Genomic DNA, 63,156 nt, shown 5'->3' on the forward strand with positions numbered 1-63,156 from the left:
CTCCACATGACAATGTGGAAAAATCTTTTCTCTCTAGGGCCACTAAATTACTGTAGAGGTTCCCAAGGAGTTCTCCCTAAGGGGTTTGCTTCCAGATCTAAGTGTTCTGGAAGCTAGATGGAAGAACAGGATGAGGGTCCAACTCTTTCTCATAAAGACTGATTCAGCCTTCAGCCTGTGTCTTCCTTTGCCCCCTTTCTTGGGTAGGCCTTGATGAACGGCTATCATGAAGTCTGTCAGCCAGTCTTGGGTTTGCCATTATTGCTAGGCAGCAAATTACAGCTCTGAGCCTCAGTTTCCTCATTTGTAAAGTAAGGATAATAGCATCTATCTCCCAGCACCTTGTATGGTATGTAGCATGTGGAGTATTTCTCTATAGAGAGTGTTCAACAAAGATTAGCTATTACTATTACGATCAACAGTGTGTAGGAAATTAAACCACATGGTCACTGTCTGGCTTGTCCCTTTAACGTGTTCAGCTGAATGCCGATCCCAAGGTGCTTGATAACATCCAAACACAGAACAACGAGGTAGATGGTAATTATGGTTTACTGCACAAAATTTAATCAAAGAAATCAAAGAGGAAAGAAAACAAGATCAATGGTAAAGCTTCCAGCCTCTGCTTAAGCGTTTCACTGGGCTTGGCTTTCTTTTTCTAAAGGGCAAGGGAACACCCATATAATGTCAGACCACATGAGTTACAGAATGTCTGGCCACACTTTCCAAGGCTTGCTCCTTTCTCTTGCACCACTGGTGAGGTCCAAATGGGCACCTTCCTGAAAGCCCAGAGTGTCATTTCTGAGTAAGGTCCGAGAGAGAATGGCATCGCATGGCAATCCCAGACAAGAAATAACCAAGGGTTGTACCTTACGTTTAAATCACACCCAATGCTGTTCAGTGGGCCAAGCGTCACCTTAACCCCTTTGATTTCTCCCTGACCTCAAGACTCCAAAATTTGAAAGCAACTGCTCGAGTGGGAGCAGGAGGGAGAGGGAAGGGCAACCTGAGGTAAATTTGCTCCCATACTCAGTTCTGAGATAAACGCAGGATTTATTATTATTGCCTGAAGCCAGTCAGAGGAAGAAAGGCAAGCGAGTGGCTTGCCCCAGTCAGCCCAGGCAAGGCTCTGTCTCTGCAAACTCGGGAGGAGGGTGCAGGTAAACTTTGGACACACACACACAGACCCACACACACCCAGAGATGGCCGTGTGTCGCTAGAGCACAGGCCGATGACACCCTCCGCCTCCGGGCTCCCTGTGCCACTCCTGGAAAATAATGAGTTGGGCAAGGAACAGTTAATGAGAACATGGGCCTTGCTAACTGTGCACATTACAACAAAGAGCTGGCAGCTCCTGAAGGAAAAGGGCTGGTGCGGCTGCTGTTCAGACTCGTCAGTCAGCTCTCGCCGGCAGCCTCAGGGTCTGCCTCCCCAGCACACTCTCATTACATGTGTCTGTCTGGCCGGCTCTGGACATCTGCTCAGAGACGCTCCTGCCGCCTCGGGGGTTTCTGCCTCCCTCCACGGGGGCCAAGGGCTTTCTCGCTGTCACCCCTCGCCTCTCCCCCAGGAGGCTCCTGCTTTATGGTAGCTTGGGACTTCCTGCCCCCGTCTGCCTGCCCTTGACTTCCAGCATGGAAGAAGCCGAGCTGGTGAAGGAAAGACTTCAGGCCATCACAGTAAGTCTGCGTCCAGTTATCCCTCGGGGAGGTGGTTGCTGAGGGGAAGGGCAGACGCGCGGCTGGTGCCCCGGCCGCCGAGCCCCTGTGAGTGGAAAAACAGAACTGTCACCCTTCGTGGACGTGGCTCTGGTGCTCTCTTAACCCCTGTGACCCTCTGTCATTCTCGGGCTTCAGAACCTGCGGGCAGGGCAATGGTCTGTATTTTTGCCAAACTGTGCCGGCCGGCCGTCTTAAAGAGCAATCTGAAGCTTGGGAGGCAGTTTGGTTCACTGTCATGTACCTTCTCAGTACCTTAAAAAGGCAGTTTCTCCTCCAGTGGGTATTTGCCAGACAGGGGATTAAAAAGCAGATCCTCAACTTGGAGACTTTTTAAAGCAAGGAATACACCCAAAAGTTAAATTCTTTGAAACGGGGGAGAGAGGAAGAATAAAACAAACAACTTGAAACTTTGTATCTGTCATGAGGTAGTATGTTCCAGAGAGCCTAGCAGAATCAGAATGAATGTCATTGTACTTAATTAAACTAAGCTTTAAACAAGAGAAAAGTAGGTAAAAGCACGTATCAGATTCATTCTTAGAGATCAGTTTTCAGCAGTGTCACAAACAGAGTAAGATCTTGATAAAGGAATGCAATGTGTGCAATGCTGAGGATTTGGAAAATATCTCCTTAATACCGGGAAGGAAAATAGTGTATTTTTTATGTCTGTTCTGGGAAAGAATCGAAGCAAGAAATAAACTACTTTCCTTAAGTGACCTGGCTTTTTTTTTTTTTTTTAATTTTCTGAAATCCTGTATTTGGCAGTAACCTGGAAATCTGTGGCACAGTCAGTTACGATTAGCTACAACTTGTGATATAATTTTCTAAAAACTTGGAAATACAGATCCCAATTTCTCAGCATTTTCTGCCGCTGAAACTAGCTGTCAGGAAGAAATGAGTACTTTTTAAAAACTGATGTTAAATCAGGATGGGTAGGAGGATATTATTCTCTGATCTTCCAGTTCCCAGAGCATAAATAATAAGGCTAATCCAAATTTAGCATTTTTATTAAATGGATACAATGTTTTAGTGTCACCCAAAAAGGATTCAAGAAGTTGAAGCATTTTCTCAGCCAATAGTAAGGAACCAGAAGTCCAGACGTCCACCAATAAGGTTGGCCCTTTTCCATAAGACAATGCTTTTGAAATGTCTAGCTTCTAATTAGTACATTTCCCTTTCTTCAGAAAACTTTGCTTTGGAACTATTGTTTGTTTTGTTTTGTTCTTTTTTGTGTGTGTCTTTAAAGTCAGCCACCGTTTCAGCTGTCAGGCTTTAAGGGACAGGAACTGGGCCCTGCTCTGTTGTTTTTGGCATGGGCTTTTTGCATTACAGCTGTTGTCTAAAGGTTACTTTATTACACAGTGTGAGTTGTGTGGGCACAAGCTCAGCCTTTGCTTCTACCTCCCAAATTACTAAACTATATCATGTAGCTGGGGAAATACACAAGCCCGTTGTTCCCTATTTTCCTTCTTGAACTATAGCACAGCCTTATTGAAGCCCGTGTTCCCTCCAGAGCACCTTTTAACTCCCACTGAAGCAACACGTGGTCTGAAGCTGTGACTGCCTACAGTTATTCAGGAAAACCAGGAATTTGCACTGAGGGTTCCAAATGAAAATAGAGGTAGAACAAGAGGCATCACGCCTTCCAAGCAGGCAAGAGAGTAAGTAGGTTCCTCAGTATACTGGTGTGTGCTTTTTCTGATGATTAACACACACGCACGTGCGCACACACACACACACACACACCTACTTTTTGAATTATTCCATTAGCCTGAACATATCCCATTAGAAGGAATTAAGCAAATCTCTAAAGTAAAATCACAAAGTAATTCTACCTTGGAAGTAAATTGTTTACATGAAGATTACAGAAGTTGAGGGGGGCGATTGGAAAAAAAAGTTTATAGGAATAAATTCATACTAGCCTCCACCTCACCAGGCAAAACCCAGTCCCATTTGTCACAACCTAGAGGGAAAGATAGAGCAGTGGTGTGTCCATGGAAACAACACATCCACCTCCTGCTAGACACCCCGGGACACGCCAGCTTTCCCCACCCTTGTTTTACCAGGAAGCCACCTCAGCACTGCCCCATCCCCCCTGGGAAAATGAAAACATACAGTATCCAGAAAATTCGCTGGGACTGTTTCACTTTGGGAATACTTAACATTTTCAAAATCTCCGACCTAAACTAAAATTCAGACACAGTCTTCTCATTTTAACTGTTTTCTTCCTATTTCTTTTCACTGAAACAATGTTTGTATGCATAAAGAACAAAATCATAAGACTTTTCCAATGTACCCAAACATAGCAATTCACAGACTTTGGTAGGGAAAGGGAAAAAACAAAAACAAAAAACCTTTTTACATTCTCAGATCTATTTGATTTTTATATTAAAATTTGTTCCTCCATTTCCTCACTGTGAAACGAGATGTTCTTCACTGTACATTTATTCCACCTGGTTTTGAGTGTCCAAACAGTCATTATTTCCACTGCAAGGAGTTGAAAAACACAAATGTCTATGCCTATAACTTGACAGAACCAAGTGCCCGCCTGTCCTCTTATTCCTCTAAAAAATAAATAAATAAATAGATTAAGCATAGTAAATAGGTGGAATGTGGCAGTTAGGCTCTCAGATTGAAAACTAATACTATAATTGTGTCCTTCACTTCTCCTATCAGTAAATTGAATTTTAAATTGTCAGAAGTCTTCTTGAAAACTCAAAGAGAATAAAGAAAAAAATATGGAAAGTACACAGAAACAATTGTTTAAAAACCAGTATATCAGTCTGGGTATGTCAAATATGGATTCTATTTTATATACGTACTCTCACGTTCTTCCTTCATTACTTTGTCCATGTACCAACCCTTCCTTCACTGAATTAATCATCAAAGTATCTCTTAGCCAAAGAGTTCAGTTTTCAGCTGTTACTCAAAAACAGGACTGCTTCAAACTGATTAGATGAAAAGTTTCTTGAGGCTTTTTTCAAGTTAGTACATATTTTAACAAATAGCCAGTTTTTATACAAAAGAAGAGCTATTGAAGTAGACTAGTAATTTGAATTTCACTTTTAATATTACTGGGATAGAGGACACTAATATTTCCAGCATCCTCAGGAAGAGTGAGATGAAGGACTGACAGTTATCCCAACAGAACTCCTCTCTGGCAGGAAACTTGGCCCACAGCAAAACCAGTGAAAGACCCAGACAAATTCCTTCCAGAATGAGAGAGATCCCCTCCCTTAGGAGTAGTAATATTCCATATGTTCTCGACATCCTACTCTGCAAGGAATGCATTATCTTATCTCCAGTCCCACCATGACCTTAGAAAATACAGTTCCTAAATAACATGGGGACACTCAGACTGGAAAAATCCTAGACCTTAAACTGGCTAGAGATCATAAAAATAGCACTGTTTAGGGGCTGACCCTGGAAGAATTCTGAGAACGAGAATCAATTTTTCAGAGAACAGACCCAGCTGGGGAGTGAAGAGATAAGAATAAAGCGAACATTTTAATTCTCATCAAGGTTTATCTGTAATTGTTAGGAATGTGTGCTATCAACCCGTCTCCTCATTCCTTTACTCAATTAATGGTGATCGAGCACCTACTATGAGCCAGGCCTTATGTATTTAAAGGAAAGGAAGGGAAATCAGGAGTAGGGAGTGGGCTGTGGATCACAGTGACGTTGGCAGGATGGCCCTCACAGAGGGGGTGACATGTAAGCATAGATGTGAAGGAGGTAAGCTCTGTCACAATTTAGACAACAGAACTAATCACAACAACAAGCACCTGCCTAGAACTGACTCCATTTGGAAGGGAGCCATATGAAGTCCTGACACTGGAATTTGAGCAACGGAGACAGATTTGCCGGCCAAAGCTGCTCGTGACGCAAAATAATAAGGAGCTCTCACATTTCCCCAGATCCACTCCCTATTTCTTTCCACTTCTAAGGAATTTTTCCTAGACTTGTAAACATGGGAACTTGGGTGGTAGAAATTTCCTTGCATAAAACAGAAATCCACCCAATACGAAGACCGACATTAAAACAAGAATACGCACACACACAGGTTCTAGTTAATTCGTTAGCATGCAGAGCCTGTCACCAGACACCACACTTCATCCCATTCCTTTTTTGCCGATATCTGGGATCTTCTAGCAGTTAATAAGACAGTTGACGGCCTCAAAGCAGGACCTGCTACATGATTTATGGGGCCAGTACACAAGGAAAATGTGGGGACCCTTGTTCAAAAAGCACTCAAAATATCAACATGGCAACAGCACAGCGTTAAATGAAGTGCTGGGCCCTTCTCGGCATGGTGCCAAGTTACCCCAGAAACCAGTCCTACTTCTGCTTCCTGGGGCCACCATATACATTTCTCCCCCATTCATTCTGCCTGTCAGATAGGAGAGTAAAAACGAGAGCAAACCTCCTGGCTCTTTTCTGAAGATAAACCCTTACGTGTGTTTGGATCATTGCCTCATATAGAGTTCTAAGGACTTCTTAAAATCATAATGGCTAAAAGAACGCAAGAGGCACTGTTGTTCCGAAGTACCTCGTGGTTAAGACAAAGTTACAGGAAGGACTTCAAATTTGACTTGGGCATCTAAAGACAGTCCCATAACAATGGTACATGGAGACACAGGAATCTCCTCGGTAAAGAAGTCCAGTGCGAGGATTCAAACAATCAAGCCTCGGCCCAATTTTCCACAGAGCCATACTGAGATTGCATGTTTCTTCCAGAGAGGGAAAGGTTGCTTCAAACAAAATGTGCTGTACCACATTTCTTTGCCAAACATAATAGCCCACCCACAAAGGAGGGCATGTGACGAGGTATAATAATTTCGATAGTTATTAAGGAAACTGCTTTTTGATAACAGGGCGAGGTTTTTCCAGCGTGCTACAGAATGATAATGCTGCTTTGCAAAGACTTCTCCGAACAAGGATCCCCAGGAACCTTCTGCATAGTACTGGATGGTTAAAAAACAAAAGCTGCTTCTTTACAAAACTCGGACTGAAGTAAATCAGAGTCTGAGCTCTGAAGTCTAACTAGAGTAGAAACAAGGGCCGCAGGGCTCTGGCTAAAACTCAAACAGGGCTTCCAATCCCTCATCCCCCGTCTCAAACGGCCTACCTTCTCTTAAAATAAAATATAAATCTTTTAACTTATGTCAGTGACAGTGATGTCATTTGGGGAAGAGACTCCCTTAAAATTCATTGCCTCCACAAGTCCCCTCACCAAGAAGCCTGTGGGATGTCTGCTTTCCTAAGAGACCATATGAGCAGTTTGAGTGAGATCAAAACTTTTTTTTTATGTTTTTTACGGGTTTTTTTTTTACGTTTTTTACAGGTTTTGTTTACGTTTTTTAAGTTTGTTTTTTTTTTTTTTCATAAAACCCCCAGCAACTGAGAGGACTCAGTCAAGCCCTTAGAGACATGGAACCAGGTTATTCTCTGAAGCTCTGAAAAGAACTCAAAACTGGTTCCTGTCCAAAGCACCACGTTTTCCATATGTAATTGTGTCTGTAATTGACATAGGGGTACAACATATTCAAATGAGCTACCACTGTTATTCAAAATCGACCTATGCTCGCAGATCTGGAACATAAAGGACGTCTCTTAAGTGAAAGAATTACAAGATTAATAATGATAATAACAGCACCTATTGTCACATAGCACTTAGACCTTAAAATATATATATTTATATATATATATAGAGAGAGAGAGAACTTTCACATCCGTATCTCATTTGTCCAAATATCCTATGAGTATTTGTGAAAGCAGATGTCACCGTTCCCATTTTGTAGGTGGAAAACCTAACACCATGAAAAGTTAAGGGATTAGTTAAATAGCACAAGTTGGGTCAATTTTTCTGCTTGTCACACTCTCTGGCCGCAACATCACAATAAATTCTAAGAAACATCAAAACCACAAACCTCACCCCTTTTAGAACTTCCTCTGTGGCTCACTCTTAATAGAGTTTGAAGTGGAACAGAGAGAAGAATCTATAGAGGTTCTGCTTCACTTTACTGCATTTTCTAACCCAAACCAGTCCTTCAGCCCTTATAGTCTCCTCTGCTTTCCACAGTCCACAGGGGAGTAGAGGTGGGAAAAGAGAAAGTGATGCCATTTCAGAAGCATTTGTAATTGCTTCGACAGGACTGGGATGGCACCATTTCCCAGAGCATCCCATACTCTGAGACTGTGACCTTCCCATCCACTTCCATTACACAAGGTCTCTTCCCTCCAGCCAGGATTTGCTAAGGCAGGGACATCACTGCATCTCACACAGCTCCCCAGCACTGAGCTCAGCACTAGCTGGAACACACACACACACACCTTTGTGAATGAGTAAATGAATAAAGGCCATCAAGCTGAAAATACTTTTTTTACTAAAGCCAACAACAAAGTGCACCATTACCCCTTGAGTTTTGGGGGGCTTACCTTGTGTTTGTTCTTTATCTTTGTTTGTTTTGTCACTATTCATTAGAACAAACAGGAAAGGACAAAGGAATAAACGAGTAGCCCAACTGAGTTTCATTTCGAGATGTGTCAGAATTTGTTCTCTGCCTAGGAAAGAAGACTAAAGTTACTGAATACAATAAGGTTTAGAAAATGTGTGCTTTTTCATTCACTTCATAAGATGTAGTGATAACCACATCCAATGCCCATGGATAACTTCAGAATGAGGGTGTTTCAAAACTAGGATGCAGAAAAAATAAACTAGGATGCAGAGCCAGGAGAAAACCTAGAGATTTCCCGCTCTAGATGAAGAAAACTTAGAGAACGTCCATATTCCCATCCTCACTATGCTATGCTCCAAAGATGCTCACCCAGCTTCTCCTCGAATGCTTCCAAAAGGTGTGTCCATACCTCACCCAATACCCTCTTCCATTTGAGAACAGCCCTCTGTGTTGAGTTCAGAATCTCGTTTCCTTAAAATCCCACTCACCCATTCATCATGGCTCCAGCCACTGAAGCCATACAGCTTCATTTTCTTGATTTCAATCATTGCTCATATCACAGGCTCATTCTAGACACTCTGAAATGTCAGTGTCAGCCTTAAACTTGGGTGCTCAAAGCACTGACCCATACAGAGTGCTTAGTGCTATACCATCTTGTTTGGGGAGCTGTATTTCTAATGACAGGTTTGAGAAAAGATAAGGTGTGGTATAAAGAGCATCATCTGGGGCTCCTGGGTGGCTCAGTGGGTTAAGACTCTGCCTTCGGCTCAGGTCATGATCTCAGGGTCCTGGGATGAGTCCCATATCAGGCTCTCTGCTCAGCAGGGAGCCTGCTTCCCCCCTTCTCTCTCTCTGCCTGCCTCTCTGCCTACTTGTGATCTCTTTCTCTGTCAAATAAATAAATAAAATCTTAAAAAAAATTATCATCTTTGGAGTTACAGAAATTTAGGTTCAATACCAATTTCAATACTGGACCAACCATACCGTTTGGGGAAATTAATACACTCTAGTCCTTAGCTTCAGTGTCTGTAAAGTTAAGAATAACCATTAACTTGAAAGTCAGTAGCCAGATACACAATGAATACACAAAAATCAGTAGCTTTCTGAAAAACAATAATTAGTCAGAAAATGTAATACAAAAATATCTCATTCCTAATAGCTATAAAATTAAAAAATAACTGTTAAAAGCTGAAAAGTATCCTACTTAAGGAATGTGTAAGATTTATACGAAAAAACTTTTATACTCTTATACCCACTATGACAAGGAAATGTGCAGAATTTATATAATGAAACTACTAAACAATATTTGTGTTTGGGGAGGCACACCATTCCTTAAGGTGAAGCTCAAATACCAAAAATCCGTCATGTTTTTCCAAATTTGTTTTATGTTTAATGCAATTCCAATCAAAATCCTCAAAGGAAGCATCCTTTTTTTTATAAGACTATATTTATTTGACAGAGAGAGAGATCATAAGTAGACAGAGAGGCAGGCAGAGAGAGAGGGAGAAGCAGACTCCCCACTGAGCAGAGAGCCCAATGCAGGGCTCGATCCCAGGACCCTAAGACCACGACCTGAGCTGAAAGCAGAAGCATAACCCACTGAGCCACCCAGGCACCCCAAAGGAGGCATTCTTGTTCACTGCTGGTGGCAGCATGAAATTACTAAACAGGACAGTTTGGCAACTGGTAGAAGAAAAGTCAAAAGTAATTTTATCCTCTGACCTAGAATTTTATTAACAAGGATCTTATACTAAAGAAAAATAAGAGATGCACTCACAGATGGAATCCTAAGGTGCTCACGACATAGCAAAGTCATTTCTTATAGTACAAAAGTAGAAGCAAACTCAATGTCTAAAAATGGGAATTTAGCTGAGTAAATAGAGTGCATATATGGATGTGTGTATACATATATAGTATAATATATGTGAGTATATTACATATAATGGAATAATATGAAGCCATTAAAAAATTAGAATACTATTTAATGACATGACATATCATTGTGTTCATGATATATTAAAAAAAGATCAGATTACTAAATATTTAAAATACACCTCCAATTTTATGTGAGCTATAACATATCATGCAGATATAAAGCATATATAAGAGTATTGATCTCTGATTATCTCTGGATAATGATAGTTACTATTAGGAGTAACTTTTAAAATTCTACCCGGATACATGTTTTTTTGCTTGGTTATTTGGCTTTTTTTTTTTTTTTTTTGGATGGGGAGTAAGATGGATGGGGAATTGTTTGGGTTTTCAATTTCATTTCTAAAGGAATTTAACAAAATCATGCCAAAGTCCAAGTGGAAAAAAACAAAAAACTATTGCTACTAATTAAGACATTTTAGACAAAAGCAATAAAGTTCAAAAACTTGACCAATAAAATGTTAATTTGTCTCATCGACACATTATCTAAACTATGTAATATTAATACCAAACCCAACTATGCGGGTAACCTGGAACCAGACCCTAATATACATACAAAATTAGTAAATGATAAAAATTAACACTTTTTTTAGAAGTAAATCAATAGGAAAGAATCCTTTGATAGAGCTATAGATCAGCCAAAACTTTGGAAAAAAAATTAGATCCTTGGCAGTTACCATAAATCAAATTAATTCAGCTAGATGGAAGAGGTTTTTTTTTTAAATCTTTAGGAGGGCGCCTGGGTGGCTCAGTGGGTTAAAGCCTCTGCCTTCGGCTCTGGTCATGGTCCCAGGGTCCTGGGATCGAGCCCCACATCGGGCTCTCTGCTCAGCAGGGAGCCTGCTTCCTCCTCTCTCTCTCTGTCTGCCTCTCTGCCTACTTGTGATCTCTATCTGTCAAATAAATAAATAAAAACTTAAAAAAAAAATCTTTAGGAAACTGGAAGAAAATATAGATGGATAATTACTGTATCTCAGACGATAAGGATATTAAAGACATCAAGGTAATAGAGTAACATTTTCAGCACTTTTTTTTTTTTAAGATTTTATTTACTTATTTGCCAGAGAGAAAGCACACACACAAGCAGGGGGAGTGCAGGCAGAGGGAGAAGCATACTCCTTGCCCAGCAGGGAGCCTTGTATGGCACTAGATCCCAGGGCTCTGGGATCATGACCTTAGCCCAAAGCAGACACTTAACCGACTGAGCTACCCAGGCAGCCCAACTTTTAATACTTCTAATAACACCAGAAGTAAAATTTAAATGCAATTAAAAAAATTACTTGCAACTAACATGACAAACAAAAGGTTATTATCCTTAATTCAAAGAGTTCTTACACATTGATAAGTAAATAATTAATAGGTTTTACAGAAAAATGGGTAGACATCACAAACAGGCAATTTAAAAAATAATTGATACAGATAGCCCAGAAAATTATGAATAATATTTCCCCACACTAATCTCAGAAATCTCAGTAAGACATCAAAATGAGTTACTATTTGACCTATGCAAATTGCTAAAAGATCTTTTCCTTGCAATATTCGTAATTAGTAAGGGTGAGGTGAAATACAGAAATATAAGTTAAAACGACTTATCATTAAAGTCTTTTTAACAATCTGTATTAAGAATTTTTAAAACATCCCTATACCTAGGTAACTAACTTCTAGGGACCTATCTTGAGGAAATAATCAGAGAAAAGTGGTTCAAAATTTACATACAGGGAACTTCGTCACACAGCTACTCATTATAACAAAAGATACAAAGCAGCCTAAGGGGCAGAAAAAAATGAGAGACTGATTGAGCAAATAATGGCATTCTAAATAAAATTTAATATTTTTATTAATAAAATGTAATAACATGAGAAACGCTCATGACACAATATTAAGTACAAAAGATGGAACACGAACTGTGTATGGGCCCCCTCACGTGGTTTGCACATGTGTTTGTGTAAGGGTGCACATCTGTGGTTTGGGTATCCTGAAGAAAGAATGGAATAAAATGCATCAAAATGCGGACAGCAGTTAGTTCTAAAGCAGTGGGAGTACAAGGGATTCTTATATTTTTCTTTAAAGTTGTCTGGATTTTTTTAATCTTTTACAATTAACATATTATACAAAGTTCCATAGTTTACATTTGTTAAGAATAAAATTAATCATTAATTTAGGTCCAACATTCCTAATAGACAAGATATTTCAAAATCTTGATTTGGTCCTCTTTTATTTCATTGATTCCTAAAACTAGCCAACCTGGAGCAGTTTCTAACAATAAATTTTCCAGCACCCCCTACTTCAACCTCAAAATTCTGAGTCAGAAAGTTACCTCAATACATTTATGTTTATTGGTTTTTTGGGTTTAATTTTAGTGTTCTCTCTTTTTATGGGGCATTGATTTTTTTAATGTTAATACAATCATTTTCAACTATATTTTTTTTCTGTTTGAATTTACACAAATTTCTGAAAGAATAAAATAAGAAACTTTGTCCAAAGCCCTGCTAAAACCAAGGTATTGAATTTCTGTAATCTAGATATCTTCATTTCTCAATTTCTTCACCTACCTACTGGGGATAAACATGGTTCCTACTTCAAAAACATTTGGGGAAGATAAAATAAATTGATTCATTTAAGAGCTTTAAGTAGCTCCTGACTCATAAAATGTTATCTGTAAATGTTAGTTATTGTTGTAACCACCATAATCATCATCTGCCCATCTAGAAAAATTAAGCAAAAGAAAGTTTTAAATGCTTCATTTTTATTAATTGAATGTTATCTCTTAGACATTGCTTGTCTAAATACAACATTGTTTAATAATTCATTCTATGACTTTCCAGGGATTAACCAGTAAGTTCACCAATCTTTAAATATTCATAATTCCCCCATTGTCCCTCTTCCAAAAACTAGGACATTTGCTACTTTCAGTCTTTGAGACCTCTTCTCCCAAGATTCCAAGGTTACTTGATAGCAATTTTCTGTTACGTTGGGGCACCTGGGTGGCTCAGTCAGTTGAGTATCAGACTTTTGATTTCACATCAGGTCATGTTCACAGGGTCATGAGATCAAGCCCCACACTGGGCTCTGTGCCGGGCATGGAACGTGTTTAAAATTCTCACTGGCCCTTCCTCTACCCGCCCCCGACCCCTGCTTGCTCCCTCTCTAAAAATAACAAAAATAATACTAATAATTTTCTGTCATGTCTATAAATTTTCTACTCTCTGAAATGAACCCCATCAGAGTCTAAACAGCTCTGTCTTCAGTGTTCTATTTCTTCTTGTGCTTCAGTTTTCCTTTAAGCTTATTTGCTCTACCCTCTTCAGGGTTAGAATTATTCTCCTTAATCAAAAATGTGGAAGCAAAATAGAAATGGAATAGTTTTATTTTCGTCATGTTGCTATTATACTATGTATCTCAGCGATTGTCCAATGATTGCCTTTACCTTTTTGCTCTCAATATGACTTAAGTATACATAATTATTTATACACTCATGCTTTGTGTGTCCTCAATGTTTTTCACATGCTTCTCATCTTCACATCACCTCAGGTTTGTTTTTTTACATTTATTTATACTATTACAAGTAGGTACCACTGGCTAATCTTCATTCTTGGTTTCATGAGCTCATTGGAGAGCTCCCAGTGATACCAAACTATTTGGTTTTGTTTTGCTTATAGTAGCTCTCTTTTCTTTTTACCTGAGATCATTTGTAATTGTGTAGCCATGTTTCCACTTGTAAACTGCCCAGGCTTCATGGCCTACCTTCCCTTTTGAAATGCTTGTCCCTTTTTCAAGAGTTTTTTAGGAAATTTTTAAGACTTTTAGAAATCAAAGTTTCAGTGCACTCTAGTGAACCTCTAACTATGCTCAGGATTCTTTTCTGGGAATGTTGTGTTAGCGCATTCCTTTCTTTCCATGTTACCATTATCTGCACATTGAAATTATAAGATACTCAGCTTCTAGCAGAATGAATCGGAAATGACTTAACTAATTGAATTAGCCTAATTTATCAAGTTCTATTATAATTTCTGATTGACTTTGAAATAAAATTCCATATGGATTCTCTTCCTCTTCTACCCCTTCAATGTAGGTGCTTCATGAAGGATCTGTCTTTAGCCCTCCTCTCTTTTCATAAATATGTCTCCGGTCGTGCTCTGACCATCTTCTGATGTCAGCTATCCCTTCTGAAACTCCCACATCTCTATCTTTGACCCCCACATCTCTCTCCAACCAATGTTTCAACTGCCCCCCCAGATAACTCTATCTGGTTGTCCCAAAGACACCTCAAACTTGGTGTGAATCCATCATCTCCCCTACCAACCCCTCTTCTTTCTCCTGAATATCTTGCATCTGTTGACAATTCTGCCCTACCTAAGCATAAAAGACTTTTACTCACATTTGACCCCTTCCTTTCCTGCATCCATATGTCATCAGTTGCCAAATCCAACCAACTTTAACTCCTTGGTCTCTGACATACATACGCTCTCCTATCTCTTGCTCAAGTTTTCCTGGCCTAACTGATGATCCCCATTTGCACGGTCCTCCTTCAACATCTACTACCCAATTACATGAGATTAAACTTCTTAAAACATGATTTTAACTCTATGAATCCTCTCCCTCTGAACACTTTTCATTGCTCTCTATCAGTACATAAGTAAATTCCAAACTCCTTGTCCTACCATTGAATATTTTCTGTTGAGGACTTATCTTCATCCTCTTATCCCTATTTTATTTCCCACTACCCATATGGCAACTTAGATTCCAGAATTGCTGTTCTGGAGAATGTACCAATTTTTTACCTCCAAGTCTTTGCTCACATTGAGCCCTTGACTTGAGTGCCTTTCTCCCCACTCCCCTGCTCCCCAGCAGCTATCCATATTCTTCACAAATGCTATATCAGAGCCTCTCCCAACCATATCATCTAGAAACAATTGCTCTCTATCTTCCCTCAACTCTCATAGAGCCTTCTCTTGTGTCTCAGGAAAGACATTTCTTTAAAGATTTTTTAAATTTATTTATTTGATAGACAGAGATTACAAGTCGTCAGAGAGGCAGGCAGGGAGAGAGGAGGAAGCAGGCTCCCCACTAAGCAGAGAGTCCAACACGGGGCTCAATCCCAGGACCCTGAGACCATGACCCAAGCCAAAGGCAGAGGCTTTAACCCACTGAGCCACCCAGGCACCCCAGGAAAGACATTTCTTACCTTTTTTCTTAAATTATATAGTTACTTGGATGAGTGATTTTCTTTTTGTGTAAGAGTGTAAGTTTTGGGGCACCTGGGTGACTCAGTGGGTTAAGCCTTTGCCTTAGGCTCAGGTCATGGTCCCAGGGTCCTGGGATCGAGCCCCACATCAGGCTCTCTGCTCAGCAGGAAGACTGCTTCTCCCACTCTCTCTGCCTGCCTCTCTGCCTACTTCTGCCTACTTGTGATTTCTCTCTCTGTCAAATAAATAAATAATCTTAAAAAAAAAAGAGTGTAAGTTTTTTGATGAAAGAATCTACTTTTTTTTTTTAAGATTTTATTTATTTACTTGACAGAGAGAGACAGCGAGAGAGGGAACACAAGCAGGGTGAGTGGGAGAGGGGGAAGTGGGCTTCCCGGCAACCAGGGAGCCTGATGTGGGGCTCGATCCTGGGATCATGACCTGAGCAGAAGGCAGATGCTTAATGACTGAGCCATCCAGGAGCCCCCAAAGTATCTACTACTGAAAAAATTTTAAATACTTCACAACTTCAAACGTCACCCTGAACAGAGTGTTTGTACATAAGTACCCAGTATCAGATAAATTAATTATTAAATAACTCGGGATCAATCCTGTCTTCTTTACAGATTCAGGGATTCTGGAATATTAGCTCCTTGTTAATCTATAATATTTCTAAAATAGTCACACTTCTAAGTACGGTGCTTATTTTTATCAAGTACATGATTGCAATAATACTGGATTATGGGTGTTCACAATAGCTTTCTAGTTGCACAAGATAAACTAATTTTCAACACAATCAAGAGGTAGGCTTATACAGAATCAGAATTTGTGGGTGTCACCTGCTAAAATTTTTTAAGTCAGACAGCTAAAAATCTATCTAGGCAACTGTTCATTAAATAGAAGTCTTCCTTAGTTGAACATTTAAAAAGTAAGCATCAATGTAAGTTATTCATAAGAGTTAACATTAATAAATATATGATGTGCCAGGTTATAACAGATGTCTATAGACATGCTCAAGCTCCTGGGGAAATTTTGGGAAGCAGATGGCATCCCACATCTATTTGTTTCATGATAATTTTGGAAGGAATTAGTGGGCTATGGTAACTTTTGGTATACTAGCAATAGAGCTAGATATGCAGCTTAAGGTTGATTTATTTATTTTGTCGTAATAAAATTAAATTACTGCCATCTTATTTTTCAGTAATTCTTATAAGTCCCTATGAAATTTGGCAAAAGGATAATAATCTGCTATTGAATATTTTATGAGGAAAATGCTCTTCTATCTTAAAAGAGAATCATGCCTATAACATTATGAATTATCTTCTTAATTACCAAGACTGACATAAGGGAGGCATCACGTTACCTCTGAGAGACAAAACATTGGTATTCCTTAGCAACCCTCTATAAGCCTTGTGTTGCCAAAACACTTCAGACGCCCTGCCGCTACCCACACAGCTTTCCAACCCAAGATGAAACCAGCCCAAACTGGTTATTGAAAGGGGTGGGGAAGCCTTGCTAGGTTCAACATTGTCTCTTATACTTAAGGCACTCTTCTCTATGGGCTACCTGTGGCATGAGGGAGATGATTACACACCAACACTAAATATGGAATGAAAAATGGGCTCCCTTCTAATGAGAGACCCCACTCCTGTTGCCAGCCAGAATTGGCCACATTTCTTCATGATAGACAGGACAGTGAGGGAAATTATAAGAAGCGGGACCAATTTCTCACTCAGGAAAATGGTGTGGTGAGTTGGCTAAGAGTGTGGAGGCTAAACTCAAATTGCCTGGATTCAAACCCTAGGTCAGCCACTTACTAGTTGCGAGATCTCAGACTAATTAGTTACTCAGTTAGTTTAGCTTACATTTCCTCTCCTAAGATGAAAATTAACGCAATATCTTTGTTATTATGATGATTCAGTGAAATAGTACCTGTAAAATACTTACCAAAATGTTTGGCATAATACATTTAAAATATTACTAATATCTGCTCAATTACAGCCTCTAGATAGAGTGGAGAATTGATTCACAGGTCAGAGTTTTTGTTCCTAATGACCAGATCTGACCTAAACAAGTAATACTGAAGACCACGTTTGTTGCCTAGCTAATTTTTTTTTAATTTTTATTTATTCTTTTAAATTTCTTTTCAGTGTTCCAGAATTCATTGTTTATGCACCACACCCAGTGCTCCATGCAATATGTGTCCTCCATAATAACCACCATGCTGGGCACACCCCACCCCTCCTACCTCTCCCCTCCAAAACCCTCAGTTTGTTCCTTGTTGCCTAGCTAATTTTTTTTTTCAAAATAACTGCTTATAAAATTTACAAAGTGGGTTACTGATGAAGTCATGTATTCTTCTAACACACAAAGAAAAACATGACATCAAGTTGGAGAGTAACATGTTGTTTTTCTTCGACAAATGTACCTGCACTTAAACATCAAAAAAGAGTTTTTATCTTCAAAGGAGTCACATCAGGAAGGCTTGCACTTATTTCAACAATGTTGCCAAGTATTTTTGGAACTCTTCCTTCCCAATTACCTTCTGAGCCTGCTTCACATTCTTTCAGTTGTCTTCACTGGCAACAAATTTTTATCCTTTGAGGGTTTTCAATTTTGAAAGCTGATTCAAAATCCACTCTTATAAAAGAGATGGAGGATAATGTCACCTCTGGTCAAAAAATAAGGAAATAAGAGCCTTTTTGCATAGCTTGTAAAATGCCTCAGAAAATTCCAGAGAGGGACTCTCTAAAACTTTTCAGGTTTATGGAAGCATTATCAGAATTAGTGTGCTACTTTCTGTGATTAACAGATTATGCCTTATTTCCTTAACTTTATTAAACAAATACTTAGAGAGTGTTATGCGTCAAACACCATCTTAGGAAATTTGACGTATATTTAATGCTCGTATCTTAAGAGGTAGATTCCCTTATTATCCCCATTATTTCAGATGAAGTAATTGAGGCACAGAAAACTTAAGAATTTTGTCCAAGAACACAGGCCTAGTAAATGGCAGAGCCAGAAATCAAACCCAGACTACATAGTACATATGCTATATTTTCTAAAAAGTACAACCACTGGGCATTAACGGTTATGCTTCCTGGGTTTCTTGAGGTAATGCAATTTAAACTTGGTGAAAGAAATCCCATCACCCCATGAAATTTTTTTTAACTGGAGCTAAAAGCTCTCTTACTGTTAACAAGCATTATCTGAACCCTTTTTTCTCTATCTTCACATAGCAAGTTATACAAGGAGGAAACACTCCCACTTTCTAGCTTCCTAGTTTTCAAATGCTCTGTAGGCTAGCTATCCTGTTTTCCCACATAAGCAGACCTTTTACCCAGCAGTTTCTTCAGTCCTGTGCCAGGAACAGTCTTTCTCCTCACAGGGTTTCCTCAGACTTATTTCAAAATTCCCTCTTTAAAATTCACTTTTTCCATTGCATCACTCAGTAGCTCAATCTTGCTAGATTAATGGGGAAGGTTTTTTTAAAGTAGACGGAGGAGAGTGGGGAAGGAAAGACATTGAAATATTTTCAAGTTCTCTTTGAAAAAGCACCTTCTATCGTTTTCCATCAGCAAAATGTTTTGAATGTCTCATTTTGCCCCCCTTCCCTTTGAAATACGAGTTTCCAAAGAAGCTTTCTACCAATGCCAGGAGCGTACCGTTGGCCAGTCATTCGGTAATGACGACAGCCTCAAGGAAACATATTTAAGCAAATTGAAAAAATAGATTTCGCTGAAACTCCTTTTATTTCAGGATAAAAGAAAAATACAGGAAGAAATCTCACAGAAGCGTCTGAAAATAGAGGAAGAAAAACTAAAGCACCAGCATTTGAAGGTAATTTATGATTTTAATTTCATTTCAATGATTTTGTATCCAAATATCCTAATGGCACTCAAAATCTCTATAGTAAAGATGCTTTGGGAAGGAAAAAATTCGGCATAGTTTTACTAACACCCTAATAACCATAGGGGAGGGCCGAGAAGCTAGTAATATTTGCATAGGAGATTAATATCTTCTGGTAAACATGTAGAAAACAAGTTTTTATTACTTTTATCCTTTATTACTGAATTTCCTCATTTTCTTGGGTAATCTTGAGAATCTTGAGATTCTTGATAATCTTGAGATTTTAGCCTTGATAATTTTGCCCCCTGAACACAGTCTTGCTTAAGATCCCTAGGGACCAATCCAGCTAGGAATTCCCTTTTGAAATAAACGAAAGGCCAGCTTTCCCCCAGGGGGTGCACAACAGACACTGTCTGGCCTGGTCAAGGATGTTAGTATTGAAAACTCAGTGCCATGAATCCAATATTGTTTGAGTATGTTTGGGGGCTTTTGTTTCCTTTTGCTTTGTCTTGATAAACCATGAGATCATTACCAGAAATAAACCTCCATTTTTAAAATCAGACTTTACATATTCTTTGGGTGTGGTCATTTTGTAATTAAAGCACACTGAGTTTCAACATTTTATTATGTAGCTTCGCCACAGGAAACAGGAGGCCAAATGACAAACAGGAGGTCCTTGTGAACAGACCCAAGCAAGGAGCTACCTCTCTGGCAAGGCTGCTACCAACAGATTTAATGAATCCCTCAGTGAAACAATGTCACACACTCATGGGGTCTACACACTTAGGTAAACGTGCCTAATTCAGCTGCTTCTAGCTTTCTGATAGATCAAGTGACCTCCTCTGAAAAGAAACATCATTTAAGATTCCAATTAGCCTCAGTTCTCTAAATTCCGTTTGCCTGTTTGCTCCTATATAAATTGATATTTCCAATGTTTGATAGTTAATTTCAAAGTATAGTTAACCTGCTATCCTTGCAGTGGTCCACATTGAATTTACATGACGCGTAGATAGAGCCAAGAAATGCAGTGTGTATAACCAGAACGATCAGTGAGGTTAAAACAAACTTTACCAAGTTATTTTGGTGAAAGTCAAATCAAAAGGCAAGTCCAGGGGTGCCTGGGTGGCTCAGTGGGTTAAAGCCTCTGCCTTCAGCTCAGGTCATGATCCCGGAGTCCTGGGATCTAGCCCCACATCGGGCTCTCTGCTCAGCAGGGAGCCTGCTTCCTCCTCTCTCTCTCTCTGCCTGGCTCTCTGCCTACTTGTGGTCTCTGTCCGTCGAATAAATAAATAAAATCTTAAAAAAAAAAAAAAAAGGCAAGTCCGCAGTAATTGTTGAGCCGAGCCGTTTCTAACACCATAACCAGTGCTCGTTCTCTCTCTCCCTCATCTCTCTCTCTCCCTCTCTCTCTCTCTCTAGTACAAACACACCCACAGTTTGAGGCTCTCCATAAACTAATGACAGGTTCTGAGTAAATGGATAGCTCTCTGGCATTCAGGAATTGCTATCCTTGTCAAGCGGATTGCCAAACAACAGTAGAGCTCACAGTAGGAGAAAGGGTTAAATATCCCAAGTTCATTCTAGGAGCAAGTTCGACATAAGAAAACTCTGACTCTGACTCACTGAAAACTCCATTTCCGAGGTGGCACCTCTTTTCAATACTTGCCAAAGTCAGTCTAAAAAGTCATACATGAGGGGCACCTGGGTGGCTCAGTCGTTAACGACTTGCCTTCGGCAGGGTCCTGGGATTGAGCACTGCATTGGCGGGAAGCCTGCTTCTCCCTCTCACACTCCCCCTGCTTGTGTTCCCTCTCACTCTCTTCTCTCTCTCTCTCTCTCTGTCAAATAAATAAATAAAATCTTTATTAAAAAAAAAAAAAAGTCCTACATGATCTGCCATATAGGTTTGCTTTCTGGAGATTGCTTTCTGGAGATTCCAGGAGATTGTTTAATCCAATCCAAACAGAACATTTATAATGTTTTGGATTGCCGAACACTGTTGTGCAGATTGTGTACAGCACAAAAATACCCGAGAAAGGGGTGCTAAAACCCCTGCCTACACTCCCTTGGAACTGGGCACGCTGGCATAGGGCTGGTTCTGGCTGAAGGATGGCATTTCTTTTTCTCTGCACAAAGGTGCCATACATCTTCCCAAGCTGTGCCCTGAGCCAAAGGGGTGAGGTGAGAAACAGCAATTTTTTCTGATTTTCATATTAATACCACAGAGACTAGCAGTGGTCCTGGAGAGCTGTAGCCCTTCTCCCTGCAACCTAGTGGGGAACCCAGGATTAAATAAATAATTAGGACAATTAAGAGACGATTTTTTAAATTTAAGTAAGAATATAAGGAGTAACTCTTTAATCTGAAGTGGTCAAAGCAAGACTATTAAAGGTGTGGGATTTCAGCTGAGTCTTAACCGATTGGTAGGATTTGTATGGGTGTATAGAGAGCCTTTGAGTAAAAAAAAAAATTATTAATTACTTATTATGTGTCAGGTACTAAGCAGGACACTAAGAACACACAATAAAGTTTGACCTAGGTCTTTACAATGATAACTGACCCAGAACCTTGAGATGACACAGAAGCACCATGATGAGCCCTGCTTATTCGAGGTACAAACTATAAAAGGAACACAAAGGAAAGAGTGGCTGTTTGCATCGTGTTTTACAGAAAATGGTAAGCTGGACCAAACAGGAACTAGGCACCATTATAAATGGGGCTCAGAAATGTGCAGAGGTGTTTTTTTAAACATCCATTTATTTATTTATTTATGAGAGAGAGAGAGAGAGAGAGAGAGAAGAGTGGGAGAGAGAGTCTGACACAGACTCCCTGCTGAGCATGGAGGGCCCCCCACGGGGCTCAATCTCACGACCCTGAGATCACGACCCGAGCCGAAACCAAGAGTCTGATGCTTAACCAACTGTGCCTCCCAGAACCCAGAAATATTTTTAAAATTGATTCTACAATACCCTCACCAAGTCAGGAAAGCTCTATCGGCCCCTATAGTCACCAGGTGTTCTTTGATGTTCCTCTTCATCCATCTGTCTCCGGTCCACTGACTGTCCTCAGCACTTTCCTGATTGCCAAATATTTTGTTACACTTCAATGACACTTTAAACAACACAAACACAAACATTTACAAAGCTCTGCTCTGTGTCATTAGTACATACATTGCAAAATAAGAGTAGTAACTCACTCATATTCTTTGGCTCTGGAACTGGGCAATCATACCAATGACATGCTGGAAAGGGAATTTCTGAGGACATGAGGAGCATTCTAACTTTCAAACATTTCTGAGATTTGTACACTCTGCGTCTCCTCACCTAGTAACGTGATCACAGTCTGCCACCCAGAAACACAAACTACACTCAACTTAGAAAACTTTTCCGGAAGTCCATTTGATTCATGGTATGAAAAACTAATTTATTCTTTTTTTTTTACTTTTTTTTTCAAGATTTTATTTATTTGAGAGAGAGAGAGAACGAAAAGGGAATGGAGGGGTGGGTCAGAGTTAGAGGCTAAGCAGGGAGCCTGATGCAGGACTCAATCCCGGGACTCCAGGATCATGACCTGAACTGAGCCACCCAGGCACCCCAAAACTAATTTATTCTTAAAGTCCACTCTAAATGCTATATAAAATGCAAAGTTTTTTGCAGAAAAACTTTCTATTAAAAAACTGCTCAAAGATCTATTACTGGCATGTCCTTATATTTTCATTTAGTTAATATGACTTTTGAATCTGAAGGTCGTTGTGGAACAGATTTTTCATCAACCTTATAGACAAAAGTACAAGTCTAAACAGTGACATAAAAACAAAATAACTATGTTTAAGTTGTTACAATATGTGATTGTACCATATCATTTAAATGCACATCGAAATTATGTATTTTATATTCAGAGGCAAAGAGCTAATTCACAAATTCATTTTTTCATTTTACCTCTGGCAAAGTTCTCCGCCAGAGGTAAATGACAATTTGTGAATTATGAACAAAGTTTTATGAGGCCAAAATTAAAATTATTCTTGTTCCTAACCAGACTAGGAACACTTATATAAGACTATATATCAGACTATATATATAACACTTATATAAGACTACATAGGCCCAAGTTCACATAACATATCACCAGAATTATTCTCTGCTCCCTGTAACTCAGCAATATAAGACCATCCCATCTAAATGTTTCTTTTTTTTTTTTAAGATTTTATTTATTTATTTGACAGATCACAAGTAAGCAGAGAGGCAGGCAGAGAGAGGAGGAAGCAGGCTCCCTGCTGAGCAGAGGGCCCGATGTGGGGCTCGATCCCAGGACGCTGGGATCATGACCTGAGCCGAAAGGCAGAGGCTTTAACCCACCGAGCCACCCAGGTGCCCCCCATCTAAATGTTTCTTATAGTGATATGGATGTAAATGACTGAAATTGTCCTCGTAGGTTTTTTGTAAGGACTATAATTTACTTTGATAGGTGTCATCTGTCTTCTTTATTACGCATTAACTATCATCACATTCCATCAAATAAAAATATATTAGAATTAAGATAAATTCTAAAATGATAGTATACTAAGATTTTCTTGGCATCTTTGATCTCAAAGATAAATCTTGACCTTGATTAATAACATTTAACGGTGTCTGTGGGAGAGCATTTCTACAAACAGCCGAAGAGCTATAATTAAGGGTTAAGACAACACTGAAGGAGAGACTCCCTTGCTACAAACTTTTCTTATGGGGTGTGTTGTTCACATACAATTGCTTGAAACTCTAAAAAGGATACAATGATCTAGGACAAGGTTCCTACTTGATCTAGTGGTTTTCAAACTGTGTTCTGTGCTTCCACAGGCTGCCAGGCCCCTTCATTGCTTCAACTAGAGCAATCCAGGTTGTATCAGTCCTACAAAGTGTAATTCCATATAATATATATTTGTAATCAATGTAATGCTTCTAATTGGTTTGAAAACCATTGCCTTACTTAAAATAGCCATCATTTGGTAATTACCTAGCACAATCAACGTTGTTTGAATTTTGTTTAAAATTCAAAGGTATTTATATCCTAGTAGTATTAACCCCATCACCCTTCTAAAAAAGTTCTCTTTACTCGGTCTCACTTTAATCATGCATCAGAGAAAGAATTCTCAGGAAATGCAAAGCTCCCATTCTTCTCTCCTCACCACTTTAGATACAGTGAATCCCCAAAAGTAATTTTTGAACAAATAATTTACACAGGTAGATTATATAGGGAGAACAGTCTTCTCCAGGAAGAAAAGAAAAAACTCAAACTCTTTGGAAATAGTGTCTAACACTTCCTATGTAAGACATGGATGGGATGCTAGCTAAGTTCCCTCCAAAATTTATACGTTTCTCATTTGCTTTAAGTCTTCTTAGGTTCAAGATCCAGCATTGTAATCCTTTCATGCAAATTCAAGGGGACTTTTTTTTCCATGTGATAAAACATAAATATTTTTTGTTTTGTTAAAGTTGACAAAAATTCAACTCACCTGTATTTAGACAGATCAGTGAATTTCTGCATCACGTTATTGGAACAAGTCATTTAGGCGAAGCTTAGGTATTTGGAACCAGGTAGCTTCTCAGAAGAAAGAAGGGTATTGCATAGGCAAAGTCATAAATGCTGACCACACCACTTAAGACCAACATTGAGTTAGTTTAAGATACAATAGCAATTTCTTGTTTTGCCCACCATTTCAAATAATCCCCCCCAATTTTTTTTGGAGCATTAGCCATACACTGTCATTGAGATGAATAAAAAAATGGCTTCAAGGAACATTTTACTTCAAAGACACAAGATGTACAACCATTAACCAAGCAAATAATAGATATCACATGATAAGATCCCCATACAACTGCTAGACATAGTGTCTATACACAGTGCTGTCCGATTCTGAGGAAAGAGAGTTCTCTGAGGGCGAGGATGGGGCTGTGGAAGGTATGGCGGGGAGAACAGAGATTTTCACAGAGAGGGAGGGACCTGAACTGGAACTTAAAAGAAAAATGGGATTTAGACACATAAAACTGTCTTTGGAAGGGGGTCACAAAGGGTGCAATGAAGGAAGACACCATATTTATTCAGGCAAGGCAGTGAGAAAAAATAATTTCTCTTTACTCTGTCCACTATTAAAATTCATGAGATTTCAAAGCAGCCAGAGATTGTGGAAATTACTGACTGATATAAGAACATCTTTATGTTTCCTGATATCAGAAAAAAGCCTTAAGGGAGAAATGGCTTCTAGATGGAGTCAGCACCGGAAAAGAACAGGAAGAGATGAAGAAACAAAATCAACGAGACCAGCACCAGATCCAGGTTCTAGAACAAAGTATCCTCAGGTACGGCCCTCACTGGGCTACTCCACAACTTTTTTTATTTTGGTTTTGCCCATGTTGCATGTATAAGAGCCATTCTTATTTTTAGAGACATAATCAGATCTTCCATCTGGATTTTTAATAAAGACCAAGGCAACACCAAAAGGCAATAGAAATTTTACTATAAATATCCCCTACGCATAGCAACACAATATTTATTTTTTAAATACATATTAGTGACTTACCCAAAGTTCTCCAAGCCTATTTCCTCATCTATAAAATGGTAGTAGCAATATCTATCTTTTACAGTTGTTGAGCAAACGAAAAATATATGTATTTTATATATTGTGGCTAAGCTACTGGCACCTACCTGGCATATAACAGGTGATCAAAAAACAGTCCTTGTTCACAGCCCCAACCCCCACTCTCGACAGGTGACAACTCAATGGATGTGTTTATACTGTTCCTCCATCACCCCTCTCCCAAGCTGTCCCCAGTCACAACCATACTTTGGAAGAGAAGACACTGTAGGAATACTTCACTAGCATTTTCTCTCTTCTACTTCCCTAATCATTTGGTCATAGGTGTTGACTTCACTTCTCGATGTCCTTCCTTGCCCATCACACAAAATCAGTCCAGAGTCAGCAACTTGCAACATAACAAGGAAAGTTTTAAAATTGCTTTGGCTTAAAATGAGGTGATGGATGTGAAAAAAAATTGAAAAGCTGGAATAGAAGATGGGGTTATTAGTATTACCACATAATATAGACAGCATGGAAGAAAGAGATATGGGAAATGTCACAATCATTTTCTAACCTGTGCGTGGAAAAAAGATGGGATTTCTTGTGGTATAATAATGACAACAATTTAAAGGCTATGGATCTTTGAAACATAGGTAGCTTTCAAAATCTCACTCACTGCGAATTTGTTCTCTTTAGTGAGAACTATAAGAAAGACCTGGAAGTTGAAAATATCCCGTGGCTTTACGACCACATTCTGTCCATCCTCACCACACTCCATAGACAGATTGCATTAGGTCTCAAATTGACAACACGGAGAAAAGTTTCCTTTTTAAACTGATTCTCATTTTACTTGCCTCGTTTCATACACTCATATATTTAAGAGCTAAAATCACTGATTATGTGTTCTTATTGAGATGTTTTTTAAATTAACAATTCTTAAAAAGTTATGTTGTAATCATTGAAATGTTTACATTCATGAACCCTCAGTTGCTTGCTTAAAGAGAAGTGTTTCTGAAAAGCAGATAACAAATACTTTAAAAATAACTCAATAAATCAACTCTACAATTTGGAAAACTTGATCCTGGTAAGGCGTCACTTAGCAAGAGCTTCTAACCAAACTCTGGCTCAACTGATGATTCCTTTCTCATCACCAACACGGAACCCTTATCTCTGAAGGACTTCTGAATTTAATCCATGCACACACACCCTGCACTTTGCAAACACCTTCATGCTTCCCTTCAGAACCCCCTGGTTAAGAGTCTTTGCTCCTACTAAACACCTACGACTTTCTCTGCACTTGATCATTGAAGTGGCGACATAGACTCAAACTCCATTAAGAAGTTTGGGTGGCATTGCAAGTAATCCCAGAGAATTTACTAGGGATCTACTGATTGCCTTCGGACCTTGCCTGAATGCTCTGAGAAGCACCTAAGTTTCTACTAGTACTGACCGTGCTTTGCCTAGTTAGAGTTCTTATCCGACCAAAAAAAAAAAAAAAAAAAAAAGGAGGAGGAGCAGGAAGTAGAGAAACCATATTTACCGGCCATATTACCCGTCAGATACTTTACATATATCATCTCATTTAATCTTCATAACCCTGTGACAAAGTGTCATCATCGTCACTTTTTGCCCAGAGGTTGAAGTATTCCCACAATTAGGACGTGATGGATCAGAAACTCATTCATGTGACTTCCCGATGCTGCCAATAAAGTGACAGCTCACAGCATTCCAAACCACACACTATGGTCTGAGAAGCTATTATCTCTTCCGTGTCTTTATTTTTTTTAAAGATTTTATTTACTTATTTGACACACACAGAGAGAAATCACAAGTAGGCAGAGAAAGGGGGGGAAGCAGGATCCCTGCTGAGCAGAGAGCCCGATGCGGGGCTCGATCCCAGGACCCTGAGATCATGACCTGAGCAGAAGGCAGAAGCTTAACCCACTGAGCCACCCAGGCACCCCTCTTCTGTGTCTTTAAAGCATGTTCGGTCCCTCGGTTCTCCTTTCTCCAAACAGCTCCTACCACACTCTGGATCTTCTTCCATGTTGCTCTGATGTCTGTATTAAATTACCGGTTCCATATCTATACTCTACCCAATTTCTGGCATCTCATTATGACTTATTAGACTTTACTTTTTTTTATTTTTTTGTTTTAATTTAAATATAGTTGAATATATTATTATATTAGTTTCAAGTGTACAGCATCGTGATTCAACAGCCCTGTACGATACACGATGCTCACTATGATAAGTATAGTCAACATTGGTCAACCATACACTGCTATTACGCTATTATTGACTGGATTCCCTATGCTTGGCTTTTCATTCCTGTGGCTTCACTGCAACCTTGTTTTAGATCTTCAGGGTGTCATTAACCATCAGGGATTCTTTATTAATACCAGACGATGTTAAGCCCCAAATATAAATAATAATAACACAAATGGTTCATTTTTAAACGGCCTCATGCAATTTGCAAAGCACTTGAACTTACATCACTGAATTCTCACAGCAATCCCAGCATGGCAGAGGTCGAAATAGGCTCAGAGAGGATAAGGGGATTAACGAAGGTCACAGAGTCATTAAAGGGTAAATTTGGGCCTCAAAGCAAGTCAGGCTCTGTGTTCTCCCACTATAGAACTAAAGAAGTATTCTCAAAATGCTAAAACCCCTAACACCTCATAGCAAATTGCTTTGTTTAAGGAATGGTCCTAAAAAGCCGTATTTGCAAAGAGTTAGTAAAGAATATGCATCGCTGTGACCCACGACGGCATGTTTGTCTGGTTAACAATGGGCAGGGAACAGAATGTTCTGAAGCAACACGGGGGAGACACAAAGTATCTGTGCCTTGTCTGTATCACGCAGCCTCTGCAGCCGCCCAGCATTAGAGAAATCACGTTGCCAAAGCCGCTTTATCTGTAACTGAACATTTTCTTTTCAGATCTTTCTAAAGCTGCTAAACTATCAGGTGCGTGTTGTTAAAGTCAATCTTTCCCCAAAACAACTGCCCACAGAGCCTCAGGAGCTTTTCTTAGCAGGTAAATAAAGTACATTTTCCTCTGAGCTCCAAGAAGCAACCCAGTCGACGGACAAACCGTGGAGCTGAACCATCCTCCTTCCCCGAGCAGGGAAAGCAGCCCAAAGCCTGGATGTGGTTTATCACTTGACTTGGGTGACTGCTCAAGGGTGACATTTGCCATCCGCCAGGCCTCTCAGCCAGAGGATAAGATTTTAATGGGAACATCAAAATAGAAACGTTGCTATTACCTCAGAGTCTGTAGCAGGGCCTGTCAGCCTCTGCTGTTTCCATTCCCCCTACTACTTACACGGTCTTGTGAGATGGAACTGGAAGAGCGCGGCCTTTGGCCTTCAAATCCCTGTTCTGCCAACCATAAGGCATAGAAGCCTGGAAAAGTTCTTCATCTCTTTGGGTCTCAGTTTCCATGTTAATAATAGTGGGACCATGAGAGCGACTTCACAGGATGCTGTGAGTCAAGCAGCTTCCAGAGTACCTGCCACATGGTAGGTGTTCAAAAAATATTAGATCCTGTTCCTTTTTAGGAGTCAAAATAATTAAAACTAGGACGGGGATGTTTATCTTTTGACCAAGATCTCTATTTCTTTATGGCAGTACAAAGAATCTTTTTCTTTGAGTAAACTGAGATCCCCACCCAACAAGGATTCCTCCCATTCGGACATAATTGATGGGTTTTCTTTACCGCTTGAAGACTGAAATACTAATGACAGCACTTAATTTTTACAGAGTGTGTAGTTATAAACCAGGCACTGCGTTAAGCACTTCATATGGATTAGTTCTTTGAATTCTCACAACCACCTTATGAGGTCGATAACATTCAATAAGTGAGAAAGATGATTTTTGTAGATCCTAACTTGTCTTGACTCATGTAACTAAAAAATTAAGACCCAGGACTTAAAATTTAATTAAGTCTTCATTATAAAAATAAATTATGTCCCAGATCCTGCAGACAAATTTCACATTAGTTCAATCCTGTAAATGCTACCCTTTTATAGCACTTTTCATTTCCAATCCATGCTATGATTTCACTCTCTTGCATCCATCATTTCATATAGACATTCAGATGACCCTGCCATATTGAGCACACTCAAAGTTCCCCTGACTCACACCTAACCTTTAAATAAAGCATGTCTGCTTATTCATCCTCTCATCTTTTCTTTCAGAGAGGCAACATTTCAGAAAATAAGTAGGTTTCCATGGTTTTTGTCTCAGAGACACATTCTTAGCTTTGGAACAATATTAGTGAGTATTTTGCCTGTTGCCCTGATTAATGCCTTAGGAAGAAATGTTCCCAGGAGGAAAATGGTATTGAACATCTCCTTCTGAATCACTTTGCTTAAATAGAGTTTCAATTTGCCTCCCAAATGAGCCCTGTTCTTACTGTGACCAGTGAACCATTTACTTCCTGATTATAGGCACAGGTGCAAATTCAACACTGACTTCTCCATCCAGACAGCATGTGCACACATTCATTGGCTGGCTTAGAAATCCTCTTCTGTCACATCTGTTGCTTTCCTCCATCCAATAGCCTACACCCAAAATGACCCCCCCACCACCACAAGCACCCTCAGAAGTATCCAAAGGAGACATGTCGTTCACATTCTAGATTCCTCTTTCCTATACAGCTGCCCAACTGCTCTCCATGACTTCCTCTGCCAAAATGCCTTGCATCCCGCTGCCCTCCAGACACTTGCTACTTTTTGAACTGTGTCCAAAGACCTCTGACTTTAATTGGAGCACAAAGAGCGCCTGACTGAAGTGCCATAAGCATAAAATGCAAAAGATTAACTGCCAAGGAGAATGAGGCAAACGCACTGCCTTCCCTTTGAGAAGGATTATCTACTTATGATTAATGTTCTCTAGTAAGGATTTTTTTTTTTCATAGTCCAAAGTACCCTTCTGACCCTCTGCCTTCCTTTAATGAGCTTTCATTTGTCTCCAAATGGTTAGGAAATGCCTGCCCATATGGTGCTAACAGTAAGCTGCATGAAGGAGTGGATTTCTCTGTGACTGTATGCCATGAGAAAATCTGAGGCACAGGCCATAACTGCAGCTACCACCACCCCCACATAAGTTAAGGGAAATTCCTCCACAAATGGAGATGCAGTATTAGGAAATGCATTCTGCTCATTATCATATGAAACAATAATCTACCCAGTTAACTCAAAAAAGTGCAGGCAAGATTCGATTTCAAAACGGATCCCAAAGGCCTGATGTAGAAATATAAAGGTTAAATGACTTTGTTGCTGGTTATCAAAGTTTATCAAAGTTCATCTCATGATTTCTGTCCGTATTGCACCCCTACCTGATGCTCGGATCTACCTGTGAAGGCCAGCTGTACCTTAATGAAACTAATGGTTCATCCAACAAAGCACTGCATGAAAAATAATCACATTCTAAATGTTTCTGTCTTCTTGCTCTGACCCAGCCAGCCGTAGCTAACATCACATTGTGGGAGAGAGGGACACAGTCTGCTTTTCTGTGACAATGCGAGAGAGAAGAGAAAGGGAAAGGAGGAAGAGAGAGAGAGAGAGAGGGAGAGAGAGAGAGGACCTAGCATTTGTTTCCTCTTCTTAAATTTGCTGTTGCTTAGAAACACTTAAGAAATGATTCTGAAGCAATTACATGAGTCAAAATCACTCCAAGCATGTTTTTCACTCTCCATATTTGACTAATTGGTTTATCAGGCTTGCAAGAATGCATCTGTTGTTGTTTTTAATTTCCCAGATATTCTGATAATTTTTAATTCAAGAGATTTTTTAATTTCACAAAAAGAGCAAAATAAATCAAATTTCTAGCAAAAATAAATAAATAAATATAAAGGAAGAAATCTATCCCCAACCCCCACCAGAGAAGGCCTAGTACAATGCCTAGCACATAGTAGGAATACCTGTGACTACATATTTATTAATGAATGGAAAAATATGCATGATGGATGGTTGGATGAATGGATGGATGGATGGTTGGCTGAATGGATGGCCAGACTTGAAAATACCAACTATGAAAGTGACCAGCTAAAGACTACACAATGACTTAAACACTAAGCCACTAAAAAGGAAAGACTTGAAAATCTTTTAAAAATAAAGAATAAGACCCAACTATCTTGAGTAAAGGGCAAAATTACATGACAGTTGTACCTCTGGTTTTTGAGGACACTGTTGATGGCTCACCATCACTTCAGTTTCTCACCCTTCCCCTCTTACATATGCTCTTTTATTTCCTTATTCCCCACCTTCTAGACTTCTCTGTTGTTCACACCTGCCAGTCTCATTCATAGGTTAGTAGAAATAGGGATTAAATTCACATAGAATAAATACTCCCCCACTGTGGTAGGCCAAAATGTAGATTAGAATAATACCAGTCCACTGAAGTTCAGTAATAACAGCTACCCTTTATGAAGCACATATTATGTCCTAAGAATTTTCTGAGAGTGACAATTCTCTGGGGGAAGTCTGATTGGCGTTATTTCACATATAAGGACACTAAAACACAGAAAGCTGTAAACCTAATAACAGTCAAGCCATGAGTCACACATAGATCTTTCTGACTGCAGACCCATTCCATCATGACTCACTCTGCTTGTTCTCGATTCAGTTCAATAAACATCTATAGAGAAGCCCCCACTTTGAACCCATCTTTATCTTCTAGAGGAGATTGAGAATCATAAGTGCATCAAAGCAACTATTAGTTACATTTACCTCTCTTTAGATCTTTTAACTTTTCAAAGCGATTTTACATTAATTATTTCATTCAAAACAACATTCAGAAACTTGAAACACAAATTTAAAACCATTAGTATGGATGTCATAAAACTTGGGCCATGTTGACATGAGTCAAGAAGGAAGAAAGGAGTAAATGAACGAAGAAGAAAGTGGGAGGGTAGTTGGTTTCAGTGATCCATACTTCAGGTCATGGTCATAAGGAATGTTCAAAAGCAGAGAGCCTTTTGTATAACGTGCTACCAAAGGGCGTAGCCCTCCCATGGCCCAAGAATGCCCCCCACCCCAGCTGCAGTCCCTTGGCTAAATTTATCAGCTTAGAAAGCTTCCACACCACACCCCTTGGAAAGCATCTTTTGTCTGCCACGAAGCAAGTGTCATTTAGTCCATTCAGACCACCCCAGGCAAACTGATCATTGTTGGTTATTCTATGTTATATTAAGGTTGGAAATTATATTTATTGGTCTTCAAATAATAGAGTTCTGTTCTTGGTATCAAATATGAATAATTCATACTAAAAGCAAAGCAAAAAACGATTATTCGTGGCTGCTCTATAATACTGTGGGAGGCAAAGGCTAAGGGTTGCAAGGCACAAAGCTGGTCATTATTTCTGAGTAGAGAGAGTCAGTGGCTGTATACATCATTGGATATGTTTTGTCATTTCATAATATGGTGACAAGTGGTTTATTCACTAAAAATATTTTCTCCTACAACTTTTTTTTTTTTTAAAGAAGAAAGATTCCCCAAATCATGAATAAGCCTATTTGCAGCTAACTTGCCATGACCTGGTGATAACAGTATTTGAAGGTCACTTGGGAAACTCATGACACCTATGGAGAGGTCAATTTGAATTATTATTCAAATTATTTAACTCTTATTAAGTGTTTCGCATGTACAACAAGGCTCTTTACAGGCTCTAATTAAAAGCCACACATCCAGTTTCTGTCCTACCAGAACATTCAAGAAGCCCATAACTAACCAATCTGCCATACCACACCAACCTCCAGAGCGTGCATTTATTTGCATTAATTTGAAAATTATGTTTGTAATCTGCACATGAAAGTGGCTGATTCCCTGAAAACCAGTTTGGTTTCTTATTTTCCGTGGCAAATGAAACCCTTAATTTACAAAATATGATTCTGATTAAGAGGGTTTGCTTTTCTACTGAATTATTATCTTCTAACATTACCTGCCTACATGGCAGTTTCAAATCAGTATCATCTTCCCATGAGATAATTATTAATATTTGCCAAGTTATATTAGGAGATGAGATTCACCCATGCAAAAGCTGCTTGCATGTAACCATAAATTATTCAGCTTTTCTAAACATCTGCTCTCTTCCCAATTACCAGAGCAGACTGATACTTTTTCAGTGTCACTGCTGGGCTAGCTCTCTGCCTCTTGTTATCTTGAAGTTGCTGTGTTGTAGTGCTCCTCCTGTTCTTAAATGCTTGGGATTAGAGGCAACAGATCTGGCTCAGGGCATACTGGGTGTCGTATGCCAAATGCCCTTTAATTCTCTGGCATGCTTACCCATAGCATGTGATTGTTTGCACTGGTGGGTTAGCTCTTCCTTATTAGACCCATGCCCTTTGGCAAAGGCAAATTCTTGTCCTATGCCTGTGCAGAGAAGTATTCTTCATCTTTTTTGATATACTTGTATTTCAGTTTGGTGAATAAAATGTACCTGACATGTAGTAAGTGCTTTTAAACAGTGTGTTAAATGTTCGATGAAATTTACCAGACCCCTAGTTTTTAAAAATAAAACAAAGAAGCACACCTTCTACTAGACTACATGTTCTCAATTTTATGAGAAAATATAGTTTGATAATACTATGAAGCAAACTATCTATCAAGATAAAATATCTTTAACCTCTGATCCATTAGTAATCACTTATTTGTCCATTACATATGATCAACACAGTGCAATCAAGATTATGGTTAGGGCACCTGGGTGGCTCAGTGGGTTAAGCCTCTGCCTTCGGCTCAGGTCATGATCTCAGGGTCCTGGGATCAAGTCACGCATCGGGCTCTCTGCTCGGCAGGGAGCCTGCTTCCTCCTCTCTCTCTCTGCCTGCCTCTCTGCCTACTTGTGATCTCTCTCTGTCAAATAAATAATTAAAAATATAAAAAAAAAATGTTCCTTTAAGATTACCGGGTTAAAGTCATCGTCTACATATACTCAATAGTATCTGTCACGATTCCAAACCTATACATTTAACTGAGTTATGGCTAAAAAATAAGTAAAAAGATTTTTTTTATTGTAAACCTTAGCCATTCAATAATAACTAGCTATAGTTCATATAAACCATGTCAGATTTGATCGTCTAGGAACATAAATTCCTTAACCGCTTTGCACAAAGCTGATTTATTTTTCTATTTTTACTGGCTAACTACCAGAAACGCAAGGTACTAATGAGTAATTTTGCAAATCAAAGAAAAAATATGGAAAAATCTCATCCAAGTGGTGACTCAAAGATTCATCCCCATAAGGCAATGCAATATTTAGTATACTGGTTTTGATGCTGTAAAAGATTCCATAAAAGCAATGGCTTAAACAAGACTAAAAAGTTCATTTCTCTCACACCCATAATAATTTTAGCAAGGGAAGAGGAGAAGCAATGTCCTATGAGATGATAAATGATAGAGAGACCCTGTTTCTTTCTGTCCCCTTGTTTTGCTTCCTAAGCAATGCCCATGATTGGATGGCCAAAGACAGCTCACCATCACCATGTTCACATTCCATTGTAGGAAGGAGAGTATAAATGGAGGGCAAACAGTTCTATTTTAAAGATACGACCTGAAAATTGCAGAGGCCACTTCTGCTAATATCCTATTAGCCAGAATTTAGTCACATGGCACCATTTAATGCAAAAGAGACTGGGAAATGGCAGGATAGCTAGGGAAAGATATAAAACTCAAGGTGTTCTATTACTAAAAAGAACAGAAGAAATGGATTGGGGTGAGGGGGAATTAGCAGGTTGTCAAAACAGACTGACCTATTATCTCATTTTTAAAATAGATAACATTTGTTAAATAGACACCATCCCCATAAATATTATGAAAATTCTAATAATGCTGGAGTGTTATTTTGGTTTTCTGTCTAGAACTGTATTTTTAAAGACAGGTGTGTCCCTGAAGCTATAGTAAACCCACACTTGCTCCAAAATCATTGATATTAAAGTTGAAGATCAAAATACCCAAATGGACTTGGTAGGTTTTCTTTATAGGAGTTGTCCTAGATGGTCCTCCTCTCCCTAGCAGAGTAGGAAGAGAAAAGGCTAACTACTACATTACCAGCTAATTCTTCCACGTCGTACCCTGTGCTAGGGGCTTATAAACATGATTCCATTCACCTCCCAAAGAAAACCTTTTGTGAACTTAATAAATAAGAAATTATGATTTACTAAATAAGATTCACTAAATAAGAAAACCGAAACTTGGTTGGGCTGAGTAAGTAAGCCAAGTGTGTTAGCTTTGGTTAACTTTGGGTTCACTTTCTTGTTTCCATGGGTAGAAGTGAAAACAAAAAAGTAGACCTTCCCACAAAATAATCACAAATGTAGGTAAGCCACCGGCCACCTCCTGTTCTCCCAAGATTCTGTGGGAAAGAAAGGAAAGAGAATCTGCGCCCAAGGGAAGAGTCAAAGATTACAACTGCTCACCACTCAAGGATGCATTGAACATCTGCTGGAAGCAAACACATTCTGAGAGCCTGTGAATCCCAAAAGAAACTGGATCCTTCTTTGTCTAGCTTGGGGTGGGGCTGGTGAGGTGTTCCTAGCACGTCCATCAACTGGTTTCAGAGGTGTAACAGTGGTAGCACAACCTGGATGAAGTCCTGCTGATTCACACCATCCCAGAGAAGTGATCGTGGGGTGCTCTTTGGGTGCAGTACTTGCTTTTCATAAGACAGCATGGGCTCCCAAGAGGCAAACAGGTCATCAGTCCTTTCAAAGTATCTAGCTAAAGCCAGTCATAAACTTAATTTCAAACACAGCAGCAGTGATTACCTTCAAACTTCAGCTTTATAATCAAATTACATCAACCAGCTTTTATTTAAGACCTATGACTTTGAACAACAGTTTTGTGCCTGAAAAAAAAAAGCTCTCTATAAAGTGCCTACAGCTGAGGTGAAACCTCAGACTCTGAAAGAGACTGTTCTAAGAACTTCTACCAAAATCCAAACTCAAGCAGCCAAAAAAAGAAAAGAAAAGAAAGGATAGAGAAGGAAGGAAGGAAGGAAGGAAGGAAGACAAAGTCTTGACTTTAATCCTGTTCTGACTGTCCGCTAAGCAGAAAAATTCCTAGTATAACACAGTGACCCTAATGAAGGCCAGGACAGAAATATTATCTTTATATGTAATGAGTCAACAATTTTACATGTGGGTGGACCCCAGCTTGAATGTCAATCTTCTCTCTCTTTATTATGAAAGGAAATAAGAAATCCTTTTACACTGCTTTGCAAAATGAATGTTGCATCTAAGTTCACAAGAATCCACTTTTTAAAGTTGTGTTCCCATAGTGGTTAATTAGAAAGTTGTTAAAAGCTCAGACTGTCGGCGCAGATTTGATTTCAAATTCTGCACTGCAACAAGCCACCTGTAAGCCTCCAGGCCAGTTGCCTGTCTAGGTACCCTGCTTGCTCATCTGTCAAATGGAACTAATAATGGTGCTCCAGGGGGTTGTTGGGAGGACTAATTAGGACAATGCCTGATACAGTGTAGGTACTCAGTACATTTTAGAGGTTGTTATAATTACTAGCAAATAAAATGATGGAAGGTAGGATGTAAATCTCCCGAGTTCTGGCCTTTTGGGCCCCAGTGGCAAACTTCATTAGGTTATTAGTCCTTGTTAACTTCCCCCAAAACTGAAAGAGATAAATGGACACTTAGCAGCAGAAAAATTGCCTTCTGAAGTAACCCCTTCTTGATGCATCCAGCATTTATGCATTGTCCTTTTTCTAAGACAAAAAATTACATGTTGAAATTGGATTGGGGACATTATTTTGTGATGATTAAGGGAGGTTATTACTAGAACAGTGCACGAAATGAAAGCTACCTGCTTTCACCTAGGGAGCTCTTGAAAATAACCCTATTTTTTCCCAGCAAATAGGCAAGTAGAAGAAAGATTCCAATAATGGATAGCATTACAAATCCTTTTCCATGTACTCTGCTTATCTAAATTGGCACATGATGCCTGCCCACCATCTCTCAGAAATCGTGAGAGGTGCTAACTCATCCATTAGGCCCTGCCTAACAGCCCAAGAGGTACAAAGAAGGATATTTCTCTTTCTCCGCCTGCCTGTTTCTCTTTCTCCGCCTGCCTGTTTCTCGTCAAACTGAATCAGCATTTCTGGGAGCTCAATTCCCATTCAGAAAGGTAATACCTTTTAAAGACGGGCATGGTGGCACTTATGGAAATTCTAACCCACCTGCTAAGAGATAAGCAGGTGAAGGTTAGAAAATTATCCCCTAGTGACCTTCCCAAAAGCTTTCCATGTACAAAAGAATTTTACATATATATAAATTTATATTTGTATATATAAAACTAAAACCTCATATATACACACAAAAGTATGTTTTTGTATGTGTGTAATATGATGAGTTTACAAACACATATATATATACACTCATGCAGATATATATACACACACAAATATCCCCAGTACTTCATTTATACTTGCTAAATTTTTGTCTCTACCCAAAACTTTTGGAAAAGGATTAAATATAAGTCCCTTATTTAAGCTCCAAATTCTTTTTGAGCTTTAAATCAAGGTTGAATATCCTCTTCACTATGAATGGTCACTGAGCCAGAAGAAAATCAATAAATGCATAGATAGATATAGATACAGAGAAATTTGAAAAGAAAATGAGCCCAAATGGTAATTTTAAATGAAAATAAGGCTGATTAAATTCTATTCAACAAATACTAGTTTGGATTCCATATTATAGCTATATGGAAAAGAGAAATAATGGCAAGAAAGTAAAAATATCAGAGAAATGGATATTTTTAAAATCCCTTATGAAGCATGTATCAAGCACCTACCAGCACCTGTCAAAGCTCTCTCAACCTCAGCACCATTGACACTTTGGACCAGAGAAGTCTTTGTCATGAAGGAGAGTTCTGTGCCTCCTAGGAAGTTTAGCAGGGTCCCTGGTGTCCGCCGACCAGAAGCCAGTAGCAAGTCTTCAAGTTATGAAAACCAACATGTCTCCAGCTTTGCCAGATGTCCTTGGTGGGAATATCACTGTTAGTTGAGACCCACCGTGCTACATACCCAAAAATAGTGTCTACATACCAGCTGCAATTTTTGTGAGGGTTTTTTTGTTTTGTTTTGGGAGGGTTTTTTAGGATTTTACTTATTTGTCAGAGAGCGAGAGAGAGCACAATCGGGGGGAGCATCAGGCAGGGGGAGAAGTAGTCTCCTGATCCCAGGACTCTGGGATCATGACCTGAGCCAAAGGCAGGCGCTTAACCAACTGAGCCACCCAGGCCCCCTGCAATTTTTGTTTTATGTTCTTTAAGAACAGGCAATCCTCAGAAACTTGGTGCATTATCTAGTGTGGAGCTTCTTAGATCTCCTCTTCTTCCATTGCCAGACTGCTATAGTGCCTTCCCTGGGAAAGGGAGGCCAGCAGCATCCAGGTACTTGCTCTGTTACTCTTTTCTGGGTTTCTCATCACTTCCACTGGCATGGTGAGCTGTCAGAAAGCTTTTCTGGAGGAACAAATCCTAATATTTATATTTGGATGTTACTTATTTTGTCCACAAATAATATACAGAAGTAACAAATCAACATATAAAAATGGGATATAGAGTTTTGTGTTGAAGTGAGAATTTTAGGAAATGCTCTGTATCAGTAAGCATTTCCTGTAGAGGTTTGTGATTCTAAGTAATTAGCACCAAGAAGCTTCCATTTTATGCGATTTAACTGACAGTTGGCTGTGACTAAATGATAAAGAACAGAAAGAGGGTGTTTGTTTCTGTTTGGTTTTCATAAACAGATGTGTCATCTGACTGCAACCTCATATTAATGCGTCTTTCACCCAGTGACTTGAAAACCTTCAGAAACATTCATTAGCAGATACTTTGATGAGGTTAGCAGGCTTTCAATACTCCTACCTTATTAGTCTAAAAACATCCATGAAAATCACATCTCTTTACGTTACCCATGGGCCTCTCTACAGTGGAAAACACTACAAATACCAGTGTCTTTCTAAGTCCCTGAGATGTAATTGGCCAAACAGATCCAGAATCTGTCTCTGTTCTCCACCTATGGAAAGGGGCAAAAACAGGAAGAAACTAGCATTTGCTGAATGCTTGCTATTTCTTTTATTCTTTATTATACCCTGTGAACTAGTAATATTGCCCAGATCTCTAAATGCTTAATTGCTCCAGGATTCAGCCCTTGGTAACCCTGTCTTTCTAGGAAATCTTATCCGTTCCTATAGCCATAAATATGAACTCCCAGATTTATTTCCTTTAAGATTTTACTTATTTGAGAGAGCAAGCACGAGTAGGGGGTCAGAGGTGGAGGAAGAGGGAGAAGCGGACTCCCCACTGAGCAGGAAGCACCATGCGGGGCTCAATCCCAGGATCCTAGGATCATGATCTGAGCAGAAGGCAGACACTTAACAGATTGAGCCACCCAGGTGCCCCACTAACTCCCAAATGTATAATCAAACCCAGACTTCTCTGAGCTCCTGACTTTTATATCTAGCTGTTTTCTCATGTCACCATTGGCATAATTAATTAATTAATGATTAATTAAAATTAATTTTTAAAACTATGGCCCAGGACAAAATTAATTAATTGTTCATTAATTTTAGTTGACCAAATAGATGCTGAACAAATATTTTTGAATGAATGAATGAATGAATGAATATAATGAGGCTTAGCAAGGTCTGCTGACTTGTCTAGGGTCACATGGTAAGCTGGAAGATGAACCAGTATTTAAACCCTGGTCCATTGGTTCCACAGGTGAATCCTGCAGTCCAAGAGCTACTTGCAGCAATGATTTGAACAGCCTCATTTTCTACTCAAAGGTCCTCATTAGACTCTCTCAAACATGCTATTGGGTAAAGGACCCTGTGAGACAAGATGTAGAAGGAGAAAGAAACACAGCATATGGCAGAAAACCTTTAATAATTATATCATAATAACACTTAACATCTGATATCAATCATATACATCACCTCTTCTTAGCTTCACCAAATTTCTGTATAAAGTAAGGCAGATACCATATTCTCATTGTATATGTTACAAAACCAAGTTTCAGGGAGGTTGAAGGAAATGGTTCTCAAAAGTGCTGAAGAGCAGAAACAGAATCATCCAGATCTATCGCTTTTAGTATAGACCTTTCCATTCTCCCAACCAACATGCATGCCCACAACTCTACTGATGGACAGACATGCTAGCATGGATGGAGATAGATTTTTTTATATAAAAATTTATTTAAATTCAATCAGTTAACATATAGTGTATCATTAGTTTCTAATATAGAGTTCAGATATCATCATCCATTGCGTATAACACCGAGTGTTCATTACATCATGTGCCCTCCTTAATGCCTACCATGCAGTTACCCCATCCCTGCAACTCTCAGTTTGTTTCCTATAGTTAAGAGTCTCTTATGGTTTGTCTCCCTCTATGACTTCATGTTATTTTATTTTCCTCCCCTTCCCCTATGATCCTCTGCTTTGTTTCTTAAATTCCACATAGGAGTGAAACCATATGATAATTGTCTTTCTCTGATTGACTTATTTCACTTAGCATAATACCCTCCATTTCCATCCACATTGATGTAAATGGTGAGATTTCATCTTTTTTGGTGACTGAGTAATATTCCCTTATATAATATACCACATCTTCTTTATCCATCCATCAGTGGAAATCTGGGCTCTTTCCACAGTTTGGCTATTGTAGACATTGCTCCTATAAACACTTGGGTGCAGGTGCCCCTTCAGATCACTACATTTGTATCTCTGGGGTAAATACCTAGTAGTACAATTGCTGGGTCATAGGGTAGCTCTATTTTTAATTTCTTAAGGAAACTCAATCCTGTTTTCTAGAATGGCTGCACCAGCTTGCATTCCCACAAATAGTACAGAAGGGTTCCCCTTTCTCTGCATCCTCACCAACATTTGTTGATTCCTGATTTGTTAATTTTAGCCATTCTGACAAGATTGAAGTGGTATCTCACTGTAGTTTTGATTTGTATTTCCCTGGTGCTGAGTGATGTTGAGATTTTTTTCTTGTGTCTGCTGGTCATTTTTGTATCTTCTTTGGAGAAATGTCTGTTCATGTCTTCTGCCCATTTCTTGACTACATTATTTGGGTTTTGGATGCTGAGTTTGATAAGTTCTTTATAGTTTTTGGATACTCGCCCTTTATCTGATAAGACATCTGCAAATATCTTCTCCCATTCGGTAAGTTGTCTTTTGGTTTTGTCAACTATTTCCTTTGCTGTGCAAAAGCTTTTTATCTTAATGAAGTTCCAATAGTTCATTTTGCTTCTTTTTCTCTTCCTTTGGAGATATGTCTAGCAAGAAGTTGCTACAGCCGAGGTCATAGATGTTGCTGCCTGTGTTCTCCTCTAGGATTTTGATGGATTCCTGTCTCATATTTAGGTCTTTCATCCATTTTGAGTTTATCTTTGTGTATGGTGTAAAAAAATGGCCCAGTTTCATTCTTCTACATGTGGCTGGCTGTCCATTTTTTCCAATATCTTTGAAGAGACTTTTTTCCATTAGATATTCTTTCCTGCTTTGTTGAAGATCAGTTGACCATAAAGTTGAGAGTCCATTTCTGAGTTCTCTGTTCTGTTCCATTGATCTATAGGATAACAATCACACCTCAGTAACTTCTAAGAAAACAAAAGTACTACATTTTACCTGGAGTTCTATGATAAATGAAAAATCTTCCTCAGTTACAAATAGCCAACCACCAATGGCCAGAGGCAGCAGGAAAGTCAGAATTTTGAAGCTCAAGCAATGAGTGAGAGAATAGTCAAGCAGACCATATCTTCATCTCTTACTGATGTGACAATAGCACAAGATTTTTGAACTCCCAGATCCATAATCATCTTAAAGAAGGAAGTCAAGAAAACTGACAATTATCATAGCAGATGTGAATACCTGTGGCTCTCACCTCCTGGACTAGTTGCTCTGCCTAATCAGCCATCCCCAGAGGCAGCGACGTTGGAGTTTAGGGCATTTGGCTGAGAAACTATGCATATGTCTTGGTAGCCAAGGGTCAGCCTTACTAATTTCATGAGTGCCAGTGCCTGTATGTTTTTATACAGGACAGAATTCATGACAACACACCCCGATGTTAACTTGAATCAGATATGCAGCTGCACTCTGGTCAAGATTCCAGCTCAGAATGTTTGCGACAGTCCAATTTCAAATGTCTGTTTCTTTGTCCTTATAAGTTCCCTTACATTTCATCAGGCCATGTGTGCCTTTTTTTTTTTTTCCTCCAGAAAATGTAGTCTCTATAAACAGCAGCAACTGAGTCCACTACCCTAGGTTTTGTCCATTTCTCATCTCTCTACCCTACTCATTATAATATGGCACAATTCTTAGGAAACTGTAAAATTAAAAGGAGATGTCATTTTCAGTGATAGGATACTCAGGGTTTCGAAGTGATAATTTTGATTATTAAATTAATTCTAAATATTATAGTCTTATAAAGTGTTGATTGGTTAGAAAAAAGTAATTATAATGCTTTCTCCAAATAATTTATATGGAGACTTAGGTAAGAAAAATTGGTGAGCTACATAATAACTACCAATGAACCATTCCTTTTGGTTCAACTTTAAACTTAAGTCTCTTTTAAAAGAAATTTCTCTAATTATTTGGACATAACATTAGTAATTGCAATAAAGAAAATGAGGCAAGGTTCAAACACTTTACCTAAGAATTCCCTTTGTCAGAAAAATTTTTTGTTTTAACTTGAATTAAAAACTGTTAAATCAAAGTCAGATGTTATATCCCTTATATGTACTAAATGTGGTGGTTGGTGTGATGCTGTGTTCTTAAAAGGTACCCAGATATTTACATGCAGTATTCCAAGGAAAGTGTATATATGGAGAAAATATATTTGGGAACTCTGCATTAGTACTGCCTTAAGCAATGAAAAGCATATCTTTCTGTTGTCAGACTTGAGAAAGAAATCCAAGATCTTGAAAAGGCTGAGCTCCAAATCTCAACCAATGAAGAGGCAATTTTAAAGAAACTAAAATCAGTTGAGAGGACAACAGAAGACATAATAAAGGTGAGCATTAACATTTAAACTATGAGCTCCTCCCAGAATGAGTCCACAAATAGTATATAATTCTTTAAACTATATCCACATTTAGAATTTATGTTTTAAACTGTATTAATCATGGAGGATTCTTTTTTCTTATAGTCTGTGAAGGTGGAAAAGGAAGAAACATCAGAAGGTATGTTTCCAAGCATTCTATTTTATGGCTATGACATTTTTAAATAAACTCACAGAAATTTTTCTCATTATTATATATCCTAAATGTATTTTGAATTAATATTAATTTTACAGAGTCAATTGAAGACATCTATGCTAATATCCCTGACCTTCCAAAATCCTACGTGCCTTCCAGATTAAGGAAGGACAGAAATGAAGGAATAGAAGATGATGAACAAAACAGAAAAGGTATATGAAAAATCTGTATCCAGACGCAGGTTCTCAAATTCAGATTTTACAATGTCAGATATTAGCAACTTGCTAAGACATCTGATGCTTCAGGTGAAGCAATGGTCCAAGTTCCAAGAGGTATTTGAGTCACTTGCATTGGTAAGGATAAAGGGGTTACAGTATTTATGCAAACTAGATAGAGACAAAGAAGGTCAAGACTTGAAAGAGACAAACTCTTAAAAGCATAGCTCCCCTGCTCAAAAATCTCTCTCCCCAAGTACTCCATCTAGTAGACACTCTCTTGGATTACTAAGATCCTTTATGAAAATAAAAATATCACCTTGGAAACTTTAGATATGATTTACCCCTGTGTGGGAGTGATTTTCATAAAACATACTTCAAAGTCTCCAGACAAAATGAAGGCTTGTCTGGGGGCAGGGAGGGAACCTTTGAAGTTTAGATTAGAAAAAGAAGCCACACTCCACATGCAGGGAACAGTCATTCATTTAAATATTCAACAAATATTTAGTGACCACGTACTACATGGCAAGCTCAGTTCTTGCACTAGGAGTCCAGGAGTGAATAAAACAGCAATAATCTGTGCCCTCTTGGAGGTGGGTTGCAGTTTTAGTTGGGTAGTTAGGGAAGGCCAAGAACCACCAGGCTACTGAGGAGGAGGTATGGAATCTGAGATGGGTCCAGAAAGGGAGGTGGGAGGTCACAACGGAAGTAAGCACTGCCACATTGTCATTTGGCCCAGATTCCTATTAGCTCTTAAAACTCCAGCCATAAGGAATTTGCCTGGGCCATGCAGCAGAGCTCTACTACCCAGCTCTCTCCAGTTCAACTGTTTTCAGTTCAGCTGATATAGCTCTATTTTCCCCCCTGCTTGAAAATTGGAGCGAAAGAAACAGAAAAAAAAAAAAAGGGCAGAAGGAGAAGCATGTGATTCTTACCTCCCTCCTCCCTCTTCAATAGCTGTTCTACATTTAAACAAGCTCCCTGCTGTTGAAACTTAAGAACACTCCTCTGTAATTTCAGTGGGCTGCTGGCCCACACAGCAAAGATGTAACTTAATAAAATATACTGTGCTAGGCCTTTTACCTGTTGCAGTGCCTAGTGCTACATATTCCTCCTAACAAAGAGGTCTGATTCCTCCCATTGAATAATGTAAGAGTATAATCTGTCTTGTCGGATTTATTATTTACAAATAGAATATTTTTTGGTATATAATATTTTGATCCTTACTGTTTGGAATCATCAGCTTCTCTTCTCCAATCAGCTTTTCAATCCCATTTCTCAGTCATTCCACGCATCGTTACATAAAGACCTATGTCATTACCATGTTGGCCATTATACAACTAATGCAATCAAAAGTTTTAAAAACAGACCCAACATCTCACATGAAAGAATATCAAAGAGTATACTTAGCATAAAAACACACTGTGAAAGCAGGCTATACTTTTGAAGAGAAAATTTTAACTAAATCAGAGATCAAATTTCTCTCTCAACAGCTTTGTATGCCATGGAAATTAAAGTTGAAAAAGACTTGAAAACTGGAGAAAGCACAGTCCTGTCTTCAATACCTCTCCCCTCAGATGACTTTAAAGGTACAGGAATAAAAGTTTACGACGATGGGCAAAAGTCAGTATATGCAGTAAGCTCTAATCACAGTGCAGCGTACAATGGCACCGATGGCCTGGCCCCAGTTGAGGTGGAGGAACTTTTGAGACAAGCTTCAGAAAGAAACTCTAAATCCCCAACAGAGTATCACGAGCCTGTCTACGCCAATCCATTCTGCAGGCCTACGACTCCACAGAGGGAGAAGGTAACTCCTGGACCAAACTTTCAAGAAAGGATAAAGATGAAAGCTAACGGACTGGGTAATGATATGAATGAATCCGTACACAATCTGGACAATGGGCTTTCAGAGGGGAGGGGCAACAGCTTCAATCATGTCAGCCCCGTTCGGCCCATACCTCAACCCCGATCAATGACTCAACAAGCTGAGGAGATGCCCCACACCCTACAAAGGAGGCTGATGACTCCTTGGGAAGATTCCAACATGATCCAGGACAAATATATGGCTTCTCCAGAGGCAAGACTGAGTCCCAGTGAAGCGCTAGCTGGGAAGTCAAAACACCAGGATTCTTCTCCTGCTTGCCAGGAGGATGAGGAAGATATTAGATATAATATCGTTCATTCCCTGCCTTCTGATATGGCTGATTCAGAACCTGTGACAATGATTTTCATGGGGTATCAGCAGGCAGAAGACAATGAAGAAGAAAAGAAGCTTCTGACAGGGTATGATGGGATCATCCATGCCGAGCTGGTTGTGATTGATGATGAAGAGGAGGGTGAAGGAGACGCTGAGAAACCATCCTACCATCCCATAGCTCCCTACAGTCAGGTTTACCAGCCTGCCACACCAACACCGCTTCCTAGAAAGAGAGCAGAAGTTAATCCCTATGAAAACACAAACCACAAATCTCCCCACAAAAATTCCATATCCCGGAAAGAGCAAGAAGAAAGCTTAGGCAATCCAGTTCATTCTCCACTTGATGTTCAGATCACTGGAGATGGCACTGAGGACCCATCCTTAACAGGTAATGAGAATGATAAGGCTTGCCACTGCTGTTTAATCATGTGACAATCTTCCTTTTGCCTTAACAAACCCTCTTGCTTTCAGCTTTTTTGACCACCTCATAGACTAATACAAGCTAAGGGTTTGGGGTTTTTTAAAATTCATGATGACCTGAATTATTGTCACTGTAACTAAAGTGATTAAGTCACTTGGAAAGATAGAAATGAAAAAACAACTGTTGTCTTATTTGGATAGTGTAATAGTAATAGTAATCAATGGATTGACCTTAGAAACTTGAAATTTGTCTTCTGTCACAGTGTGGTACTGTTTGTGAATGTATTTGGATCATTAATATGTTGGATCATCTACATCATGTCTTTTCCCACCAGAAACTGATGCCAGCTAATTGTTTGTACATTTTTGTTATTTAAACTTCTTACCTAAGTTAACAAGTTGCCTTAATTTTGTAAGAAAAAAAACAAGAAACAAATTTTATTTTCAGTGTGATATATTTTATTACTTTGCTATATCTTGTTTCTCCATACTTTCATAGTTTAAACTATGAAAGTAGTTTAAAGTTACTTTAAAAGTAAACTGACTTTATTAAAGTTAAACTAACTTTATTTCCTTAATTTTTCTACATTTTAAAACAGAATGTCAGTTTGTTTTAATTATCTGTAACATTTATCTTTCCATAGTCTTCCTGAACTTAGCAGTTTTTTCCATTTTCTACATACTCATATTTCTCATTCTCTATAATTTTATAGCTATCTAGCTTGTTTAGCATTAAATGGAAAATAACACTTTTTTCTACAAAAGTGATAGCTCATTGGTTTAAATTCCTTATTACCAGTTGAATATTGTATTCTACTCCTCACTTACAAAAAAAAAAAATAAAGAAGATTCTGACAAAATCAATTCTAATAGCTGTACTTAACCTTAGCTAAAGACCAACATAAATTATCCAGACATACAGATTCTGGATGAATGGATGGGATGGTAAATTTTAAGTGTTTCTAATGGAAGGATTCTTGTTAAATAGCAATAAATATCAAGACTCAGCTAATTCAGCAAGCAAAACTGGATAATTCTCTAGAAGTGTGGAAGTACTTGCACAGTTCAGAAAGGTTTCTTCTGCAATCCATAAGCTCAATTTGGGGTTGCCAATAATATAATTAAATCAACTTCTTCCATTCTTTTGGATAGTTAAATTAGGCATACACTGAAATAATTATCTGAGGAATTTCTAACCTCTTGGCAAGTGCACAGTTATCTTCCTCATAGTTGAGTGATGTGTCCCCACAATGAAAACCTGCTAAAACTAAACATTCCTCTCCGTTTTGAGAATGAATTTTGTTTGCTGATCAAATTTTGCATCTTAAATTCATTTTTAAAACAACAACACAGTAGACTTAGAAAAGAAAATCACACTGATTATGGTCAAGAGCAGTAACATTACCTACCATAAAACCTTCCATTTTTGAACTTGGATGTTAGTCACCTCCCACCAAATGCCCTTATTCCTTCTCCCCTACCCATGTCAACACATTTACCCCATAGAGAAAGACAGGAAGTGACTAACATTTCCAGACAACACTAATCATGCCACTGAACTAAAATAATGAAAACAGGAAGACCTTTTCCAGACCAAGTAACAATACAAAGTTCCGTACTATCAATCAAAGCATATTACAAACAGAATGCTCCAAATTCCTTGCCTTCCATCATGATATTGTTTTACAATCCTGTTTTCAAATTCCGTGCATGGATTACAGAGCTGATATTTTTCTAAGGGGTTTTTTAAATAAGCATATCATATTGACATATGCCCTCAGCCTCAGGAGGCATCCATATACATAGAACAGATAGCCACCTGTGCAGTTCAATTCCACAAGCACCATGCAGGTTAAGCGTCTCCCCCAACACCCCAAAAATGCTTTTTGATACTTGAAAATCCATCATTTCAACAAATTCCTTCATCCAAGCTTTAGGTCCCCTGCTAAAATAGTCTTAGTAGGCATAATAAGTCTCTTAGTGTAAATGTTGTTATGAAAGTCTTATATAACAGCAATTTTGAACTTGGAAAAGAGCACAAAAAAGGAAGAAAGAGGTTGAAAAGTGGAGCCTGGAAGTCCATATGTCTTAATCAAAACCTTTGAACAGGTTTAGACATGACAAGAAAATTCAGCAAAGTTATGTCCATCTGCTAATGTAAATATAACAGGGTCATTTTCAAAAGTATAGCTCAAGGCTGGGCACAGCCACCAATGAGTGGTCCCAGTAAGCTTTACTGGGATTTTACCACTATCCCCACCATATAGGCAGCTGGATTTCTTTGGTAGTTATTCCTCACCAACCTACTCTTGTATTCCTTCTAGCTCTATTCACCCCTCTTAGATAATCTGCAGCATTTCAGGATGATAGAGGCAAGGAACCTCAGCTCCGAGGGATTCCTATGCTACTGGTGTTAAAACTTCGAACCTGTGGCAATCATTAGGAGCCAAGGAATGCTGAGAGTAAGGAGGCAAGCTCTCCTCCACCAAGTTCAACCAGCCAAAACTACGTGTCTGAATTGCTGTGGGGGAAGGAGGTGAAGATCAGAAAAGAGCAGAAAGCAGAAATATAAAGAAGAGCTGATGGCCCAGGTTTTTTACCTGCCACACCTCCCTATTGCCAACATGCTCAGGCCCCAAACTTCTACTTGAAACTCACACCATCTACCTGCCATAGGCCTAAAGAAAAAAATAGCAGACTCTAACACCCTAGAATTCATTTTCTTCCCTTAAGAAATTGGACAGTGAGCTACTGCACACCCCCACTCCCAAGGATGTGCACATCTAGGATGTCCTTGAAGAACTTCAGTGAATTGTCTATAGCATAAAGGCTGTGCCTGATTTACTGAATCTCAAATTGAGGAATAACTGTAAGGAATAACTGCCTTAAAAGAGACCTTTAAGGGGCGCCAGGGTGGCTCAGTGGCTTAAAGCTTCTCCCTTCAGCTCGGGTCATGATCCCAGGGTCCTGGGATCAAGCCCCACATCAGGCTCTCTGCTCAGCAGGGAGCCTGCTTCCTCCTCTCTCTCTCTGCCTGCCTGTGATCTCTATCAGATAAATAAATAAAATCTTAAAAAAAGGAGAGAGAGAGAGAGAGAGAGAGAGAGAGACCTTTAAAAAGTCTCTTAAAATGGACTTTCCCCCGCTCTCATTTTTGGCATGACCAAGGTGGAGGTCCATAAAATCCAAGAGTAGAAAACATAAAGCCTTGCCTTTTGCCTTCAGTTCACCTCCTGCTGTGGAAGTATAGTCCTCTCCTCAGGCTCCACCATCCAACATCTCCCAGCAACAAAGACCATCCTTCTGGCTACAGAGTAAAGGACATTCTCTCAGCTAGCCCTAAATTCAAGGAAATATTCTTTACCCTGACGTTAGAAATGATCATTCCCCATAAGATTCCAGAGGAAAGAATGCTCCTTGACTTCATTTAAATGAAAATATTTCATATAAGTAGAATAACAACAACAACAAACAATCATAGTCTTGTTACAGTATTGGATCCCCCATCCCTTTTCATATATATGAAAAAGAGCACCTCAGAGATGAGATCATTTCATTTGTTAATAGACAACTAATTAAATGGCTGGAAAATGAGAGAAAGAGCCTTCCCTTTTTTAATTATTTTTTTTCATTAAATGAAATCTTGCAATCAGTTAAACAGCTGGCTCTTGAGCCATATTTACACATGAATACAATGATCAGTGCCTTGAAAGCATCTTTCAACTTTTGGAACATGACCCAGGCAGCTATACTATGATATCTTAAGTATTTTTTTTTTTAAGATTTTATTTATTTATTTGACAGACAGAGATCACAAGTAGGCAGAGAGGCAGGCAGAGAGAGAGGAAGGGAAGCAGGCTTCCTGCTGAGCAGAGAGCCCGATGCGGGGCTCCATCCCAGGACCCTGGGATCATGACCTGAGCCGAAGGCAGAGGCTTTAACCCACTGAGCCACCTAGGCACCCCTATGATATCCTAAGTATTAAGCGCATGATACCAGAACATTGGAGGAGTATTACAAATTCTAAATCTATGTTTTAAAAAATGGCTTCTACATCATATTTATCATTAGCAGTGGCATATGCTCAAAAGATATATTGTCATTTGAAAGTATACCTGATGAGGACATAATTTTATAATCACTCCAGCTCTTATTAACTGGGTTCACATTTTTTTCACTCACAAAGAAAAATGTTTTTATCATTCTATATCCAAGGATGGAGCCCCCAGGATAACCAAGTTTGATGACTTAAATGATAACCATGAATTAAAGTTTATGTCAATGCCTTTTTTATTTTTGGTAGTGCAAAGCTCAGAAATAGGAACAGAACATGGTCATTGATGTATAGGAATGTGTCTAAGGCTAACAGTGCAATTGCACACTAATCCTATACTTACTCAACCTATGCTATGTTTGTCCTACTAATTTTCCTAATCTTTATAGAAATAGGTTCCTTCTAGTTCTGAACCTGCTTCAGCCCTAGTTAACCATAGCTTATTATTTCTACTATCTTTTTGTGCTACTAAAACAATGCTCACATTGTTGGATAAAATCATCTGAGGTATGTTTCAAACTTTCCTGCATTCTATGAAATGGTCATTTAGAGTGAAAACTAAAGCTCTCCTTTTATAACTCTCTATTGTTTTTTTTTTTTTTAATTTTCAGCTTTAAGGATGAGAATGGCGAAACTGGGGAAGAAAGTTATCTGAGAGGTGTATCATCATCTACCTAAACATCCTTTGAAGAAGAAACTAAGAAACATTTGCCAACTTCTCTTCTCGGTATTTTGTTTCTTTTTTCCTGAGACTCCAAAAATTATAATTATAGCCATATTAAGCCATGTGAATAAGCAGTAGTCATCATTTGTGAAAAAATCCCAAAAAAGCTAGGGAGAACAAATACTTAACTTTTCCAGTTACTTGACACAATTCAGTGCGGGGGAGAAACCAGCATATTTTTATTGTATTGATACCAAAGCATTTCTAATAAGAGTGTGTTAAATTTAAGAATAAACTTATTTAAAATAGCCTGACTATAGTCTCTTAACTGACATGGTAGTTTTGCTAATACAAAGATTGAAAGATCATAGGAAGCCATTGCAACCTCATCACAGAAATATTCATCTTCCACCCTAACAAGTAATCATAGTTTCCCGAATCTACAAGGCATTAAGACAACTGCACCCTCCTGCTAAGGACCAGTTTATTTGATAGAGACTTCAAACTCTTTGCATCCATCCCAAAGGTGCATGCAATAATTAACCTCATATTTTGGGCCTAGGTTTGTAGTATCTTGATAGTGTTCATGACTTTTGTCCATGATAACTGACACATTGATTCTTCTTGAAATACTATCTTTTCTTTCATTCAGTTCAGTGTGAACTCCATGGTGCAATGACTGATTATGACCTAAGGCTATTAGATGGAGAACTTCCCATATTCTCAAAGAATACAAATCTAGTCTATGTTTGACCAATCCTTATAAACATGTTTGAAGCCTAATATTAAAACTTAGTAGGAATGCGTACAGCGTCTCATTCCTAAGTGTTCTTGCCAAGATGTTAAATCCTGATTTGAAGAATATTCCCATGCCAATTCTCTCCTACTCTACCTTATTGTACTGTCCTCTCCACCCAACACTCTCAAAATCCATCCTCACACACCTTCCCCTGGATCATGCCAGTGCATATTACTCAGAAACCGCAAGTCCTTCAGTGAATAGTCTGTTTCCTCTCAGGGCAGAAACTGAATTTCTCTGGTGAAACTATAATGAGACCTTACCTTGGTTACTGGTGTGGAGGCAATGAGAGGTCAAAGAAGCAGATCCTGATGAGGACAAGCTTAACCCTGCCAAGCATCAACCTCAGGTGAATTATTTGCAAGGGGCAGCTGTTCTCTAGCATGAAAGAGTTCCTCTCTCTGCTGGCCTGAAATCCAGGAAATCTGGAAGTTCAAATTTCAAAGACACTTTGACACAAACTCCCCTACCCCAGTCCAGTGGTCCCACTCCTTCCCTTTCATGGCTCTGACTTTAGCATAAGTGACTTGAAAAATTGCACATTCTTTTGTAGCTCTGCCATCCTTGTGATTAAAGCGTTGGCTTTTAGTTTTGATTGTGTGTACACAAATGTTTATTAGAACACTGCCTGGCACCTAGTAAGTGATCAATAAATGAATGAAAAAATGAATGGTTCAGGAAGGAAAAGATGTGGTCTGCCCTGGGGTGAAAGGTCGGGGGGGGGGGGGGGCGCGGCAGGGGGGGGGAAGCGAAGGGGGGGTTTGGGGGGGTTTTTTGTTGTTGTTGTTTTTTTTAAGATTTTATTTATTTATTTGACAGAGATCACAAGTAGGCAAGGAGGCAGGCAGAGAGAGAGGAGGAAGCAGGTTCCCCGCTGAGCAGAGAGCCCGATGTGGGGCTCGATCCCAGAACCGTGGGACCATGACCTGAGCTGAAGGCAGAGGCTCTAACCCACTGAGCCACCCAGGTGCCCCATTTTGTTTTGTTTTTTAAGTTTTTGGTTTTTGTTTTGTTTTTTTAAGATTTTATTTATTTATTTGTCAGAGAGAGAGAGAGCACAAGCAGGGGGAGCGGCAGGCAGAGCAGGCAGAGGGAAAAGCAGGCTCCCCACCCAGCAAGGAGCCCCAGGTGGGACTCCATCCCAGAACCCTGGGATCTTGACCTGAGCCAAAGGCAGCGGCTTAACCGACCAAGCCACCCAGTCTTCCCGAAGTGAAACTGTATTATCCCACACACCAATTCACTGATTCTTGCGCTCAGTGAAGAAAGGAAAACCAGAAAACGGAAGTGAGGTGCCTTCTTGCGGCTCTTGCCTCACAGCGTACCTCCAGCACCCTCTATCGGCAAAGCCTAACGTTGCATCAATAGGCAAAGGAGAGCTGTTTAGAGGGTCAAGATCATGAAACAGGGCAAAGGATGCATTTGGAGATGAAGCATTAAATGATGAAGATAAAGATGAAGCATTAAACTACCATAGTCCACCCATTTTTCTAACCCAGCTTCCATATTTATACTTCCACATACATTTTACCATTCGAGAAACTGAAAAACAATTCTGCTTCCATCTAGTAAGATGCTATCTTTTATACAAAGACTTCACCCTCTCCCCCAAAAGAGGAGACACACACTCTCAAGAATCATTATATCCACAGCTAACTACATTAGACATTACTTTTAAGAACAATTTTAGATTATTTTTAGATTAACAGAAAGATTGAGAAGATAATACAGAGTTTCCATATACTGCACACCCAGTTTCCCCTATGACTAATTTCTTTATTAGTATGGTACACTTGTTATAATCAAATGAACTAGTAATGATACATTACTAAGTCCCATAGTTTATTCAAATTTCTTTAGTTTTTACCTACTATCCTTTATTGTTGTTGTTCCAGGATCCCACACAGAAAACTACTTTTATTTGTCATGTCTACTTATGCTCCTCTTAGATTTTTCTTGTTTTTGATAACCTTGAAAATTTGAAAATTACTGGTCAGATATTTTGCAGGATGTCCCTCTGTTGCAAATTGTCAGAGGTAAAGTGACATTTTCATTGCATCATATCAAAGGTACATAATATCAACAACTTATTACTGGTAATATTGACCTTGGTCTCCTGGCTAATGCGTTTGTCAGGTTGCTCCATTGTAAAATTATTATTTTATCCCCTTCCAACTGTAGGCTTTGGAAGGAAATCACCATATACAGCCTACACTTAAGGGAGTATGGAGTTAGGCTCCTTCTCCCTGAAGGCAGAGTACCTATATAAATTATTTCAAATTCCTCTGCACAAGAGATTTGCCTATTTTCCCTATTTATTTTTTCAATCATTAAATCATTAAATTGCCCTGTTTCATGATCTTGACCCTGTTATAGTGTTTCTCAGATAACTTTAACATTGAGAAATTCCCTTTTATTTCATATTTTTTGGGTGTTTTATATCATGAAGGAGTTCTTCTCTTTAATTCTGTGTACTTTTTCTTCATGCATTTTTAAGTCTGCTGGTAGGAACATACATATTTATGACTGCAATGTATTCTTGATAAATGAATGTTTTAGTCATTAAGAAAGGTCTCCTTTTATCTCTGATAATACTCTTGGCTGGAAATGAAGTTATCTACCATAAATACAGATATTGCAGCCTTCTTGTGCTTAATATTTCATGGTATACCTTTTTTTCATTTGCTTTCAAACTATCTGACTATATTTAAGTCACATCATGAGTTTTCCCTTTTATTTTAAATCAGTCTGACATTCTCTGCCCTTTAATTAGAGTATTTAATCCACTAATATTTAATGTAATATTAATACAGTTGAATTTTGGCCTACCATTTAATTATTTGTTCTCTATCCCTTCTGTTTTTCCTCCTTTATTTTTCCTTTCTTGCCTTTCTAAGTTATTTAAATAATTTTAGAATTCCATGTTAATTCTTCTTTTGGCTTTTTTATATAAGTCTTATTTTTTTCTCTAGGAATTACAATATACATTCTTAATTTCTACATTAGAACTTAGAAGTTACTGAGAACTAACACTGTAACTTTAAATAAAATGCAAACATTTTGCAACTATTTAGGTCCATTATCCCTTCCCATCCTTAATACTAAATTGTTGTATGTAGTACATTCACCTATATTATAAGTCCCATGAAACAATGTAGGCTTTTTTATTTACTTGTTTTAAACAGACATATTTATTATAAAGAACTGAAATGGGAAAAATCCAAAAAAGATTTTATATTTACAATTGTTTATCATTTTGAGGGATCCTCATTCCATCCATGCTCCCATTTAGTATCACTTCTCTTTAGACTGCAAAACTTCCTTTTGTATTTCTCTTACAGTTCATATGTGCTAGCAACAAATTCTCTTAGATGTGTTTCACCCAAAACTGTCACCATTTTGCCCTCATTCTTTTTTTAAAAAATATTTTATTTATTTATTTGAGATAGGTAAATAGAGAAAGAGCACAAGCACAAGCAGGGTAGGGGGAAGAGGGTTGGGCAGAGGGAGAGGGAAAAGCAGGCTCTCCACTGAGCAGGGAAACCAGTGTTGGGCTCGATCCCAGGGCTCTGAGATCATGACCTCAGCTAAAGACACATACTTAACCACTGAATGAGCCACCCAGACCCCCCACACTGCCCTCATTTTTGAAGGATTTTTTTTTTCTTTTCTAGGTAGAACTCTTGATGATTCTTTTCAGCACTTTAAAGATGTTATTCCACTTTCTCTGGCCTCTACATATTCCTATAAGAAGTCAGATATTAAATCATTATTTCTCTGTATATAATTCTTCCTTTTTCTCATATTTTTTTAACTTTCAAAAGCTTGACTATAATTTTTAAAACATGACTGCCTTTATGTGTGTGTATATACCTATATATATAATTTTATTTTTTTTATTTTTATTTATTTATTTATTTATTTTGCTTAAGTTGTTTTCCTACTTCATGAGTCAGTAAAGTTAAGCTTTTTAGCAAATTTGGGAATTTTCTGGTCATTTTCTCCTCAGATTTTCCTCTCCTTCTTAGATAACACCTAAAGATGTTATTTAACAAGTCCCTGAGACTCCTGTTCAATTGTTTTCCAAATTTTTTCCTTCTTCTCTTAAAAGATTAGACAATATCCATTGATCTGTCTTCAAGTTCATGGGTTCTTTTTTTCTGTCTCCATTCTGATATTAATTTTCTCCAGGGAATTTTTCAAATGGTTTTATTTTTTCAGCTCTCCAATTTCTATATGATTCTTTTGTACTGTTTCTATTTCTATGCCTCTTTTTTATTTATAGTAAGCATATATTCTTTTACATCATTGAGAATAGTTATAATAGATGCTTTAAAATCTTTATTTCTTTAATCTAATCATCTAAGAAATCTTCAAAGGTTAGTTTTGATTGATTATTCTTTCTTTAAAGCATGGGTTGAAAAACTATAGCCCATAGGGCAAATCCATCCCACACCCTCTTTTGTGTATGTTTTTGTATGGCCCACGAGCTAAAAATGGTTTCTCAAATTTTTGAAGGATTGATGGAAAAAAAAAAAAATACACATATGTATATTCTACAGAGACCACATGTAGTCTACAAAGCCTAAAATATTAGCTATCAAGCCCTTCAGTGAAAAAGTTAGCCAACCTTTACTTTGGAGAATGCGTCAGAATTTCCTGGTTTTTCGTATATTAGGTAATTTTGGATTATCATCTGTACAGCATTAAATATTACATTATGAAAATACCAGATTCTCCAGGGCACCTGGGTGGCTCAGTCAGCTAAGCATATGACTCATGGTTTCAGCTCAGGTTGTGATCTCATGGATCATGGGATCGAGCCCCATGTGGGCTCTATGCTGAGAGGTGAGTCTGCTTCTCTCCTTCTTCCTCTCCCTCTGACTCTCCCCCCTCACACATGTTTTCTCTCTCTCTCAAATATATCTTCTTAAAAAAAAAAAAAAACACAGGATTCTCTTATCTTTCTCCAGTGAATGCTGTTTCTTTAGAAATGAAGCAGTTAACTTTTCCAATTAACTGGATTAGAAGGCTGTTTCTTGTGTTACAGCTCCAATTTCAGGTCAACTTTTTTTCTTTGCTCTAAACTGCTTTGTTTGCTTCACACATGTGAACATATCCAAGCATCAACCAGAGCTTTGGGCAAATATGAATTAGGATCCCCTCTCTCATGTTTGCTTTCCAAGATCACCTCGCCCCACCCCCTGACAATGGTATTTGGCCCAGCCATCAGTCTTCTGGTTTCCTATGCCAGAAGCACTGTAGGTCCCCCACCACCCAGCACCACACACCATTGATTACAACTCCCCAGAGCTTAAAAACTTTGAAAACAGGGCACCCTAAGCCATTTGCCTTCTCTGGCTGTTGACTCCTCACCAGCATCCTCCCACTTCTGTTCATTCCTGGGACCTTCAAGTAGCTACTCTGTCAAAGTTTATACTAGTTTTCTGGAGGAGAGTCAGTTTGGCAGGATCTCACTCAGCCATTATCAGCATTATCAGCCATTATTGGCAGTACATATTTCAAGTGTATGGGTTCAGGAAATTCTTGTACCAAGAATCTGATTACAAATTAGAAAATGTGTTTAGGTCCTTACAGGAAACCCAGAGTACAATAACAATTTCTTGTACATATGAATAAGACATCATATGAAGAATATATACTTTTAAAGGTATGTCCTAGGAACTTTTCTCCCCTAAACTAGAGGAATATAACCAGGCATAACATAAAATTACATTAACTTCTCTGATAATGAAATAATGAAGCTGATACCAAGTTTAGGGCCAGCAAAACCCCAAGATCTTTCCACCCAAAGGTATAATCCAAAAGCAGTAACAGGATAAGTATTTGTTTCACTGAGGTGATAGTCAAACAACATAAAATAACCACTTTATAGTGGACAATTTAGTGGCATTTCTCACATTCACAATGTTGTACAACTATAACCTCTATCTCCAAAACATTTTCATCACTCCAAAATAAAATCTTATTCCCGATATGCAATTACTCATTCCCTCCTCCCCCACCTTCAAGACTATGGCAACCACCATTCTGCTGTCTCTATGAATTTACTTATTTTGGATATTTCATACAAGTGGGATCATGATATGTGACCTTTTACATCTGACTTCTTTCACTTAGTATGATATTTTGAAGGTTTATCCACATTATAGCATGTAGTAGTACCTTATTCCTTTCTATGGCTGATGATATTTTCTTTTTTTTTTTTTAACATTCTCTTTTTTTATAGCATTCTCTCCACCATTTGGCTATTGTGACTAGTGCTGCTATGAACATCAAATTTCTTATTTTGTTTTGTTTTTTTATTGTGTTAAAAATATACATAACACAATGTTTACCATTTTAACCATTTTTAAGTGTACAATTCATTGCATCAAATACATTCAGTATTATGCAAGCATAGCCATGACAAATCTCCAGAACTATTTCAACATCTCAAACAGATACTCTGTTAAACATTCCCTCCTGTTCCTCAGCCCCTGGTAATCACCATTCTACTTTCTTCCCCATGAATCTGACAAGTCTTGGTACTTCAAATAAATAAAATCACACCCTGGTTGTCCATTTATGCCTGGCATTTCACTGACCATAATATTTTGAAGGTGAAAATCAAAAGTTTTTATAAAACAAAAATACACATTTTAATGCAAAAATGACTAAAGTTTAACACTGTAATCAAACAGCACCAACATCATCAATAACATGTGCAAAGCACCTTTTGCTAAAATTACTTCATTCATTCCTCACAACTGCCCTGTGAGGAGGGCTTTACAGATGAAGGAACCAGGTTCAGAGAAGATATAACTCATTTGCCCAAGGACAGGCAGCTTATAATATAAACATGCATACACAGATCTTCCAATTCCATTCCCAAACTCCTGGTCCTTTTTACTTTTATTTTATTTATTTTTTTTTTTAACTTTTTTTTTTTTTTAAGATTTTATTTATTTGAGAGAGACAGCACATGAGCTGGTGTGGGGGAGGGGGGGCAAGGGAGAGGGAGAAGCAGACTCCCTACTGAGCAGGGAGCCCACCACAGGATCAGTCCCAGGACCTCGAGATCATGACCTGAGCTGAAGGCAGGCTCTTAAGCAACTAAGCCACCCAGGCACCCCACTCCCAATCCTTTTTAATTGAAAGGATCAGCTGCCTCCTAGCCCAATACCACACCACTTATAAGGATGGTCAGGAAGGACCTACGTGGAAGGGAAAGACAGAGAGGCCCCGGGGACAAGTAAGATCTTGAGACAGAACTTGATAAACTAGTTTTTGCTAGAAAGAGAGAAACACAATGGGCATTCCAGGCATCATCGTGACCATCTGGGACCTGGGTGCAGACAAGCCTGGGTACTAGGCAAGGAGGAAAGAAGCAGGATACGGATAGGAACAGTGTGTATCCTAATCAAATCTGAGAAGAGTGAAGAATCCTATCTTTCATTCCCATCTATAATGGATTATCTTAAACAAGGACATTTGTTCCTTTTTTTTTTTTCCTGCTTTACCAGAACATAGAGATAAATAAAATTTCAGCCAAAAGCTACATGTGCCCCTAGAGCTTCCTAGTTGGCATTGACTGCCAGTCAGCACTGTCCTTCTTCTCTGCATCCTGGACTGAGGCAGGATGTGGAAGGGATGAATATCACTTCCCACACATTACAGCCAAAATCCTGATTGAAACCAAGTAAGCACTAAAGTGAATTTGATTCATTTATTTGATAACTTATGCCATAGGCTACCTACACCCTTAAGATTCATTTCCACAGAGGAGAAAATAATAAAAGCAAAGAATAACCTCAGCTGTGAATGCTAACCCAACCACTTATTTTTATTTTATAGAGGAAATCATCTTTAGGACAAGAACTTATGATTTTGATCGCTGAGGGCAACACTGCTGAAAATCTAAAGACATTTCATTTTATAATCACTCCTATTAAGGGAAGTTTTTAAAAAATTGTTAATTATAAAAACAAGAATCATGACAAGAGTGAAGAATAAACACTTTTCAATCTGTGGATATCAACCACTCATAAGCAGAAAAATCGTAATTTGGTATTAATAAAATGGTGTCTCTATCAAGACTAAATAAGAATGACTTTTTAAACAACTCTGTATATCAACTGATGATACAGCAAAATAGTGCCAACAGTGAATCAGGGAAAAGAAAAAGTTAAAATATCTTGGCCTCAGCACTAGAAATCCCATAACTTCATGTATTTGAAAACCAAACATACCAAGGTTCATTTTCCCCTTAAAGGAAGTTTTCTTTGAGGGAGGAGCAAGATGGCAAGATGGCAGAGTAGGAAATCTAAATATTGTTGGGAGTTCAGCTAGACAGAATCGAACCATTCTGAACAGCTACAAACCTAACAGGAGATCAAAGAGAATTAGAGCAGCAATTCTAGGAACAAAAAAGCAACCTCTTTCTGGGAGGTAGGATGTGTGGAGAAGTGAATCCGAGGAGACGTATGGGAAAATAGACTGCGGGTGGAGGGGCTGGCTCCACGCAAGCAGTAGAGCAACAGAGCACAAAATCAGAACTTTTAGAAATCTGCTTCACTGAGGGACATCACTCCAGAGGCTAAGCGGGTGGGTGGAGCCCTCATGGGGACAGTGTGGTCTCAGGTCCCTTGGGGTCACAGAAAGACCGGGGGTGTCTCAGGGTGGCAGAGCTCCCAGGTATCGGAACCAGGAAGCCAGCTGCAAAGACGGAGCTGAGGAGTGGGCTCTCAGCTCAGGGTTATTTTAGACTGTGATCCACAGCACAGTCGGGCCACTGCTCTTTAAGCAGGGACCCCACAAGTGGGGAGACTTATCTTCCTCCTCTGGAGGCAGGAATCTGCTGGGTTTGGACCTCCAAATGGGACTGTGCACCAGAGACAGAAATGCTCAGTCACAGGCTGGGTGAGCTTGGAGCGCAGCCGGAGACCAGGGAGATGGGAGGGACTGACTGCTTTTCTCCAAGGGCACACTGAGGAGTGCAGTGCCAAGCTCTCGGCTCCTCCATGTGGAGATTAGGAGGCTGCCATTGTCATTTCCAACCTCCAAAGCTGTCCGGAAAGCATTCAGGGAATAAAAAGCCACAGTGAGCTAACATGAGCAGATTACTTAGCCTAGACCCTGGGAAGGGCGTGCAATTCCGCCTCAGGCAAACAAGTGTGATGCAATTCCACCTCAGGCAAAGACATTTGAGAATCATGGCAATAGGCCCCTCCCCCCAAAAGATTAGCAAGAACATCTATCCAAGACCAATCACTGAGAAATACGATCACCGATTGTATGAGAAATAATCGATTTCTGAGAAATAGATCACTCAGATATATGGAACTTCAGAACTAGGGGAAAGCAACACATAGAATTCATGGCTATTTTCCCATGATTCCTTCCTTATTCCTTCAAAGTTAAATTTTTTTAATTTTATTTTTTCTTATTCTATTTTTAAAATTTGTCCTCTTTCTTATTTTAATGTTTTTCATCTATTTTATCTTATCAATACCTTTTTTAAAAAGTCTTTTTTTTTTTAAGATTTTATTTATTTATTTGACAGATAGTGATCACAAGCAGGCAGAGAGGCAGGCATAGAGGGGGAAGCAGGCTCCCTGCTGAGCAGAGAGTCCAATGCAGGGCTTGATCCAAGGACCCTGGGATCGTGACCTGAGCCAAAGGCAGAGGCGTTAACCCACTCAGCCACCCAGGTACCCCAAAGGTCTTTTTAAATTTTCATTGTTATAGTCATATTCTACCCCTTCATTGTATTTAACCTTATTTTGTGTATACATATAGGTTTTTCTTTCTTTAAAATTTTGGGATACAGTTTCTTCTAACAGATCAAAATATACCCTAAATTAGAACATGGCTTTGTTCTAATCTCTAGCCTGATCACATTCTTTCCTCTTTTTCTTTTTTCAACCAACTTCTTATTAATTCCATTTTTAGAATCTTTTTTAATTTTCATCTTTACAATCATATTCCATCTCTTTATCATGTTTTGCCTTATTTTTGGATATATATAAGATATTCTTTTTTTTTAAATTTTGGGAAGAAGTTTTTTCTAACAGACCAAAATACAACCAAAATCAAGTGTGTGGTGCTCTCATTCACCAGTCTAAGAGAATTCCCCCTCAAAATCAATAAAAATATGTAAACACCCTGTCATCTAATAGTAAAACTTACAAGTCTCAGTAACAAAGAGAAAAATCCTGAAAGCAGCTCTGGACAAGAGGTCTGTAACATATGGTGGTAGAAAGATTGACAGCAGACCTATCCACAGAGACCTGGCAGGGCAGAAAGGACTGGAATGATATATTCAGAGCACTAAACAAAAAAATATGCAGCCAAGAATACTATATCCAGCTACGCAGTCACTGAAAATACAAGGAGATAAAATGCTTCCAGAACAAACAAAAACTAAAAGAATTTGCAAACACCAAACCAGCCCTACAGGAAATATTGAAAGGGGTCCTCTAAGCAAAGAGAAAGCCTAAAAGTAGCAGACCAGAAAGGAACCGAGACAATATACAGTAACAATCACCTTACAGGCAATACAATGGCACTAAATTCGTATCTTTCAAGTTACTCTGAATGTAAATGGGCTAGATACCCCAATCAAAAGAAACAGGGTTTCAGAATGGATTAAAAAACAAGACCCATCAATATGTTGTCTGCAAGAAACTCATTTTAGACCCAAAGACAACTCCAGATTTAAAGTGAGGGAGTGTAAAACAATTTACTATGCTAATGGACATCAAAAAAAAGCCAGGGTAGCAATCCCTATATCGGATAAATTAGATTATTTAACCCAAAGAATCTACTAGTTGATGAAGAAGGACACTAAATCATATATAAACGATCTGTCCAACAAGAAGATCTAACAATTT

At 38.8% G+C, this 63,156-nt stretch overlaps 1 protein-coding gene across 1 annotated transcript; it reads left to right on the top strand.

Annotated features, from left to right (window-relative positions):
- Positions 1 to 1,381: 1,381 nt before the first annotated feature.
- Positions 1,382 to 51,776, top strand: PALMD (palmdelphin). Its single transcript, XM_032867203.1, has 8 exons — positions 1,382 to 1,677; positions 19,052 to 19,132; positions 25,352 to 25,476; positions 43,614 to 43,728; positions 43,864 to 43,897; positions 44,011 to 44,124; positions 45,621 to 46,712; positions 51,410 to 51,776. Exons 1-8 carry the CDS (start codon positions 1,633 to 1,635, stop codon positions 51,451 to 51,453), a joined length of 1,650 nt encoding a protein of 549 aa, XP_032723094.1. The 5' UTR covers positions 1,382 to 1,632; the 3' UTR covers positions 51,454 to 51,776.
- The last annotated feature ends 11,380 nt before the right edge of the window (positions 51,777 to 63,156 follow it).

The sequence above is a fragment of the Lontra canadensis genome, unplaced genomic scaffold, assembly GCF_010015895.1.
Source record: "Lontra canadensis isolate GAN:19392208 unplaced genomic scaffold, GSC_riverotter_1.0 scaffold33, whole genome shotgun sequence".
Classification (NCBI taxonomy): Eukaryota; Metazoa; Chordata; class Mammalia; order Carnivora; family Mustelidae; genus Lontra; species Lontra canadensis.

What these genes read in the sequence shown, in the direction of transcription:
- PALMD (XM_032867203.1), top strand. Translation starts at nt 1,633, where the DNA reads ATGGAAGAAGCCGAGCTGGTGAAGGAAAGACTTCAGGCCATCACA. An exon ending in TAAAGCACCAGCATTTGAAG is followed by an intron (nt 19,133 to 25,351) that starts GTAATTTATGAT and finishes TCCTGATATCAG; the next exon opens with AAAAAAGCCTTAAGGGAGAA. An exon ending in AAAGGAAGAAACATCAGAAG is followed by an intron (nt 43,898 to 44,010) that starts GTATGTTTCCAA and finishes TTAATTTTACAG; the next exon opens with AGTCAATTGAAGACATCTAT.